Source organism: Schistocerca serialis, chromosome 6, assembly GCF_023864345.2.
Source record: "Schistocerca serialis cubense isolate TAMUIC-IGC-003099 chromosome 6, iqSchSeri2.2, whole genome shotgun sequence".
In the NCBI taxonomy this organism is placed as follows: domain Eukaryota; kingdom Metazoa; phylum Arthropoda; class Insecta; order Orthoptera; family Acrididae; genus Schistocerca; species Schistocerca serialis.
Window position 1 is genome coordinate 157659832 of NC_064643.1, and position 72089 is coordinate 157731920.

Below are 72089 nucleotides of genomic sequence, written 5' to 3' on the forward strand. Positions count from 1 at the left end.
AGTAGCCGAGAAAAAAAATGTGTTGCATTATTTATTGAACCAAACCCCTGCATCTTTGTAGAAGTGACTGGCATTGCCAGCTGAACACACTGTCTCCAACCGGCTGTAGCAGAAAAGCCAGTTAATAAGGCCGACAAAAAGCCCACCTAACCTAAGACACAGTGAGATCGATTTTATGAGCAATCGACTATTCATGTAACGACTTTGGCGTATTACCGGTATGCAGACGCTGCAGCTGGACCAGGAGACAACGTATGTGTCAAGCATCAGCAGTAACTCACGACGATACAGTCTGATTCTCTTTACGGCGAATCTAAGCTATGACACTGGCACCAAGCATTGCACGATACCCAACAAGTAACCATAGCCTTAAACCTTGCGTGTTCTGTCGCAGCAAGTATGAAAACCCGCTGCGGCACTTTCTACCCGTACAGACTGGTTCAGAGGTTTTCTCCGCTGGCGCTTGCCTTGGGACTCTTTCCCTTTGCTCTTAAATCTGTTACCCTTCAATCGTTTTTCGTCGACCTCCTGTCACTTCGGTGGGCCCACTTTCGTGGATAAACCTACACAGATGCACATATAACATTAGAGACAGAATTTTAGTGATTGTCACCGTGCCAGTGTGGGCGCGGAGGTACTTCACCCTTATTAAAAAAGTAAATAAAACCTCTTAACTTTCGTTGTTACGGCCCACACAAACATCGAGTACGTATCAATGGCCACTAAAATGCATTTGAAACCTCTAATTGCTTGTGAATACTGTTTAATGTATACAAAATTCACCTACCACAAATGATCCGAACCTTGGTTTACAATGCGCCTTCACGAGAATGTTTTGCTTGCAGGTTTATGGAGATCGTTGACGATTATCTCCATAATTATTCAATAATGCGACTTTCTCGAATCTTCAAGTGAGGTGTATTGCTGCTAGGACATAATGCCATGAGCATTCTATCATTTCGTTGAGCTCATCAAAAATATATATATATATATATATATATATATATATATGTATGTATGTATATACATATATGGTGTCCCAGCTATCCAGCTATCTTGTCCACCCAAAATATCTCTGGAACAATAACAGCTATTGGACAACGACTTTCACCGGTATCAATGTAGGGCTGGGGCGCATGAATACACATATTTGGAAACATTCTATATATATATATATATATATATATATATATATATATATATATATATATATATATATATATAGAGAGAGAGAGAGAGAGAGAGAGAGAGAGAGAGAGAGAGAGAGTAAGTCACCTAACATTACCACTGAACACCTCCCAAACCACAACAAACTCTGAATAACCAATTCCGCAGACTGAAATTGAGAAGAGGGACTGGTGTAACTGCTTAATACAAACCACTGAGAAATGAACAGAAGTCCAATTTTCAACACATGCTTACGTTTTTTTAAATGAAAACCTATTATTACTTTTAGCACAACTGAAAATAGAAACAAATAGTTAATCAATGCCGTTTGTTACATCGTAAAATGTTAAGTACATCCAGAGCAATTTGTAACGTAAAGTTTACCCTTGAACCTCAGACGTTGAATCACGTGTTGAAACAAACAAGATCTGTAGGGCATGTTTACGAAGACTATGATGTTTCTGAGATTGGCTGTCTCCGTGTCTGCGTGTAGCGCTTGCTGAATTAGTCCTTTTACTCAGAATAACTGTAGTACACTGTGTTACCAGACGTCTGTGATATTGTTCTGTACACAAGTAAGAATAGAAGTACGTACAGTAGGAACGCGAGAAGGTCGCAAGTTCAACAGCGTGTACAGTGCTGTAAGAACTGTGAAAGTTATTGATTCTAACACAGAAAAGGCAGAGATGATACTCATCTATGGTGAGTGTAGACGAAATGCAGCTGCAGCCTGCAGGTTGTATGCAGAAAGGTACGAATAGAGATCATCCAACGCACCGCACATTTGAAAACATCTACAAACAATTGCATGCAATACGTATGGTCGTAACACGCAAACAGGTCCGTAACAAATCCATTACAGGAGAAGCGGGTGCAGTTGGTGTGTTAGCTGCTGGTGCCGTGAACCCACACATCAGTTCACGTGACATCGCTAGAGGCAGTGCAGTGAATCAAAGCAGTGTAATGGGCTTACTTCATCGTCACAAATTTCACCTGTATCATGTGTCGCTGCATCAGCAATTACAGGGAGATGACTAATAATCGAGTGATTTTCTGTCAATGGACATTGACAGAGACTTCGTTGCACTTCTACCTGTTTACCGCTGAAGCAGGTTTCACAAACCACGGTACAGTGGATTTACGAAACATGAATTACTGGTACGTGAACAATCCTCGCTGGATCCGACAGGTAGAGCGACAGCGACCATGGTGCGGTGTAATTGGCAACTATCTCATTAGTCTTCAGTTTATTGAAGGCACCCAAACAGCGGCAAAATACATGGGGTTTCTACAAAATGATCTGCCTACATTGCTAGAAAATGTCTTGCTGGAAACACGTAGACGTGTGTGATATCAACATGACGGTGATCCTGCACATTTCACGATGGACACTGGGCTGACCCTTGACAGAATGTTCGACGGGCGTTTCATAGGACGTGGCGGACGCATCAATTGGCCAGCCCGTTCTCCTGATATTACACTTTTAGAGTACTTTCTGTGGTGTAAGTTAAAGGAGAACGTGTACCGTGATGTGCCTGCAACCCCAGAGGATTTGAAACATCGTACTGAGGCAGTCCGTGGCAACATTACACCAGATGTACTGCGTCGTGCCACACATTCATTAAGCGGTAGATTGTAAATGTGTGCAGCAAATGATGGACACTGTTATATCCTAGCCAGTAATGCCACCCGAGCCCGCTGCCAAAAGGTTGGCAGCATCAAAGTCCGGACGCCGTCCGCATAAGCAGCGCCAGCGATACAGGAAATCGCCGCAAGTCTGCGCGCGCCACCGCTGGCTTCTGGCTTCTTAAGCGCTGGAGTCGCGAGCGCTAGGACAGTTCTGTATTCGCCGCTCAGTTGTATACTCGCCACTGAATTGTGTACTTGCTAGTCAGTTGTGTGTTCATCGCAGCAGAGTTGTTGTTTGTCGTCAGCCGACGCTGACCTAGCTGCTCCGACTCGAACTAGACAGATTTCTGTAGACACGGAGTTCACTACTGTTTCTGTATCTTCGTTAATAAAGATAAGTACCGACTTTTATTTAATCAGAGTGTTTGGGTTTTCATCTTTCTGTTCACTGTTCCAGCGGACCGGTCAGCCCGCTATTAAAAGTGTGGCGGTGACTTCGTAAGCCGTCTCTACAGCGAATTGCTTGTCGCTACGAACGCTGCCACAAAAGACACCATTATAAACATTTATTGGCCTGAAATGTCAGGACACACTCTTTTACATTCTGTAATTAAAAACAAAAAACAAATTTGTAAGTATAACTAAATTCTCATGTTAATGTACATTTTGGTCTAACAAATCAGTGCCTTCAGTATTCTTCCAAGCAAAAGACTTATAAAAATGTTAGCACGTGGACGTAACACGCTGTTCACGTCTCTTCTGTACCTACGTTACATCACTGTTGTTTTTGTATCCCTAATTAATTCGGTTCTCTCCGATACACACGACTGGACTGCTGAGGAGTTACTCAAGCATCAACTTCACGTTACAAATTACTCTGGATGTAATTAACATTTTACAATGTAAGAAACGGCAATGATTAAGTATTTTTTTCTTTTTTCAATCGTGCGAAAAACGATAACAGGTTTCCATTTAAAAAAACATAAGTATGTCTTCAAAATCATAGTTGCGTGCATTTATCAATGGTTTGTATTAACCAATTAGACCAACACCTCTCCTAACTTTCGGTCTGTGGAATTGGTTATTTTATGTTTGTTGTGGAATGGGAGGTGTTTTCCAGTAGTAATGTTAGGTAACCCACCCTTTATATATGCTGCAGAGACCAATTTTCCAGTCAATGCCTTTGCTTGTGCTATGTATATGGCCTAACACTGGTTTCATAACATTTTTGTGTTTCCAACAGTACACAATTTTTACTCGCCCATGTGTGTAGGTCATACACAGTATTTCAGCACACCTTTATATGTCTTTCAGAAAATACTTCTCGAGTTTTGAAGGTTTTAAGAATATTAGATCTGCTAAGCCAGGCGTTCTTTCAATTTCTCTATTCCCAATATGTGTTAAATGCTCAGTTACACTTTCAGGGTGCGTAGCCAACATGTATGATTTATCCCTGCTGACACTGTATGTTCCATCTACATCACTCTCTGTGTGATGGTTAATGAAGTTGGTAATAGTTAAGCTTTTATTTTTCTTCTTCTTTCCTGCCTCTATCCGCGTTATCAGATGTGTGTGGGAGCTGTTTAAGACTTTTAGTTACAGGCTTAAACGTAGCTGAGAGAGAATGATCTCATTCCAGTTGTCCTAATTTTGGCAGTCGTAATTTCCGTCAAATAGTCTCCAACATTTCGATATCTTTGCGTTTTGTCGACATTCTGCTGAATACTAAACGGTCTTTGAGGTAGTCTACAACTTACATTCTTTCAGACCAGTAGTGGTGATGCGTTATTCTTTTTTATACATTTCTATTTCAGCTCCATGTTGAAGTATACTTTCATTCATGTTTTCCATCAATGATTAGTACAACTCAACTTTCATAGTTATTCCCTTGATAAACCTGTTCGTCTTGTTAACTTTGTGTTGAGAGTTTCGTTTATTGCTTCTATTTTTCCCCAAATACATGGTTCATGTCGGTGGAGTGTTTCCTGTCGCTTCCTGGGCTCATACACCTCAACTTTTAAAGCAGTTTCCAATAATTTTGTGTTAAGACTTTCACTGTTTTTCAGTTTTTGTGTAAACATGCAAATTGGTCCATGGTACAAAATATACTGAATCAGTTATCCATTAGTACATTATATTTTAAAATGAATTTACTGGAAGCTTCGTATATATATCGTCCATCACTCGATTTTCTTGTTTTATCAATAATCAGAAACCCATTCTGCGTGTGATTTCAGTGATCTCTACACATGGTAATAAAGTCATTGAATGTTATGTCAGTTTCTCTATGTGTTTGATAAATGTGTTTTAAATTTGTACCACCTTGATTCATAGCTATAATAAGGTTTGTATTATCCATTACCAACTGCTTCAGAAACCTAGAATACGTGTGTTTGGCTCAAATCAAAGTAGTCAACCCTTATATGATATTTCACCCTTGTTTTCCACAGCAGACTCATCAAATATAAACACAGTGACCAGGTTTACTACACGGTATCTCCTGTAATAGCTAAGTGGAAATAATGTTTTTGAAAATATCTACTCGCGCTCCAATTGAATCTCATTGGAATGTATTAGCAGCGATAAAATAACATTCATCTTGCCACAATTCTATGCGTCGACAATCATCGCTTGTATACTATCGCAAAGGACTGAGCCATTCTTCTTCTTCCGGTATTCAATATCACTGTTAGTTACTACAAAGACCATGTGATGAGTGTGTTTTGTTGGTTTGGGCATGGTGATGACTATAAGTTTACATTTATAGAGAAAAGAACGTAAATGTTACCCTACACATATTTTATTTATGACATCTAACATATATTTGGGTACATGAACATGTTTAATCCTCCTGGTACAACTAGGGTCAATATGACTCCAACGTGAGACGTTTGTTTCTGTGTTTCTTGAACGTAAAGTTCGCGAAACTAGAATGATAAATGGTATGTTGAGCTGCAGGTTTATGAAACACTTGCAACAGTCAAATATTATTTCCCACTTATTTCTGTTAGGGTTTCTTGAAAGAGCTGTTGCTGTAACCATTAGGCCAATATGGTCTTATACGCATAATGCGAAATCATATCGTTTTGTTTAGAAAGTTATTTTTTTTAATATATGATTTTTCTCTCTGAGTTTAATATACCCAGTGTCGTTTCATTCAGTTTTATATTTATAACACATTAAAATTTATTCATGGTTTTTTGTACTGAGTAAATTTCTTTTTCTTTCTTGTTCACAATATTTATGGAGAAACAATCATCACTGTTACATTGAACAACTGTAATTCACGTTTTTTCTTAGTTCATTAACATCTCTGGTGTAAATTATTCGGTTTCCGTATGACCCCAGTCATAGTAAAACAGAAAAATCCTGGTAATAACAGAGTCAAATAAGAACATCGTCTAGTGCCTATATCAGGCATACCTGCTTCATACATATTCCAACATACTGATTCACAATACGTCATATGTCATTGAGCTATGATTTCTTCAGATGGACGTTGAGGCTGGTGCGCTAACGCCTACAGATTCGCCCACATTTTCTCGTAGAGTCTGCATACATATCGCTAGCAACTTAGCCTCCTGTCTAGAACGTGCCTGGTTGTGAAATTGGCCTACATTAAATTTTTAAATGTTTGCCCCTGCAGATGTGTGCACTGTCCGTCGTCAAAATGTTTAACTGCTCGTGGTAAGTACCCTGAGAAAACTGAACAATCGCCTAGTATCAATAAGAGAGCTAAAGCACTTCTACAGGACACGACAGAAATTTGCAGTGAAGTATCACACAGGCAAATCAATCAATGCAGGAATAATTTGACTTTTGTATCACTACACTAAGTATTTTTGGAAGGCACCACTGGGTAGAACTCATAATCTAGTATCATTCCTCCTCTGAGGCATTATTTATCACATCAGTCAGCTGTGACATCTCTGCTTCACCTGCAGGAAAGAAAATACTGAATTACACATATATGTATGACTATATTCTGCTGACACCATTATCGCTCCTAATACTTACTTACCGGCTTCATGGATGTGGAGAAGAGCTTCGTTGCACGTTTCAACGTGTTAACCCATTCAGAGTCCTTATGCTACTGGGAGAATGTTTCTTTAGCTGCAGTTAATGTATAAAGTTTGCAGCAGTGTACGCAACTTTAAAACATGCAATAAATATGTATCGCCTGTACCAGATATAAAAGGAACACACAGTGGAACTCTACAGGCAGTTCATGACTATTGTTGGTGCCGCGACTACAGGTACGGTTCGAAAAATGAATAAGGTTATATACTCAATGCTGAATGTGACAAATACAGAATGAAAGTATTAGTTGTTAATTAAAGTGTACTACAAATTCTGAATATCTAAGAATCATTCAGTACCTTGAACTCAACAACCAAGTCGTTACTGGAAGACGGTGATGACTGTAGGATGTTAGTCGGTTGGTTGGCTGGTTTGGTGGAGGTGACCAAACAGCGAAGTCATCGGTCCCACCAGATTAGGGAAACATGGGGAAGGAAATTGGCCTTGCCCTTTCAGGAGAACCATCCCAGCATTTGCCTGAAGTGATTTAGGGAAATCTGGTAAAACCTAGATCAGGATGGCCGGATGCGGGTTTGAACATTCATTCTCCCGAATGCCAATCCAGTGTTCTAACAACTCCGCCACCTCGCTCGGTCAAGATGTTGGAGTTTCAAGGAATTTATTAGCTCCAACCACTCTAAATCAATTCTTCCTGAATATGTAGTGATGCTGCAACTGGAATACTATGGATTCGATGAGCAGGAAGAAGGGAATGTTAATATTTATTAAATGTTAGAATGGCTTAAACCCAAAAAAAGTATATGGTGCTGCTTGAAATACATAAAGAACTTGTGGAAGGAAGCCATAATTTGACCAAAATTTATTGGTATTTGTTTCCTAAGCAGTTGATTACCTTTCTATGTAATGTTTGACATATATTTCCTAAGTTACCTCAAAAGTTTCAGAATGATGCGATAATTTCCAAGAATGGCTATTATGCGTTTTGAGTTGGATGGAGAACGCCAAACTGATGGATGTCATCTTATTAAAGCACACTCTGATAGTTATAAAGGGAACAAATCAAGTTATTTTTCGCAATAAAATATAGAGGCTTTTATATTTGATATAAAAATGCAGATTTATTGTAACTTAACGAGTTTGGGTGTTATAGTAATGGGAATACCCTATTTATTTTAATATGAACACCTTACTGACTGAGCTACAGTACTGTGCATGTTTACCTATTATGGAATGTCTACATTTGTGCAGTACTGTAGCACTGTAGCTGCACTGAAAGAAAGTTTATTGAGATAAACATTCATTTGTCTTAATTATAATTAACGTTCTAGAGTGTGCAAATAAATACAGCTATGCTTGTATTTCTTTAGCAACGTCAAGTAGTGATGATCTGAAGGACAACATGCATGAAATTTGCACTTGTACTTCTTCTGGAGTGTTCTGATTGGTAATCTTTGTAAATGCATGCCATACATTTTCAAAAAGTCAGATCATGAACTCCCACATCCAAGTCGCTCATACGCACCGCTCTGTGTGGTAGAGCTAGCACGTATTAAGTTTCTGAATGAAAATTCCTAAATGTGAGGTAGCTGTGTGATTTTCTCGTTGTTGTGTATTTCCACGATCCCTGGGCAGTCCCCAGTACGAATTGTATGAGACTCTTATAAATCCACAGGAGTTTGAGTGTTGAACATTGCAATTATCTTAGCAGAATTCTGACACAATTTATACCATTCACAGCCTGAAAGTAGTAGTTTCACCCCACTGAATTGAGGATTTTCAAAAATTACCACTATGTTCAGCTCAAACTCTGAGCACATGCCAACAACCACCTCGAACCTACACGTTGTAGAGAATAAAGTCACTTCAACAGGTGAACTATAGCATAGCAAATGCTCAGTAAGCTGTGCCGATGACGGTGGTAGTGTAAACTCAAAGTCTGGGTAGAATTTCTGTATGCCCTGCTGATGATGCTGTTACGATACATTAGGTAGGCTGTCGGTGTGCTGCTGTTGCAGTGCAAATGCCAGAAACAAGAACGTCTGTATATCCTGATCCCATAAATCAGACAGGCCAATTGATGCCGCCACAGTAAGTACGGTTTGAAACGCGAATAAGGTACTATTTTAAAGCAGTTTTGGCTGTTCATCCAGTGTAAACTATCAGATGGGCAGAAACTTTCATTAGGTCAGAGAGCGACAAAAACGTAGATGGTTTACCTTTGTCTGTTGGTACAGTCTGTAGAAATTCAAAGTCCAGGCATAGTTGCCCTGTTTTTTGCATCACTTCATCATCAAAGACTCAGTGCACTGAACAAATCAGAACACACATACGCTCACAATGAGTAACAATCGGCGCAAACGCTTAGTAATAGTACTCGATTACAATGCAACAGTCTGTGTTTCCTTTTTATTCTGTCCGGAGGTGGTGGCTGATCTCTGTCACTCCTGCTGCTGTTGGTTCATGTTGACCGATTGATATAACAGAGCATGAAGCACAAGCATTTCTCATAATGGCTAGTGTACTGACGTGAGTGGTGAAAAAATATCTTCGGTGGGCATATTAAACCTTAATATAACTTTTGAGTCGTAAGTTGTAATAATCAAGATAATTAAGCAGATTGATATAACAGAGCATGAAGGACAAGCATATCTGATAATGGCTAGTGTACGCACGTGAGTGGTGAAAAAAAAATGTCTTAGGTGGGCATATTAAATCTTAATATAACTTTTGAGTCGTAAGTTGTAATAATTAACATAATTAAGCCTGCCACACCGTTTGAACATCGCATAATTACACTAGTGGTGGAGGAAGGTGGATGGGTAGATGGGAGGGGGAAGAAAGCCATTGTTTGAGTCATAAATTATAGTAATTTGGCCATAAATTAGACTTATGTATACGAAACGTAAGACCACAAGTGGCCAGTTTGCTTGCATAAGGAGGACAATAGGCTCATGGTAGCAGTGTGTATTTTCTAGCATTAATTCGTAAAATCGACAGCAATTTCAGCCAGATTTAGTATGTGTTTGATGTGGATGTGAAAGTGATGAAATATCAAAATTCTCAAAAACTAACTGTATATTTATTGCGTCAACAGTTTTCTGTGTTGCTGGGTTGATTGATGTCAGATCTCGAATGATTGTAAATGACTGAAGAAAGAGGAGACATGTGAAGCATAACTTGATGGAAATTCAACCAATCTCGATACATATATCGAAAAACACAATACACTAGCAGTGTGAAATCTTAGTTTAATACAAGATTTGGGGAAATGGGCAACGGAAACCAGGAGCGGTTTTGAACTTGTTATTACATGTGTTATGTCTAGGGAGCCGAAAAGTTTAATTAGTTGCTATGGCTACGCTAAAAAAATGCTGCGAGTAGGGCCCAGGCTAACTCCGGTCGGACTTGTAACGTCTCCTGGCAAAACACTTATTACATGTGGTAAAAAAGGAGAAAAGAATAATTGAACTGGATGATTCTAATTGCGTGGACAACGATTGTGTGAACGTTGCGTAATAAAGAGAATCCATTATGTGCCATGTTTATATTTGTATAGAATTATGTATCGATTTTTTTTAAAGATAACATCTGTGTCGGCGAGTACTGAAACCGCCACAGACGATACTTATTAAATCTACATCTACATCTATACTCCGCGAGCCACCTTACGGTGTGTGGCGGAGGGTACTTATTGTACCACTATCTGATCCCCCCTTCCCTGTTCCATTCACGAATTGTGCGTGGGAAGAACGACTGCTTGTAAGTCTCCGTATTTGCTCTAATTTCTCGGATCTTTTCGTTGTGATCATTACGCGAGATATATGTGGGCGGTAGTAACATGTTGCCCATCTCTTCCCGAAATGTGCTCTCTCGTAATTTCGATAATAAACCTCTCCGTATTGCGTAACGCCTTCCTTGAAGTGTCCGCCACTGGAGCTTGTTCAGCATCTCCGTAACGCTCTCGCGCTGACTAAATGTCCCCATGACGAATCGCGCTGCTTTTCGCTGGATCATGTCTATCTCTTCTATTAATCCAACCTGGTAAGGGTCCCATACTGATGAGCAATACTCAAGAATCGGACGAACAAGCGTTTTGTAAGCTACTTCTTTCGTCGATGAGTCACATTTTCTTAGAATTCTTCCTATGAATCTCAACCTGGCGCCTGCTTTTCCCACTATTTGTTTTATGTGATCATTCCACTTCAGATCGCTCCGGATAGTAACTCCTAAGTATTTTACGGTCGTTACCGCTTCCAATGATTTACCACCTATGGCATAATCGTACTGGAATGGATTTCTGCCCCTATGTATGCGCATTATATTACATTTATCTACGTTTAGGGAAAGCTGCCAGCTGTCGCACCATGCATTAATCCTCTGCAGGTCCTCCTGGAGTACGTACGAGTCTTCTGATGTTGCTACTTTCTTGTAGACAATCGTGTCATCTGCAAATAGCCTCACGGAGCTACCGATGTTGTCAGCTAAGTCATTTATGTATATTGTAAACAATAAAGGTCCTATCACGCTTCCCTGCGGTACTCCCGAAATTACCTCTACATCTGCAGATTTTGAACCGTTAAGAATGACATGTTGTGTTCTTTCTTCTAGGAAATCCTGAATCCAATCACAAACCTGGTCCGATATTCCGTAAGCTCGTATTTTTTTCACTAAACGTAAGTGCGGAACCGTATCAAATGCCTTCCTGAAGTCCAGGAATACGGCATCAATCTGCTCGCCAGTGTCTACGGCACTGTGAATTTCTTGGGCAAATAGGGCGAGCTGAGTTTCACATGATCTCTGTTTGCGGAATCCATGTTGGTTATGATGAAGGAGATTTGTATTATCTAAGAACGTCATAATACGAGAACACAAAACATGTTCCATTATTCTACAACAGATTGACGTAAGCGAAATAGGCCTATAATTATTCGCATCTGATTTATGACACTTCTTGAAAATGGGAACGACCTGCGCTTTCTTCCAGTCGCTAGGTACTTTACGTTCTTCCAGCGATCTACGATAAATTGCTGATAGAAAGGGGGCAAGTTCTTTAGCATAATCACTGTAGAATCTTAAGGGTATCTCGTCTGGTCCGGATGCTTTTCCGCTACTAAGTGATAGCAGTTGTTTTTCAATTCCGATATCGTTTATTTCAAACAAAGATAAGAATATGTCACAACGAGTATAAATAGTATAGACCGAGCATTAATTTCTCTGTCGTCTTCTTGGAGTTACGTGAGTACGAAGAGCCTGTGACGCTATATTGTATGCTTGTGTAGCATTCTTTTGTCAAGATTGAGAGAAGGACGCCATTAGGTACTGATTTGTAAGGTGTGTAATAATTTAATCTGTCTAAATGTTTTGAATAGAGTTACTTAGTGCAAACTTGCATTATGAATTGTAATAAGCTTGCCTGGTATTTTATCCTATCCTTTAAAGACATTTTCAGCTCTTCAAATATTATTCGTGGTGCAGAGGTGCGCTACGAACGAACTAGCCGCTGCCGCGGCGCATTCAAACTGCATTAAATGAAACCAATCATAGCGCAAAGAAGCGGACAGGTAATAGTGACCTAAAATTATTTCTTTCAGCTTTCAGAAATGCAGGGCAGAGCAGCAGATTTTATGATGTGTTTTACAGGGGGACGCAGGCTGTGGATGCTATATTATTAAGAGTGCAAAAAGATAATTTCATAACTTAAAGAAATCTTGCTGTGTGTAGTTCTGGTCTGACAAACATTATAGTAAAAACATGTTTTCCTATGATAATAGTCTCATGTTCTCGTGTTAGTCGTGGTACTTATTGGTGTTTCATTGTTAACAAAAATCCACTGCAAAATTTTGATGTTGAACAATCAATGCATACTGTAACATCAGTAGAGATAACGAAATAATTTTCAGTAACCTTTTCAATAACTGTAAAGTAAGGAAGATATGTTGAACTTTATAGCGAGTACAGTAACGAAACAATGTTCCTTTAATAGAAAGCCAGATCCAGATTAATAAGAACATAATATATTTTGTTTTGTTGAAAATTATTTGTCCAAAAAAGACAAAGCACAGCATCCCTAAAAAGTATTCCAGGGCTCTTTTCGTAGCAACATATTTTATCTCATATATTAGTTGTTACGCGAGCAATAACAAAGCAGAGAGCCAGCGAAAGACTGTTGTGCCTCAAAAACACCAGAGTCTGCCTAAAATTGAGCCAACGTACCACAGCCTTCCATTTAAATTGTGGATATCCCACTTATTAAAAAATGTGTCATATATTCGAAACAGATGAGCAAAGTAAGTTGGTCTACCATTTTGAAAAATTTAATTGTTTTCTGTTTCAAAGCCACAAACATCATAAATTGCAAATAACATTAAAAATAATGTGGAGGGAGGTAGCGACCCCTAAGAGGCTGGCACAAACACTGGATGTGCGAGCTCGTCAAGTGGGAGCCGATTTCCGAACGACACTTCTCTAGCACCTGCAGCCACCGCAGGCAAAACACCAGTGTATGAAGTCGTGTGGTCTGTGGACGCATGATAGCTTTCACTCCAATGTTTCACAACCTTTGTTAGATGTACCGAGTATCTTGCTGCGTTAGCGGTTGTTTCACCAGTTTAGGAACAATTAGTGGTTTAGATGTGCCAGGGTGAATAGCATTAGAGTAAGTTAGGAATACTGTTTCAACAGAGTTTACTGGAGGGGAGTACTGAGAAGGCATTGTTGACTACTTTAAAGAGCTTTAATAAAACACAGTCTTGCCTTAGCTTCGTGTACTCCGGGTTGGGAGACCGGTGGCAACTTGGACATTGTCCTAGTAGCTGCTGGCATTGTTTCACATGCAGTATATGATGTGGTGGGTGTGCCCGTTGTCAGACAGGACACAGGAGTGACATAAGACGAGAGGGTCAGTTGTGTCTGAGCAGCTGTTTGTTGAATCTACACACGCAAGCACAGTGTGAAGAATACTTAAAAACTTTATACCCCCACAATTGTAAACATAACACGAATTGTGTTATACTTTTCACTTATCGCCATACATAGATTTTCCTCTACATGCTGCGGACGCGACAACATATAAAATATTTTATTAGCAGTGGGTTCCAGAGTTTTATGGATGATGACAGTCTAACAGTCCGTCACATTGTCTGCCATTGGTAGGACTGAAACACCTCTTTACATTCTCCCCTGTTGCGCAGTCTCGACTGTGCAGCTACTGCCCAGCGCTTGTACAGTGTAAACTATCGGATGACCAGAAACTTTCACCAGGTCAGAGCGCGGAAAAAACGTAGGAGGTTTGCCAGATGTATCTTTTAAAAAGAAATTGTGGAAGAAGTTATCACCCTCGATTACAGCAATTACTGATATGTCGCAACCTTCTAAAGGGAGTCAGAATTTGCTTGACGTGTACAATTTTAGATTTTAAGGGCTCCGAAGAGGTAGACGTTTCGACTCAGAAATGCATGCAGAATAGTGAGTTTAGTCAGCCTTGGAATCTCGGATTCCGAAAGTGAGGACGCCAGCTGTGTTATCTATGGTTGAAAAAATCTACGCGATTCCTCAAAGTACTATTGCAACATATACTGAAACTGAACTGGTCCATGCCGCCGCCAGAAATGTCGGTATTGCCTTAGAGGAACCATCAGGTACACGCTTTCTTACACATAAGCTGATGATGACACCAACTCGCATCATTTCATTGGGGAAATCCTCTCGTTGTCCGATCTCGGTGTTTCGAGGTTGTGTCTGTAGCTGAAAAATGTCTTCTACTTCAGTGCAAAGATTTGCTTTAATTTTCTCAATGAATTTTTCTTAGTGTCGAACTATTGCCTGTGTGTTGGTGTTTTGTCTTAACGGGCGCTCAATGGCGAGGTTACCAGCGCCAGGGCACATTCAAAAGAGAGGAATGTGGATAAAGTCGCTGAAATTGTTGCACACAGTGAGGAGGAAACCCTCGAAAAGACACTGATGCATTCACTCCCACCTCGCTCGTATTCACTCACACGATCATTCGATATCACACGCCTTAAGACAATGGAGAAAGGGTGAAACGTGCTATAAAGGGAATTAAAACGGCACATGCAAATGTGGCCAGCTGATCACTTTGAAAAAACACGGGGAGCCAGTCGTCCGTGAAATGTTGGGAAAAATGTTGGACAGTTCACAAAACTTTGAAACTCCAACCACATTCTTTGGAAAGTCACCTAAAATAGATGGCAGGTCTGTCGGCTAATCTGCCACTACCCGGTGGCCTGAAAATAAAACATAGTCTAATAAAATGCGGCATACAGTGATCTGCACGCCACAAGCACCACACATTAGTGGCTCCTATAGCCGGAGCAAGAAGCCATGCATGATAGGGCTCTGCCGTATGCGAAGTCTAGTAAGGAGGAGCTTGTCCTTTCTACATGGCTTGAAGGATGTACGCCACGGCCGCGTTTTGGGCTTTACTAGACGAGCGCATTTTCTGTCACTTACAGTCATTCATCTTCTCATCGACGCAGGACTCTGTATCTCAACAGAGAGGAAGTATCATGCCGGGGCATGGCACACCGAAACAACTAAGGATCGCGACAGGCCTCCATGACTGCTAATCAGCCCTTTCATTCCCCGTAATTCCCATGTGCCCCGACACCCAGCAGAAAGACACCTCCTTCCCCAGACGTTGTAGCTGGCGGAGGAAGATTCTGGTTTTACGTAAAATGGCTATGCGGGGGTAAGGCTTCCATTACGTCCCTCGCTGACCAGTCTGCTGTGGCAGTGAAGATAGCAAAACGAAAACTGAAGTTTTAAATTTCACATTCAAGAAGTCTTTCACACAGTAGAATCGCGCAAACATAGCGTCATGTGACCTTCGGAAAGCATATCTGGTGTAGAGAAGCAACGGAAAGATTTGAAAGCAAATAAATCACCAAGTCCGGATGGAATTCCAGTTCACCGGCCGGTGTGGTCGAGCGGGTCTAGGCGCTATAGTCCGGTACCGCGCGACCGCTACGGTTGCAGGTTCGAATTCTGCCTCGGGCATGGATGTGTGTGATGTCCTTAGGTTAGTTAGGTTTAATTAGTTCTAAGTTCTAGGGGACTGATGACCTCAGATGTTAAGTCCCTTAGTGCTTCGAGCCATCTGAACCATTTGAACCAGTTCTATTTTAGAACGAGTACTCTACGTCATTGGCCCCTTACCTGGCTAGCATTTATCGTGAATCTCTCGACCAGCACAAAGTCCCATGCCCACGTGGATGAAGGGCAACAGTTAGATTCCATATTTCTGGATTTCCGGAAAGCATTTGACGCTGGCTGTTAACGAAGGTACGAGCATACTAAATAAGTTCACATATATGTGAATGGCTCCAAAACCTCTTAAATAATAGAACCAAGTATACAGTCCTCATCAGAGAAAAGGGTATCGTCACTAGTGCCCCAGGGAAGCGTGACAGGACTGATGTTGTTCTCTGTATAAATAAATGATATGGCTGACAGGGTGGACAGCAATCTGCGGTTGTTTGCTGATGATGCTCTGGTGTACGGTAAGGAGTCGAAGCTGAGTAACTGTAGGAAGTTACAAGATGACTTACACAAAATTTCCAGTTGGTGTGATGAATGGCAGCTAGACGTGGAAAATTGCAAGTTAATGTGGAGGAGTATGAAGATCAGCCTTCTAATGTCCGGATACAGTACTACTAGTGTCCTCCATGACACAATAAAGTCTTTTAAACATTTGTGCGTAATGTTGCAGAGCGATATGAGGTAGAATGCCCATGTGCGGACCATGGTACGGAAGGCGAATGGTCAGCTTCGGTTTATTGGGAGAATTTTAGAAAAAAGTGGTTCACCTGTAAGAGGAAACCGCATGTGGAAGCTGCTGCGCTATATTCTTGAGGATTGCTCGAGTCTTTGGGATCCGCACCAGGTTGGACTGAGGGAGACTTCGACGCAATTCAGAGGCGAGTTGCTAGATTTGTTACAGGGAAGTTCGAACAACATGTAAGTGTTACGGAGACACTTCGTGGATTCCAATGGGAATCCTTGAAGGAAAGGCGACGCTCTTTTCGAGAAATTTGAGAAAATTTGAGAAATTGAAAAAAATTAGAGAGCCGTCATTCGAAGCTGACTGCTGAACGATTCTACTGCCGCAAACATACACTGCGCGTCAGGACCACGAAGATAAGACACGAGAGATCAGGGCTCATACGTAGGTATATCCATCTCCATGAAGCATGACCTTTCCATTGGTGTGGAGGCTTGGGTACCTCAGCGATACAGATAGCCGTACCGTAGGTGCAACCACAATGGAAGGGTATCTGTTGAAAGGCCAGAGAAACGTGTGGTACCTGAAGAGAGGCAGCAGCCTTTCCAGTAGTTGCAGGGGCAACAGTCTGGATGATTCACAGATCTGGCCTTGTAACACTATCCAAAACGGCCTTGCTGCGCTGATACTGTGAACAGCTGAAAGCAGGGGAAACTACAGTCGTAGTTTTTCCCGGGGGCATCCAGCTTTGTTGTATGGTTAAATGATGATAGCATTTTCTTGGGTAAAATATTGTGGAGGTAAATAGTCCCTCATTCAGATCTCCGGGCGGGGAATACTCAGGAGGACGTTGTTATCAAGAGAAACAAAACCTGCCTTCTTCGGACCATGGAAAGTCAGATCCCTCAGTCGGGCAGGTAGGTTAGAGAATTTAAAAACGGAAATGGATATACTAAAGTTATATATAGTGGGAATTAGTGAAGTTCGGTGACAGGTTAATACAGGGTTATAAACAGAAAATGAAACAGGGGTAGTGCAGGAGTTGGAATTCGATAGTAGGAAAAGGAAGCGGAAGAAAAGTAGTAGGTGAATATAGACTGGAGGAAAGGAATTAAAGAGAAAGTCGCCTGGTAGAATTTTGCACAGACCATAATTTAGTCATAGTTAACACTTGGTTTAAGAATCAGGAGAGAAGGTTGTATACGTGGAAGAGATCTGGAGGCACTGGACGGTTTCAGATGCATTATATAATGGTTAAACAGAAATTTTGCAACCAGATTTTTAGCTGTAACACATTTCAAGGGGAAATGTGGACTCTGTCGAAATTTATTGGTTATGAACTGTTGCTTAAAACTGAAGAAATGGCAAAAAGGTAGGAATTTAAGAAGATGGTACCTGGATAAACTGAAATAACCAGCGATTGAAACAGTTTCACAGGGTAAATTATTGATTTATTGATTTATTTAATCTGGCAAGATTAGGGCCATCAGGCCCTCTCTTACATCTAACCAGGCATTCTACTTATTTTACATTCATACGTTTTAGCAGGCATGTTAAACTACATCTAGTACAAAAAGTGAAATAAACAATTAGAAAGGTACACCTGGAAAAATACATACATATAGAGTTTATATTCGTAGATCATAAGTACTGTTATAATTAGACATTATTGAAGAGACAAATTTTAGATAGGAGTGCTGGCAGCAGGGAGTATGAGGGAGACTCATGGTGAACGGAGGAGAAGAATACACATGATGAAACATAATTAAGGAAATATAAAGGAAAAGAAGATTGCCTGGCTAATAGAGATATATGAAGGGGAAGGCATCTCAGGAGCAAGATAGGAGACGCTAGCTTTGCTATTTGACAGATGAGAGGATTGGCCTGGTACATTAATTTTGTGGAGAACTTTATGAGGATGATAGTAGGAAATGCTTCAACTTCTTCTTAAAAGCAGCAGGAGATTGAATTTTGCGCAAGGTAAGGGGCGGTTTGTTCCAGAGGCGGACAGCGGCAACTGAGAAGGAGTTTGCAAAAGTTTTTGTTTTGTGAGTGGGCACAGTTAGGATACCAAATAAGAGTGACCTCGTGTTTCGATTATGATGGCATGACAGGTTTTTAATCTCTGAAGCAAGGTACTGGGGTGCTTGCGCGACGAGGAGTCTGTGAAGTAGACATAGAGTGTGGTAGTCACGCAATTTGTCCGGCCGCAGCCACTTTAGCTCGGAGTATGAAGCACTAACATGATCATATCGGCGAATGTTGCAGGTGTAACGCACACAGGCATTCATGGTTAGCTCTAGCCGTCTTTTGTTTTCACTACTCGTGCCTTGTTGAATCACATCACAATAGTGGAGGTTCGGTAGAACGAGTGCTCGCACGAGCTGGCGTTTCAAGTCCTGTGGAAATATGTTCCGAAACTTTTTGAGAGCATAGAGACAAGCAGACGTCTTTCGGCACACTGCGACAGTTGAGATGCTCATCCAAAGTTACACCCAAGTTCTTCACTGTTTTCTGATAAGGTATTGGAGTACCGTCGAGCAGAATAGGAGGTAGCCGTTCGCGGAAATCTGACCTTATTTATCTCTGATGGGCTACTAAGATTACTTGCGTCTTTTTTGCATTTAGTTTAAGCCCCAGGCTTTTCGCCCATGTCACTACCGAAGACAGATCATCATTCATCTGAGCGATTGCAGTGTTTACGTCTTCAGGTCTGACGCTTAGGTAGAGCTGGAGGTCGTCGGCATAGAAATGATATTTACAGGAGGACAGAACCGACGAAATATCGTTGACATATAAAGAAAACAAAAGTGGTCCTAAGACTGATCCTTGTGGCACTCCCGAGGAAACATGTTTCCAGGAAGATTTTTCATTTACGCAGACAACACATTGCTGTCTGTCTTTTAAGTAGCTCTCGAACCATCTCATTGCACTATCATAGAAATTAAGCTGTTGCATTTTTCTGAGCAATATGTCAAAGTTAACAGTGTCAAAAGCTTTGCTGAAGTCCAGTAGCGTCAATATTGTTGCCTTTCGATTGTCGATGGCACATTTCAGGTCATCTGTTACTTTAATTAGAGCAGTGTTTGTGCTGTGATGTTTACGGAAACCGGATTGAAATTTGTCATATAGGCTGAATTCATGCAAGTGTTCAGTGATTTGGTCATGAACAATATATTCCAGTGCTTTGGAAACAGCAGGCAGTATGTTAATTGGTCGGTAATCACTAGGCAGTTCCGGGTTTTCGATCTTAGGGATGGGTCGAATTATGCTTCTTTTCCATGCAGTGGGGTATATTCCGTTCACGAGGGAAAAATTAAATATGTCAGTTAAGACAGGTACTAAGATATCGGCAACATTCTTAATCATGGTTATCCCAATACTGTCGTTGCCTATTGCATCAGAAGAGATTCTCATAATTGCTTTTCTTGCCGTATTTGTTGTTACATATTTTAGATGGAAGCTATCGTTGTTAGTTATCCTGTTTGGGGATTCTTGTGGACCGTATTTATCAGCCGTGCTGGTATTCAGAGGTGCAGAGAAGAACTCATTTAATTCGTTAGCTGACACATGAAAAGTAGTTTCCGATTTTGCCTTTCCGACCCCCAAGCTACGAAGATTCTTCCATGGAGTCGTGGGCGTTAGATCGCTGCATACAAGGGAGGGAGCGTGCCTGATTTTAGCTTTGCGAATGCATTGTTTCACTCTGTTCCGTTGCTTTCTGTATTCTTCGAAACGCTCGGGTTTCGGATCTGCCTTGAAACGCCTGTGGGCAGCATCCCTATTAGTCATCATTTGACGTAATTCAGCTGTCAGCCATGGAGCAGGAGATTTTCTTACACGGATTGTGCGCACAGGTGCATGTTTGTCATAGAGGGCAGTGAGTTTATCACCAAGTTCATTAGTTTTGCCGTCGATTGTAGGTTCTCTGATTATTTGATGCCATGAGATTTCTGAGCAATCGGTTGTTAGAGTGTCAAGGTCAATACGTATCATGTTCCTAGAAGTTATGTAACGCGATTTGATCCTTGGGGGCTGCACAGAGTAGGCCAGGAATATTACATCATGTGCTGAGAGGCCAGGGGCCGATGTTTGACCAACATCTCTTACTTTGTCAGTCTGTTTCGTTGCGATTACGTCTATAAGAGTATGACTGTGCGCCGTATGGTGTGTAGATTGTAATGGAAGAATGTTCATGCTATTGCAACTAAACAATCTTCTTAGGTTTATTGCGGAGGGAGTGTCTCTTAGCAGGTCTACGTTCAAGTCACCCATTACGATGACATGTTCGTATTGACACTGGAGTGAATGTAATTCCGACTGGAAGGAACTCATTGAGTTTATTTTTGGCGGCTTGTACACGACGCCAGTCAAGAATTTCCGACTTTGTATATTTATTTCAATGAACATGAATTCAGCCTCTTTTTCTTCAGCAGGATTTGACGTACATAAGACTTTCGCTTTGAGATCTGTTCGTATATACGCGCCGACCCCGCCACCTCGCTTTTTTGATCTGTCTGCCCTAAGAAATGTGTACCCTGGGAGATGAATAGATGCAGAGGATATGTGCGGTTTCAACCACGTTTCGGATAAGAGGATTACGTGGTAGTTTAGTTGGTTTAAGAGGAGGCTAAGTTCTTCGTAATGTGCAGGTAAAGACTGGATGTTGCAGTGAGCTGCTAAAAGCTCTGACGCGTTCCGCTGAGCAGCCTGGAGTAGGGTGGCAGACTGGTTTGTCCCTTTGTTAGGCACTACCTGCCGCGAGGGGCACTGGCCAGTGCTTCCACCAAGTGACATAACACAGGGGTGTCCGAGTTTTTGCGCGCCCTGTTTGTGACTCCACGAGTGCCGAAAGAAAGGCGACTGCAAGAGATTTCCTGAGGTTGCGGGAGTATAGAAAATGGATTAGTGGTATTCGGTGCAAGGAGAATATGACCTATAATAGTGACGGCCGTGTGTCACTGTGTATCCTATGTCGTAAGAGGAGAAATGTAATTAGCGTATTTGAAACTGGTTAGGGTGGAAATAAGGGAAAGGGGAGTGATTTAAGAGGGCGATGCTGCCAGCAGAGAGGAGTAAGCTTAATAATTAATAGATTATCGTAGGAAGCTAGAATTAAATTGAAATTTACTAAAGTGATACTGGTAGTGATTATCGCAGGAAGCTACAATTAGATTGAAATTTGCTAAAGTGATACTGATGGTGATTTTTGTTATGAACAATTTAAACCGAAGAGATGGGTGATTAATGAACTAAAGGAGAGACTAATAATTGCAATAGAACTATTACAGAGTGGAAGAGAATAAACTGAGAAAATGAAAAAAGTATTAGCAGTAACTAAAATTAAGTAATGGTTAGAGCTACAGACACAAAAAAATTGTGAAAAGTTAATACAGTTACAAAAACAATTAGTTGAAGGTACAAATATGGGTATAATTGAAAAGTTAATACAGTTACAAGACTATATCTGAGTATAGGGCTGTTACAATTTGCAAATGGTGTTAAGTTTGCACTTTTGGCTCGAGTAGCTTCACTTAATACTATTCAGTTCTGTCATGTTTGTGACTGTCTTCTTTCCAGCTGCTGTCTTAATGATTACTCTGCCATCCTGAGTCCACACATTCTGAAGACCGAAATGGGAAAATCTTTAGCCGTTCGTGTGTCAGATCTTCCCTTATTGTAAGCCCTGTCCTTGCTAACTTCTTCTTCTGGGTAAAGATCTCCGCCCTTTTCCGGAACGAGAGAAATTTAATTATTATTGGACGAGGTTTGGTAGCACCTGGTAGTTTTCGTCTCACCCGATGGCTCCTGTCAATGTCTGCCTTGGTCACTTCAACACCTAATGTTTCACGCGCAACCCCTATGAGCAGGTTGTCTGTGTCTTCTTCCTTATTTTCTGCTACTCCAAACAGTCGTAGACTATTTCGCCTTTGGTACTGTTCTGGCTCGTCTGTTGCGGCAGATAGTTTCACTTCTAACTCTCGTGTCTTTTTCTCGTATTCAGACACCGACTTTTTTAGTGCTGTAATTTCGGCAGTATTGGCCTCAACAGTTTCACGCATTTTGGCCAATACTGCTGCCGTTACAGTATCTGATATAGTGCCTGCTATCAGATCGAGATTGTTTTTATCGCGAAGCGCAGCGTTTACCTCAGAGCGGACCAGCTCCGCTATACCGGGAGCCGCGGCCGCACCTTCCGCCAAGAGCAGACCCGCCGCACCTGCGGCTTCCCCGCTGCTGGACGCGCTGCTGTTCACTCTTCTGTTTACCATTTTCTCGAAGATATTGGCGGAGCAAAGAAAAAAAATAGCACTACTGCACAGAACACCGTTGTTTACACGATTTCCACTTGTACTAGACAGCACCACCTGCGAGAACACCTTCGAAATCAACTAAATTTCGCGAGCCGAACTTAACACGTCTTACACTGCAGCCGCCATTTTAATACCTCTTAGGGAACGCTTAGCAAGAACAGGGGAAGGGAATACATCAGAAGAAGAACTGGAAGCTTTGAGAGATGAAAATGTGTAGGCAGAAAATCAAAAACGTAAAAAGACGAGGGCTAGTAGAAATCCTTGGGTAACACAAGAGATATTGAATTTAGTAGATGAAAGGAGAAAATATAACAATGCAGTAAATGAAGCTGGCGAAAAGGAACAAAAACGTCTCAAAAATGAGACTGAAAGGAAGAGCAAAATGGCTAAGCAAGAATGGCTAGAGGACAAATGTAAGAATGTAATAGCATATATCACTAGGGATAAGATAGATGCCGCCTACAGGAAAATTAAAGCGACCTTTGGAGAAAAGAGAACCACCTGTATGAATATCAAGAGCTTGGATGGTAAACTAGTCCTAAGCAAAGAAGGGAAAGCAGAAAGGTGGAAGGAGTATATAGAGGGTCTCTACAAGGGTGATGTACTTGAGGGCTATGTTATGGAAATGTAAGAAGACGTAGATGAGGATGACATGGAGAGATATCATACTTCGTGATGAATTTTACAGAGCACTGAACGACCTAAGTCGAAACAAGGCCCAGGGAGTAGACAACATTCCATTAGAACTACTGATAGCATTGCGAGAGACAGCCATGACAAAACTATTCCATCTGGTGGGCAAGATGTACCAGACAGGCGAAATACGCTCCGACTTCGTGAAGAAACCAATAATTCCAATTCCAAAGAAAGCAGGTGTTGACAGGTGTGAAAATTACCGAACTATCAGTTTAACAATTCACGGTTGCAAAATACTAACACGCTTTATTTACAGACGTATGGAAAAACTGGTAGAAACCGACCACGTGAAAGATCAGTTTGGATTCCGAAGAACTGCAGGAACACGTGAGGCATTACTGACCCTACGACTTATCTTAGAAGATTGGTCAAGGAATGGTAAACTTAGGTTTAAAGCATTTGGAGACGTAGAGATAGCTTTCAACAATGTTGACTAGAATACTCTCTTTCAAATTCTGGAAGTGGCAGGGGTAAAATACACGGTGCGAAAGACTATTAACAATTTGTACAGAAACCAGATAGCAGTTATAGGAGATAAGTAACACAAAGGAAAGGCAGTAGTTGAGAAGGTAGTGAGACAGGATTGTAGCCTATACACGATGTTACTCAATCTGTATACTGAACAAGTAATCATGGGAACAAGAGAAAAATTTGAAGTAAGAATTAAAATCCAGGGGGAAGAGATTAAAGGCTTGATGTTTGCCAATGACATTTTAATTCTGTCAGAGACAGCAAAGGATTTTGAAGAACAGTTGAACGGAATGGGCAGTATCTTGAAAGGAGGATATAAGATGAAAATCGACAAAAGACAAAAGAGGATAATGAAATAAAGTCACATTAAATCAGGTGTTGCTGAGGGTATTAGATTAGGAAATGAGACCCTCAAAGTGAAAGGCGAGTGCTACCATTTGGGCACCAAAATAAGTGATGGTTGAAGGAGAGAGGAAATAAAACGTAGAATCGCGATGGCATGGAAAGCGTTTCTGTACAAGAGAAATTTGCTAACGCCGAGCATAGATTTAAGTGACAGGACAAGCTTCTGAAATGTGGGCACCAAAATAAGTGATGGTTGAAGGAGAGAGGAAATAAAACGTAGAATCGCGATGGCATGGAAAGCGTTTCTGTACAAGAGAAATTTGCTAACGCCGAGCATAGATTTAAGTGACAGGACAAGCTTCTGAAATGTGGTACTACAGATAAACGCTGGAGATTAAATGGGTGGATCACGTAAGTAATGAGAAGATACTGAATAGGATTGGGGAGAAGAGGAATTTGTAGCACAACTTGACTAGAAGAAGGGATCGTTTGGCAGGACACGTCCTGAGGCATCAAGGGATTACCAGTTTAGTACTGGAGAGAAGCGTGGGCGGTAAAAATCGTAGAGCAGAGGAAGAGATTCAGAAGGATGTAGGCTGCAGTAGTTATTCGGAGATGAAGAGGCTTGCAAAGGATAGAATAGAATAGAAAGCTGCAACAAACGAGTCTTTGGACTGAAAACCACAACAACAACAACGGGGATATACAGGCAGTCGGTTTTCCCTCGCTCTATTTGTAAGTGTAATTGGATAGGGAATGACAAGTAGTGGTACAGGGTACCCCCCGCCGCGGGTCGTACGGCGACTTGCGGAGTACCTAAGTAGATGTATATGGTTGTTGTGTTTAACGTCTCGTCGACATTACAGTTGGAGCGTAATCTCTGATTACGGAGGGATGGGGAAGAAAATCGGCCTTGCGCTTTCAAAGGAGCCATACTGGGATTTACCTGATGTTATTTAGGAAAATCAAGTACACTCAGTCAGGATGGCCTGACGCGGGTTTGAACCGTCGCGTTCTCGAACGCGAGTCCAGTGTGCTAAGTAATGCGCCACCTCGCTCGGTTTATATTGTGGACTACTTTATCTGCTGGCTACAGCGTTATAGAGCGTGAAGGGCGCTCACTGAATCGGAACAGACAAGGAATTTAGCACTCGAATAATATCTCATCTGGTCCAGTGCCCATGAGATCGCACGTAATTCCGCGTTAAAGACAGTCGGACATTGAACAAAACAACAGAGCAACCAAAGGAGTCTCAGCGTTTGAACCCATCCGTAAAGACAGATGTAAAGTTGTGGTGGTCATTTAAAATGTCCTTAAACAGTGTATTGAAAACATACACAGAAGTGATGGTATACCTCCTAATTTCGTGTCGGAACTCCTTTTGACATGCGTAGTACAAGGAATAGTCATTGGTAGTCCCCTGAAATAATAAGCCATGCTGCCTCTACAGCCGTGCATATTTGAGAAAGTGTTGCCGGTGCACGATTTTGTACAACAATTGACATCTCGATTATGTCCCATAAATGTTCGATAGGATTCATGTTGGGCTACCTGGGTGGCCAAGTCATTCGACGAATTGTCCATAATGTTCATCAAAGCAGTCGCGAACAATCGTGGGCCAGTGATGTGCCGCTTGTCATCCATAAAAATTCCATCGTCGTTAGGTAATATCTGCAAATAATCTCCAAGTAGCCTAACATAAACCATTTCCACTCAATGATCGGTTCAGCTGGAACACAAGACCTAGTCCATTCCATGTAAACATAGCCCACACCATTATGGGGCCACAAGCAGCTTGCACAGTCGTTTCTAACAACTTGAAATGGGATGTGCTCCATACTCCGGTATTACCATCATCTCTTACCAACTGAAATCGGGACTCGTCTTACCAGATCACGGTTTTCCAACCGTCTAGATACCAACCGATATATTCATGAGCCCTGGAGGGGCGCTGTAGTCCATGTACGCTTAGCAGAGGCACTGACATTGTATACCATAGCCCATTAACGCCAAATTTTGCCGCACTTCTTAACAAATAATGTACGTTCGTCGTACGTCCTGCATTGATTTCTGCGGTTATTTCACGTAGTGTTGCTTCCTGTTAGCACTGACAACTCTACGCAAATGCCGCTGCTCTCACTCGTTCCATGAAGACCGTTCAAATCAAATGGCTCTAAGCACTAAGGGACTTAACAGCTGTCATCATTCCCCTAGAGCTTAGAACTACGTAAACCTAACTAACCTAAGGACATCACACACAGCCATGCCCGAAGCAGGATTCGAACCTGCGATCGTAGCGGTCGCGCGGTTCCAGACCAAAGCGCCTAGAACCGCTCGGCCACATCGGCCGGCCATGAAGGCCGTCCCCCACTGCTTTGTCCATGGTGACAGGTAATGTGTGAAATTTGATTATCGGCACAATCTTGACACTGTTGCTCACGGAATTCTGTATTCCTAACAATTTCAGAAATTTAATCGCCCATGCGTCTAGCTCCTATTACCAATCCGCTTTCAAAGTCGGTTAATTCCCTTCGCGCAGCCGTAACACGTCGGATATCTTTTCACATGAATCACCTGGGCACAAATAACACTTTCGCCAATACCCTGCCCTTGTATACCTTGTGCTCGAAATACTTGTAAATACGCACTTGTAAACATGGATATTGCTATCTCCTGATTTTTGTCACCTCATTGTATGATGAGTGCAAACTCTCCTGTACTCCATTAAATCTAAAATTACTCTGGGACTCTGCAGTAACCAGGGTGGCAGACTGTTAAAATCCTGGATTTGGGGTTGTAATTGCTCCACACCAAGTGTCTCCAGCACGCACCACATACGGAACCCAAACGGCCTTGTTACTAATGGACGATTAGGGAAAAGGCAATCCAGAGGTGAAAGAGCATGGTATGCAGGTGAATTGGAAACTGTGACGAATGTGGATGCGTGCCGCACTACGAGAAGTTCAGATCGAATTCTAAGTGGCGGTTCACTGGCCTCAGCACAGGGACTGGATATGGAGCTGATGCTACAAGCAACCGTGGCCAAACTAAAACCCTTACGTTGGAAAGCGTCAATGATCTTTAGATAAGGAGACCTCGCTGACCCGTAGACTGAGCCCCTATAGTTTTAAAGGCACATCTACGGGAAGAGCGTAATTTAGATACGAAACATTTGAAACGTAATAAATAAATGAGGCATAAATTAATAAACAAGTACTATGAAGCGTTGTGTCGACTATAGAATACAACCGCAGAAACAGATGTAGAATTTCGCCCCCCCCCCCCCCCCCCCAGTTATTTTTGTGAAGGGGACGGCGCCTTTTTCTTTTAGAAGCGAGCCAAGACGGACGCTTTTCTCCAATTACGGCAGATTTATACGGCACACCGCCATTATCATTTATATTCTGTAGAGGCGCAATCATACTAGGCGCATTCCTATACTGTTGCATACAGCAACTGTTTTAATGTAAGTCTCATTGCAAATTTATTGTTTACGTATGATAATTGAATATAGTGATAGTGCTTAATATTTTATGTTAAAAGTCGTCCTCAGCCATACTGCGCCTTGACATGGCGAAAGGTTCCGTGTTCATTAAACACACATGGTCCACTACGAACCATTTGTTCGCTGAGTAAATATTTTCAAATGGCTCAAATGGCTCTGAGCACTATGGGACTCAACTGCTGAGGTCATTAGTCCCCTAGAACTTAGAACTAGTTAAACCTAACTAACCTAAGGACATCACAAACATCCATGCCCGAGGCAGGATTCGAACCTGCGACCGTAGCGGTCTGACGGTTCCAGACTGCAGCGCCTTTAACCGCACGGCCACTTCGGCCGGCGTAAATATTTTCCAAGTCCGATAAAATAAGTTTTCATTTGAAGAGCTATCCACAGTCGAGTAAAAGAATCAGACCGGACCTTACACAGAAAGGCACTGTCAAGCACGCCTAACAAAAGTAGTGTATTTACAAACATTATTTATTTAAGAAATTACTTAACTATTTGTCTCACTCCCTACCATTTACGCTGTACGATCCCGTCAGATTAATAACAAAAGAAAATTTAAACTGACGACTTCGTGTCTGGACCAATTATTGTTGAAGCGCATTCCATAACTGTAGTTTGCTTTGTAACTTCCATATAAAAATTTCCGAAATTATGGCAATCACTTTTGCGTACCGAATAGTCCACTGCAACAATAGACTTACACTATTTCACAAAATGGCCGAATTATCTCTTGTGCAACGCAAAATGGGGAGCTGTCATTACAGCTAAATATTTTCCGATCAACTGCTATTCTTGCCTGTAAAACCATTATTTTCGCTATACTGAATCAGACGAAATAATTTTCACGAACTTAATTTCTCACCAGCTTAAAGATTTTATTCCTTCTACAATACAGTACGTATAGCACGGTAACAACACGCAAACAGTTTGCAAAGATGGAGTACGACAGACGGTAAACCCAAACAGAATCTGAATGGACACTGAACAGAATTTTGACAAGAACTCTAATAACGTTGACACTGACGTTAAAGAGCAATCAATATTCGAAATGCCTAGTGTCGGTAATTTTGTGAACTTGAGACCGCTAGTCAATTATTAAAAGCCAGCTCTGAATCAATTCTTGTCCATGATGTCATGTCAAAAGGCGTGGCGGGAGCAAAGCAGTTTCAAAAGGCAAACATTGCTGCTATGCTTAATATTATAATCCAAGAAATAAAAATGATAAGGACACATGTATCACATTAGTGCAAAATCATATGACCATACATATACAAAATCGTATGACCGCACTGCGAGCAGACATGCAAAAAGATATGACAGTATTAAAAACGGGACGTGACGAGATTAAGATCGATATGATAGCACTAAAAACCAGTAATGACAGTTTATTCGAAAGGATAGACGAAATAAACCCAAGACTGAGCGGACACGTGACTGAACTTGATAAAAAAATTCCGAACTAAATTTACAACAGGAAAAAAACCACCAAGGACATAATAAACAGAGTAATATCAAACAGTTAAACGCCACTTGCGAAACTGTTCAAGTCTGGTGAAGTCTTGCCCGACAGTACATAAATCAGTAACTACATGGGTTATACAAACAGAAGACAAGGTTAAAACTTTGACCTAACAATTAACAGACAACTTCAGTTAGACACAGACAACTATGTCGCAACGATAAACTATGTACTTCGCAATTAGAATGACGAGAGGAAGAAATATTTCGATCAATGCCTAGATGCAAAATTACCGACAGTTGCGCATGAAACTATAACAGAAATAGTTAAAAATAATAGACAAATCGTAGATGATGCAGCACAAAGTAGCGCAGCACTGCAAGAACAATTGAATGTCTATGTGCAGCCTGACTGTACGGACGGTCACAGTTAGAATGTTCAATAAGGAAATGAAAATCGATACAGGTATGACATGTATCCCCTGTATAGAAACAATACAGCACATTGTCAACAAAACTCACCAGCATACACATAACCCAATCGCAATGGACAGCAGGTGAACATTACAATAATTACAGTGAATGAAACAAGTATTACAGTGCTGAAGAGGAAGAAAGCCTAATCAAACACGGCCAGTTTCAACAGTTTATTCCAGAAAATCGTAGTGTACGTCCTTTGATGTATTCAGAAACGCTTTCCCCTGATCACTGAGTGATCGGAAAAAAATTTCATATGTAGTAAGTTACATCCTGGGAGACGCAGCTGTCTGGGTGTACAACGAACCAGACAGATGTGTAACTTACGAACAGTTCGATAAAGCTTTCTTCGCAAAATTTTGGCCACAAACTTTTTAATAGCGTCTCAGAAAACAGATCATGGAACCAGAGCGTTTCAATGCTAAATATGGTAATTTGCGAAGATATTTTGAGAAATACCTAAATATGACGCATTTCTAGACGAACCCGTCGCTACGCCTGATATACTCCACCCATTCTATATCAAAGAGCAACTACTGCACATATCCGACAAAGATGCGGAATATTTATTGACAGTGCTGGATTCAGTTGATTTGCTCTATGAATATGAACGGGGCGGGCGGCAATACAGCAACCACAATGTTTACATGAGTGGTATGCAGAGTACACAGGTTAGCCAAATTAAACCTGGCGCGCCATCTGCGTTTGGTTACGTAGAGCAGCAGAATCTACAGCCTACTTCCGCAAAACTAGTTTACTTATTAAAACCATGAGACACATTCTAACATGAATGGTAATCATAACATTACATACACGGCAGGCGGTAACCCAAATTGCAACTTGAACACGAACAACAAGCATCAGCCAACACACAACCAACAGCAAAACTCTAACACTAACTTCGGAAATGCATACCAAAACATTAGTCCACTACAGCAATACAACAAAAACAAATGTCTGTGGCAAGTGCCGCCACCACCAATGTAAAACCTCACTTTGCCTAGTAATCAGTAAGAAGCTCACAATGTTCAACCACAAAAACCACAACCTATTGGAGAATGGAATCGGCAGTACCACAACATGAACACAACTGAAGTATCAGGTGAAACACCACCTCCACCTGCACCCAATACGCCGTCGACAAACTGATGACAGTCACCACTGAGCTCCAGGTCGTGGCTGATGAAAGTTAAGGAGGGCGGGGAAGGCTTCGGTATTAAGTCATTGTTTAATATACCCGCAAAAGAACAAGATAATTACGATATTGTAACTAATTTTAAGCAACAGCCACTACTGTTCATACGTTATAATCACGATGAGAATTTATCCAATGAACTATTGGCGGGAAACACAATGTCGTCCATTGGCCAATGGAATTGTTGTAGCTAGCACTACTGGCGTAGTAGGAGGTATTTCAACAACCGTTGTCTTGCATACCGGAGCTGCTGTGGGTGTTCTATCGCAAAACTTTTATAAGAAAGTGATAGAATTTGAACCAGTGCCTCAGTATCCTGTACAAAAATGTAAGATTTTGACTGCCGAAACAAGATATTGTGGCCATTAAGATAGGTAATGGAACAGCACGTCTTATCTCTTTATATTCTACTAATTATCCCTGCACAATTCTATGAGTGAATTACGTTTCCTACTTGACCATCTATACACTCGCAGAATCAATGCGCAAAGTAGTACAGTACTGTTACTATTCCATGAACGCATAATTACTCTTTGTAATATTCTCTCTGGTGTGTTGAGAGGACTTCTAGGATCTTCTCCGTGCCGAATAGCCGCACTGAATAATTGTAATTTTGCTATCGAGATTACTGGAAGAAAGAGATTGAAAGTATATTGTATGCTACTCAAGAAAATATATACTGAGCACTTACATCAAAGGTGTGTAAGGAATTTCATTATCTATGTATTCTCTAATTGGAAATTTGCACGAAGGTGTCGGTTCGTTGGTAATCAGAAGGGAACTTCCGATGAATTGGAATCTTCCACCATAGATACTAGTAGACTGGCCTTGCTATGTAGAAGCTATGGGGGTAGTGTGGCTCCAACATAAACCACGTGACTGTTGGCAAAACGTGGCGGGATTTCAAATCAGCGGCCTGCCATCCTATGTTTGTATCGTATTTTACCCACATTTCTCAATTGACTGCCAAACGCTTACAACAAAAAGTAGTTTTTTATTTGTGAAAATTATGCCAGAACTACATTTGACCTGGATTTGTTCATAGTGCCATTTATAAAATCTAACAAATACATCGGACGCCACTCTGTTGGCCAGCGGGACGAAATTACTATAAACTATCAATTAAAGTAAAATGTCTTTAAAATTCTTTTAAACAGTAAGAGTGGGCTCGTGTCAAGACTTTAAACATTGGATTCGCCACGTTTTGAGCTCTAGTCACTTAGAAAAGAAAATGGGATATGGGAATTATGTCAACTATAGGTGTCAAAATTGTTGACGTTAGGAGCAGGTCCATTTTAGAGTATCAATTTTAGGTGCACTTCAAAGGTTCAGTTCCCACTATTTTTACAAAAGTTTAAACTATCAGTTTAAAAAAAAATGATATTTTAGATGAAAGGTGAGACTTTGAAGTTCCAGAAAATAATTTTGGAGCCTAGGTTTAAAAATGACAGACACTGTAAATACAAATTATAGATATACTTTGTAAATAATAACTAACGTATCAAAACACTTCTCCGCGAAGTGCTTCGAGCAAAGGCGCGTATGTGCAAATGGGTTAAAGTTTTTCCGTTTCAGGGCCTGTATCTAAAGCTGCCTTCGGTTTTCATCCTTAGGGAGCCTATAAGTAGGAACGACAAACGATTATACTTACTTCTGTAACCGAATTATCACAGATACTTTCCAAAATGTAATATAAGTCTGACTGTACAGGCATCACGTTCAATACTTTAATTTACGTGATACTCTATTTCAATTGTAAAAAACATATAAAAGTCACTTCAGCAGATTTCAATAAACGCATGTGCACTATCATAGAAACATACGTGAAATGTAATGCCATTTCCCCCGACAAAACGCTGAGTTCAGCCATAAGCGCAACTCGAAACAACCATGTTTTGCCAACATTCACGTGTCTTCAGCCCAGAGATGTTGGAGCCACGAAAACGACGTCAGGGCCAGTCTATTATATTTATGGTCGAAGACTGGAAACGAACCTGCAATTATTAGATCCAAGGGCTCCATCAGTTCATCGGATAATTAAACTCTATCAAAGCAAACTTTCCGCTTGATCTGAGGTTTCCCGACTGACTACGCAACGCAAGAAAACCAAGACATTTTATTTACACAGGATTGCAGATCGCTTCGAATCATCGAGACTGCGGACAAGGAGAGTCATCGTCCGATTCTTATTAAACAAGTAAAGCTTAATTATAACTTTGTTGAGTGACTGTGATGGCTGTGATATGGCTGCTTATGAATGAGATCATTAATAAAAAACTAATAACTAACTTTCCTCCTCACCAGCAACCCATATAAACACAGTATTAATTAAAAGTATAAGTACAATTGCCATTCCTCGTGTTCCAAAATCTAGTGACTAATTGTATTATAGGTCTAGATATGTTATGTGATAAGGACAGTATGATTGACCTCTCGAGACGTAAATGTCTCTTTAGACACGAGGGCAGTGAAATCACTATTGATTTAAATACCAGGACGCTAAATACGACAAGTGTTGTACCGCATACAAAATCCAATTAATACAGTAAGGCGACGAAACAAATTCACAGACACTTATATCAGATGAAGAGCGTAATGATTTAAGGACATTGATAAGTCATTAAGTTGGAAGTAACAACTGCTCTTACCGATGATGAACTTTTAACTACTATGTAAGTATGTACAGATTTTTACAAAACGACAAGGTGTCATTAAGACAACTATTTACAAAACTGAAGTCAGGCCTCATCAGATTTTCTTTCATAAGTCTTACAATGTACCTTTAGCTTAGCGACCTATGGTGTGTCGTGACATCAAACAGATGTTCCAATGGAAGATTATAGTCCATCTACATCTTCGTACGTTAGTCTGTTGCGTGTTGTAACGAAGCCGGACGAAAACAGACTAGTGTTAGATGCCCGAGCTATAAATGAGATTACATTACCAGAGCGCACAAAGCCTGAGAACTTAAGAGCAACAATCGCAAAAATAATTAGATGATATGTACTTTCCCACCACTAACATGACAAACTAGTTTTGGCAAGTCGCAATCACTCAACAAATGGTTCTGAGCACTTTTATTTTTTATTTTGATTTTTTTTTCACTTGCCGCCCTGATTTTACGACCCCACCACCTAATTGCTTAAGGTGGGTCTTCTGAGCACTATGGGACTTAACATCTGAGGTCATCAGTCCCGTAGACGTAGAACTACTTAAACCTAACTAACCTAAGGACATCACACACATCCACGCCCGAGGCAGGATTCGAACCTGCGACCGTAGCGCTCGCGCGGTTCCAGACTGAAGCGCCTAGAACCACTCGGCCACACCGGCCGGCTCGCAATCACTCCTGATCCCAGGAAATATACTGCTTTTATATTCGGGGGTCGAACATATCAATTTTGCGTTCTGTCTTTCAGAGTGAACGTCAGTCCTGGTGTCTTCATAACTGCCTTGGATACACTGCTTGGAGACGAATTACTAGAAAGCAGATGACATTCTCATCGCCTCACAGACGTGGAAGGAAAATCACAAAATCCTCGAAAAAATTCTGTAGAAAATTGTGCAAACTGCTGCAACAGCAAACCTTAAGAAATCTTAATTTACATGCAGTGAGATATGTAGGGCACATAATTAACGCACAAGGTAAACTCCCTGATCGGCATAAATTAAATGCTGTAAAACATTTTCCTACTCCACGTAATAAAAAACAACTGTAGTCGTATCTAGAACTCTGTTCTTTCTTCCAGCGTTTCCTTCCACAGTAACTATTAAACAGCAATCACCTTCTAGCTTTGCTTAAGAAAAAAATATGTATCTATCTGGACAGAGCAGCGCCACCAAGATTTGCAAAACATAAAATGTGCATTAGTTAATTCTAACACTTTAAACCATCTATATTTTAGTCTGGATTTTTGTATGACCTGTGACGCCTCACTCAGTGGCTTAGGATCTTGCCTGTTTCAGATGGTTAAACACGGAGAACAGGAACAGGCAAGGATAATTGAATTTACAAGCCAAACCCTAAGCGAATATGAACGAACATATTCAATAACTGAATTGGAAACTCTTACTATTGTCTGGGATTTTAAAAAGTTTCATTATTATGCATACGGCAAACATATGAAAATTTATACTGATCAGCGAGCCCAAACGTTTTTATTAACCTGTAAGTTAGTTCATCCCAGATTATCACGCTAGCCTTTGTCGTTGCAGAATTACTCATTTGAGATTTTTTCTGTTAAAGGAAAGGACAGCATCATTGCTGACGCTTCTCCTCGCCTTCCACAAGATTAAAATGACAGCAACACTGATCTAGAAAATGAGAACGACCATAGAACACTTTTAATGCAGGATTAACAATATTAAGAATACTACGTTGATTTGTGGAAAAACATGTCAGATTTACAAATGTCAGATCCGCACTGGAACAAGGTAAGGACCTTGCTGGCTTGTCAACCTAATCATCCACTGTCTAGCCGTTATAGGATATATCAAGATGTGTTATTCTATCGTCGACATCCAAATGGCACTAATTGGTGTGTATGTATACGCAAGGACCCAGAACACAACTTATTTAGACTCACAAACTCTTATTTAAGGTACATTATGGGACGAAGAAGTGTCTAGCTCAATCAACACGTACTGTTACATTTTCGACATGAGGAGAAAAGTTCACTACACACTCCGAACTTGTGTATCTTGTCAGAAAGCTAAACCACAGAATTTATCCTCTAAGACAGATTTACATTTCATACTACCCAGTAAACCAACGGAAATCGTTAGTACAGACACTAGTGGACACCATCCGACAAGTAGCGATGGTGTTAAATAAGAATTAGTATTTTATGACATATTTTCGGAGTATGTTAACCTTTACGCGATAAAATCTGAGACTGTAAACACTGTCATAAGGTGTTTTTCAAGTGATTGCATTCCTTACGTGGGAAAACCAAAGGTAATTTTATCTGACAACGCAACGTATTATACAGGGTGCAAATGGCGCAAAATTTTAAAGACAATATATTTAGGGGCGTAGGAAGTCAAACGGGACGACTTGGAGCAGGAGAAGCATCGCAGGACATTTTAATTTCCACTGTCTATACTTTTACAAACAAATCTATAAAACTTTGTCAGCATGCCAAAGAAGGACTCAGGATTCACACCCATAGCAGTGGAAGTTCAAAACCATAACCAAATAGATTTTTTTACGTGTGAAATTTCATCATTTTTTTCACTTACTATTTGCTGCATTGTTTCTATAGGTAAAATTTTCTTCATAAGTAAGAGAGATTCTTCGTTGAAATTTGCGCAGCATACAAACCATACTTACAGGTGTATGAAACTCTAGAATTTATTTAATTTATGAAGACAGGAATGCGCTGTTACATTTTAAATTTCATGTTTACAGAAAACTCAAATTTTGTAGTTAGTTATCTCAGTTTTTAACACAGTTTTTAATAGATTTGGAAGGTTCTAGAGTTTTGCATTAAGGAGTTCGTGTTTAATAGGCAGTGCACGATTCCCTCAGGATTAATAATCAAAGAAAATTTAAATAGTGTAGCCGTGGACGCACAAAATTCCTATAAGACTGGTGCAGACGCACCCAGTCCGCACCCCAAGATCTGTGCAAAAGGCACTTTATTATATTCAGTGCCTTCATGGTTCAGTGCTTTCAGTTCTCTCAAGTGGGACAGAGACGACAACTTGGAACAATAAATGAGGCCCAGAAATCACAATGAGTCTTTAAAAAGTAGAACAGGGTCCCTCATACGCAAATCAGGCAAATTAAAAACGTTATGAGGATGATTAAAATGAACACCGATACACTTACCTGCGGAAAGATGAAAACCCATCTTTGCAGACCACTCATCTAATCTCAGCAGCCGGCTGGTGTGGCCGTGCGGTTCTAGGCGCTACAGTCTGGAACCGAGCGACCGCTACGGTCGCAGGTTCGAATCCTGCCTCGGGCATGGATGTGTGTGATGTCCTTAGGTTAGATTGAGTTAATAATTAAATCACTAAAGACAAAGAACTCTCATGGATAGGACGGGGTATCTAGCAGAATACTGAAGTATTGTTCCACGTATATTAGCTCAGTACTTAGCCATATCTGTAACTTTTCCTTTAGCAGTGGTCGGTTTCCTGACCGATTAAAGTACTCGGTAGTGAAGCCACTTTATAAAAAGGGAGACAGGGATAATGTTGACAATTATAGACCTATTTCTATGCCATCGGTGTTTGCTAAAGTTATCGAGAGGCTTGTATATACAAGGTTACTGCAGCATTTAAATTCACATAATTTGCTGTCAAATGTACAGTTTGGTTTTAGAAATGGCTTAACAACTGAAAATGCTATATTCTCTTTTCTCTGTGAGGGTGTGGACGGATTAAATAAAAGGTTGAGAACGTTAGGTGTTTTCTTTGATTTAACGAAGGCTTTTGACTGTGTTGACCACAAAATATTACTGCAGAAGTTGGAACATTATGGAGTAAGGGGAGTAGCTTACAATTGGTTCGCCTCCTACTTTAAGAACAGAAAGCAGAAGGTAATCCTCCGCAATATTGAGAGTGGTGATGATGTTCAGTCCCAATGGGGCACTGTTAAATGGGGCGTTCCCCAAGGGTCGGTGCTGGGGCCACTGCTGTTCCTTATTTATGTAAATGATATGCCTTCTAGTATTACAGGTGATTCAAAAATATTTCTGTTTGCTGATGACACCACCTTGGTAGTGAAGGATCTTGTGTGTAATATTGAAACATTATCAAATAATGTAGTTCATGAAGTAAGTTCGTGGCTTGTGGAAAATAATTTGATGCTAAATCACAGTAAGACTCAGTTTTTACAGTTTCTAACCCACAATTCAACAAGAACTGACATTTTAATCAGACAGAATGGGCATGTTATAAGCGAGACGGAACAGTTCAAGTTCCTAGGCGTACGGATAGATAGTAAGCTGTTGTGGAAAGCCCATGTTCAGGATCTTGTTCAGAAACTAAATGCCGCTTTATTTACCATTAGAACAGTATCTGAAATAAGTGACATTTCAACACGAAAAGTAGTATACTTCGCATATTTTCATACGCTTATGTCATACGGTATTATTTTTTGGGGTAATTCTTCTGATTCAAAAAGGGTATTTTTGGCTCAAAAACGGGCTGTTCGAGCTATGTATGGTGTAAGTTCGAAAACCTCTTGTCGACCCCTATTCAATAGTCTGGGAATTTTGACATTGCCCTCACAGTATGTATTTTCTTTAATGTCGTTTGTTGTTAGCAATATTAGCTTATTCCCAAGAGTTAGCAGCTTTCACTCAGTTAATACTAGGCAGAAATCAAATCTGCATGTGGAATGCACTTCCTTGACTCTTGTGCAGAAAGGAGTGCAGTATTCTGCTGCATCCATTTTCAATAAGCTACCACAAGAACTCAAAAATCTTAGCAGTAGCCCAAACACTTTTAAGTCTAAACTGAAGAGTTTCCTCATGGCTCACTCCTTCTATTCTGTCGAGGAGCTCCTGGAAGAGATAAAAAATTAAGCAAATTCCAGTGTTACATTCTTGATTTTCTTTATTTAAACTAACGACTTGTTTCATTTTATGTGTTTCTACAATCGTGTTATAATTTCATGTATTGACTCGTTCCATGACCATGGAGACTTCTCCTAAATGTGGTCCCACGGAACAATAAATAAATAAATAAATAAATAGTTAGGTTTAAGTAGTTCTAAGTTCTAGGCGACTGATGACCTCAGAATTTAAGTCGCATAGTGCTCAGAGCCATTTGAACCGTTTTTAATCTCAGCACTTTTAAGTTGCAACTGGCATGTCGCTGTTCTAACACTGAAGAAAGAACAGAAAACAGCAAAGTCCTCCAAAAACAACGTGCGATATACAGGGCGCCTCACTGTAGACGTGATACTGTTTATGACTATGTCAAGGAGGGTAACACTTAAAATTATCCTGAAAGACGCCATTCTCCTGCTCAAAACGATCCGACAGCGTGTTCCCAACGCGGGACCTAAAAGAGTGATTAGACAAGAAAGACTGTATGAAGATGGAGAGGTGGCCACAAAAGCCCCAATGATGAAGTTGCTCTAGTGTCATAAACCTTACTGATGTCAAAGAAAATACAGAGCCAGTGATGTTTATGTAGGAAAACCTGCTGAATACCCGCCTCTAGCAGAGTCAGATTGTCGACAGTGGTCTGAAATCTACAGAATCCACACAGAGAGCGGCTAAGAAGTTGCCTGGTCTCTAACAACCAGATCAGACGATGGTTAACCATCAAAACTGCCGCTGTCCTAGAGTTGGGAAAGTGACCTGTATGCGCTATCAAAAAACAAAACAAAAAATTCGAGGAGGATTTGATTTGACGGTGTAGGTAAATGTCGAAGCATGCAGTACTGGATTTCGTAGTGACTGGGTGGAGTATCACGAGTCTCAGGCAGTGCTGTTCCAGCTGCCACATGGAGAAAGAGTACTTGTAGGATTCAGAATTGTTGGATCTGAGGCCCAACTTGCCCCTCCCTACTGCCACACGTTAGTGGTGAAACAACGGTTCCTGGCTGGCATTGGCAGTAGTGTTTGCAAAATGGTCTGTCATCATCTGAGTGATATCTTCAGATGTTGTCTGGAGATACCCCTGTTTCAGCACTGCTTCTGTTGGGATATGAGCCGGCCGGTGTGGACGATGCGGTTCTAGGCGCTTCAGTCTGGAACTGCATGACCGCTACGGTAGCAGGTTCGAATCCTGCCTCGGGCATGGATGTGTGTGATGTCTGTATGTTAGGTTTAAGTGGTTCTAAGTTCTAGGGGACTGATGACCTCAGATATTAAGTCCCATAGTCCTCAGAGCTATTTGAACCATTTGTTGGGAAATGTCTGTTTTTACGCGCTATCTTTGCGATGGCTTCCCATAATTTTGTAGCACAGGTAGAATGATTAATAGAGTCCAGGAACACTTGCCACAACCTTTTATTCCTCTCCTTAATTACGCGTCAAGTATTGGCTTTTGCAGACCGTGAGGCAGCCTGCTATTGGGCAGTACTTAAACTGTCGAAGAGCCACATGCGTGTGCTGGACCACTAAGGGGCACTCATTGGTCCACCAAGATATATGTTGCCTCTTAAGATGACCTGAGGACTCTCGGACGGATAAGTCAGCGGCATGATGGATTACACGCTGTGTAATGTGGACCACCCATTCCTGGACGGTGTCATAGTGTTCAGACTCAGCCAGCTGGCTGAACAGCGTCAAGTTAGCCTTACTAACCATCAGTTTGGTGGCTTCTGTGCAGGTAATGCTCCATCCAGCAGGTAGTAGATGAATAATGGAAAGTGGTCACTGGAATGAAGGCCATCAGTTGCTTCCCACTGAGTCTGCAAGGGCGGGAGAGCACAGAAATAGATCAATGGCTTAGGACGATCCAGTAAAGGTCGCGAAATGAGGGAGACTATCTATATTGAGGATGCACAGCTCCTGAGACATCATGAGGGTCTTCAAGACTCGACCACTAGGACAAGTAGAGCTGATGCCAAATAATACGTTATGGGCACTAAATCACCATTATGCACTCTGGCGTCTGTTCTCTTTCTTAATTAAATTTCAATTATAATTGTTTCTTTAAGGAGTAGGAATAATTTTTTAGAGATACAGCACAGATGTGTATCAATGTAAATACACATGTCAAAAGAAGTTTGCATCACCACGGTCCCGAGAGATCCGGAACCTGTGCAGAAAATTGAGATAGGATCAACATAAACATCATTTCCTCCCTTTATATTGATTCTGAAAACGACACATTGCATGTTGTACCACCACACAGCGAGACCTTCACATGTGGTGGTCCAGATTGCTGTACCCATCGATACCTCTAATACCCAGTGGCACGTCCTCTTGCATTGATGCATGCCTATATTCGTCATGGCATACTATCCACAAGTTTATCAAGGCACTGTTGGTCCAGATTGTCCCACTCCTCAACGGCGATTCGGCGTAGATCCCTCATAGTGGTTGGTGGGTCACGTCGTCCATAAAGAGCCCTTTTCAACCTATCCCAGGCATGTTCGATATGGTTCATGTCTGGAAAACATGCTGACCACTCTAATCGAGCGATGTCATTATCCAGAAGGAAGTAATTCACAATCTGTGCACGATGGGGGCGCGAATTGTCGTCCATGAACACGAATGCCTCGCCATTATGCTGCCGATATGGTTGCACTATCGGTCGGAGTATGGCATTCCCATATCGTACAGCCATTATGGCGCCTTCCATGACTACCAATGGCACACGTCGGCTCCACATAATGCCTCCCAAAACAGCAGGGAACTTCCACCTTGCAGCACTCGCTGGACAGTGTGTCTAAGGCGTGCAGCCAGACTAGGTTGCCTCCAAACACGTCTCCGACGATTGTTTTGGTGAAGGCATATGCGACACTGGTGGGTGGAGAGAACGTGATGTCAATCCAGAGCAGTCCATTCGTCATGTTGTTGTGACTATCTATGCCGCACTGTAACATGTCATGGTTGCAAAGATGGACCTCGCCATGGACGTCGGGAGTGAAGTTGAGCATCATGCAGCCTATTGCGCACAGTTTGAGTCGTAACACGACGTTCTGTGGCTGCACGAAAAGCATTTTTCAACATGGTGGCGTTGCTGTCAGGGTTCCTCCGAGCCATAATTCGTAGGTAGCGGTCATCCACTGCAGTAGTAGCCCTTGGGCGGCCTGAGCGAGGCATGTCATCGACAGTTCCTGTCTTCCTGTATCTCCTCCATGTTCAAGCAACCTGGCTTTGGTTCACTCCGACACGCCTGGACAGTTTCTTTGTTGAGAGCCTTCCTGGCACAAAGTAACAATGTGGACGCGATCGAACCGCGGTATTGACAGTCTAGGCAAGGTTGAACTACCGACGACACGAGCCGTGTACCTCTTTCCTGGTGGAGTGACTGGAACTGATCGGCTGTCGGACTCACTCCGTCTAATAGGTGCTGCTCATGCATGGTTGTTTACGTCTTTGGGCGGGTTTAGTGGTATCGCTAAACAGTCAAAGGCACTGTGTCTGTGATACAATATCCACATTCAACGTCTGTCTTCAGGAGTACTGGGAATCGGAGTGATGCGAAACTTCTTTTGATGTGTAAATGAAATGATGAGCAAAATAAAATTTCTTTCCAAACAAAAATAAAGAGCATTATAACAATAATTTAATGTAAAACAAAGCTAAATTCATGGCTGCGTATCTGCTGGTGTGATTAGGACGACCTGCCTTCAGTCTGATTCTCTGTCTATGGTGAGCTACATTATGACGCAGGTGCTGGTTGTGGTACAGTGAATGATGTTTCAAAAAGATTCATCCGATTTTACCGGATTATATCGTCCACTTGACTGAAGGTGCAAACTTGGGGTGAACATTGACTTACATGTGGGACCGCAAGGGTTTCGTTTCAAAAGAGCCACCCGACTTGACAAAGCTCCTCACAACAATGGGTTACTTATTTTCAACTAGCTTAGCCCCAGCTGCCTGACTCGCATAGACTGTACGGTCTGCACAGATGTTTTTGTTTTTCCTTAATCGAATCTTTATGTTGTTCACAAATTGTAACACTTTCTTAACTTTTGGCGCTAATTAAGGACAGAGAAACATAGTCTTTCCCGAATGTACTTCTGACTGAAAAGAGGCTCTGATGACCGGTGGCCAAGGTTTTATTGAATCATGATTTTTGCGTTCTTGTGGTGTTATTTCCACAGAAACTTTCATCCCATAACACATATTTCTTTATATTTAACCGAGAAGTGAAATATCAGTTTCCATTGCTTTAGCTTTAATTTTTTTAATACAACGAAATATTTTATCCGTATTTCACGCAGTTAAGGGTTGAATTTCCAAAAACAGTGACACATGTAATATTTTTATTTCTAGCAGAGAAACCAAATACCAATTTTCATAGATATAGATTTAAAAATAATTTAGTTGTTCTTTAAAAATTATTTATTAAAAAAAGGTTTCACCCGCTGTTTTACCCCCTTCGTGGTTGAATTTTCTAAATTTTTTTATATCTACAGTGAAACAAAATACCAACTTTTGTAGTTGTAGCTTCAAAATTGCTTTAATAACGCTATACTTTCAAAAAGCCTTTCATCCCTGATTTCGACGCCTTAGGAGTGGAATTTCGAACAATCCCTTCTTGAACGATGCTCACCCTGCAAGATCCTTACTCTTTCCAAATTCAAGTTTCTTAGCTTAGAGGTTTGGACTGGGCGCTGATGAGTCAGTGAGTCAGTCTGGCTCTACGTCACAACCTAAGGGGTTTAATTTCCAAAGGGAGTGAGAAGCATGTTTTTTCTTTTCCAACCAAATACCAATTCTCATAGTATTAGCTTTATAAATGCTTTCACAGTGAAATATTTTCATAAAACACTCTCTCTATACTTCATCCCCTTACAGTTGAATTTCCAAAACCAGTGAAATAATTTTTTTTATTTGTAATTGAGAAGCAAAATTCAAATTTTATAGATCTTACATTGAAAATCCTTTCATTATGAAATAGCTCATAAAAGGTTTCATCCCTTAGCTGTCGAATTTCCGAAAACACTGAAACATGTATTTTTTTTTTATTTCTAGCTGACGAGTCGAATATCAATTTTCATACTTGTATCTTTAAAAATGCTTTAGTAGTTCTAATAATAATTTATTTTTAAAAAAAGCTCTCTCCACAATTTCATCTCCAGAGAGGTTAAAGTTCCAAAAATTTTGAAACACGTGTTTCTTTATTTCTGACCGAGAAACTAAATATCAATATTCGTAGGTGTAGCTTCAAAGTTTCCTTAATACCAGCATATTTTCAACAAACCTGTCCCCTCTGTTTCATCCTCTTAGGGGTCAGATTTCGAGAAATCAGTTCTTAAACGAAGCCTATAGTGTGAGACCAACTTGCTCTGCAAATTTCAAGTGTCTACCTTAGTGGTTTGGGCTGGGTAATGACGAGTCAGTGAGTTGGGACATTATGTTACATATACTGAGATTATGTAGGTTGTAAGTTTTAATTTACGTTTCTCAAATGTTCAGAGTGTCCCACGCTCGACACACGACCAACATCCATACCTCTGCAGGGGTATGTGGAGTGGCTGCAGTCGTTGGTGTTGCTGTGTTGTAGTTCACATACTGCTGGGTCAAGCGAACTCAGAGGCCTGTGGTGCAACAAGATATCCCTACGAGCTACTACGGCACTTGCCTGCTGTGTAGTCCTCGTTCTTATATTTACTTAAAAGAGAAATTGTAGTATTTTCCACATCCACATTATAAGAGCACAGATAAACATTATAGATTAATTATTTATAATAACAATAATTATAATAATTGTAATAATATTAATTTGAAATGGAAAAGGCGAGTCTTTAACGATTGCTGAATGAAGTAACGGAAAAACGGTAACGAGTGGGATAAAATTCTATTATTATTAATGTTTTGAAACTCTGCTGCATGTATTCTGTAATGAACGACCAAGCCACCAAGCACAATCGCCTGAGTTTTCTGCAGAAAGCTCACTATTAGTGTATGCGTTTCTTTCAACAATAAATACAGTCCCTTTACAACTTTAAAATTTTATTACAACGGTAGTTATTGAAATATTTTAACAAAATTTGTTTTATTGTATCCACTGTTTACTTAAGTTTTTTATACACAAAATTTTTTTGTTTCAGATACTCTGTTGATGGAAGGAACTGAATCTCTATAAAATGGCAACTCCCCAAGAGAAGGCACAATGAATGTCCTGGATTACTGAGAAAAAATCGGATGTTCACACTCAACGAAGCTTCAGAACGAAGTATGGAAGAGATCCATCATCGCGTCCTTCAGTTCGTCCATAGCACAAAAAAATTTATGAAGACAGGGACAGTGTTGAATAAAGGGAGGAACGAGCGACCTAGAACGTCAGAGGAAAACAACACTCGCGTTTTAAACGTCTTCACTCGTTCACCTACAAAGTCCATCCGCACTGCTGCGAGCACTCGTTCACCTACAAAGTCCATCCGCACTGCTGCGAGACAGTTGCAACTATCACGTTTAAGTATGCATAAGGTCCTCCATAAGAACTTACGGTTGTACGCTTACAAAGTGCAACTGTTACAGACACTTGCGCCAAATGACAAGCCAAAATGGACAGGATTTGCACTCAACATGCTGGAACGCCTTTCGGAGGATGAAACATTCCTCAAGTTAGTTAGTTTCAGTAGAGAGGCAACTTTTCGTGTTTCTGAGACATTAAACAGACACAGTGTGAGAATCTGGGGATCTGAACACGTGCAACCGAATAATTGGTCCATTTTTCTTCAGCGAGTCAACAATTAATGCAGATGTTTATCTCGGCCTTCTGACCGGATATGTAGCACCACAATTGACTGACAACCAACTATCATTTTCCAGAAAGACGGTGCACCACCACATTGCGGACTGCATGTTCGTCGGTTCCTCAATGAAACATTTCCAGGGAGATGGATTGGGAGGAATGGACCACCGCGTTCAGCAGATATCACTCCCCTGGACTTTTTTTATGGGGGCATGTAAAAGATATCGTGTATCACACACAGATACGGGACATGGCTGACTTGAAGTAAAGGATTCGTAATGCCATTGCCACCATTGATGACGCTAGACTACAGCGAACATGGGAAGATATCGAGTAACGTCTTGATGTCCTTCATGCAACTAAATGCTCCCATACAGAGACTGTTTACAATAAAAGAAATGTTGTTAAAATATTTCAACAACTGCCGTTGTAATAAAATTTTGAAGTTGTAAAGGGACTTCATGGACATCCTTTATATTTTGGAGAACATGATTTGCACATCACACACTTTCTTGTTGTTCCTACCCTTTACAGTATCACGGGTGTTACACTACCATCAACCGGCTTCTTCTTATTTTACCGTAAAACGCAGGTAGTGGTGGGCCAAAATATATGTAAGTGGTTCTTGCGGTCATTATACTCACAAAACTGGTTCAAAAGAAACGTTGTTTAACAGTACATTTTATTCATGTTGATGCTGTCTTCCAGAGCGGAAGTATGGTGGACACTGGAGTTAAAAATAAACATTATTAACAAAATCTCTTTTTCTTCGTCTGGAAGAAGTTTAGCTGGGATGTACCGTTTCTTTAAATGTTATCTCCGAATTCATGAAGTTTCTACTGAATGGTCAACGATATTGTTAATTCTTCCTTGTCTTCCGATGAATCACTTTGTTATTTTGTAATACAACTGTCCCATTCTTGAGAAAATTGGCTCTCATTGCCCCATCGTTCACCGACTTTTTTCTACTTATTACCTTTGTTCCCTCAAAGTGAAAGAAATACCAGTATATCTGCCAGGTATTACACTCCTATTGTGATACGTGTTTATAAAATAAAAGTAAATCCACATACAAACCCTCGTTGCCATCGAAAGTCTCAGCCGGGAAAAAATGGCGATAATTACCTCGTTAAGAAAGCTCAACAACCAAAGAACAACTATGATTCAAGTTCTTCCAGCCTACAACGTAGGTGCAACATGGAGAAACCTCTACGACTGACAGTAGAATAAAGATACTCGCAGAAATGATTTGTTGTTTTCCTCCAACTTCAGCGGAAATTTTACTCCTAATCCTTGGGAGAATGAAGATAACCACGTGGTTCCGAGCACTCACACCCGCACCCAACAACTAGAGTGATCTCTCTGTATCATGCCCATATTGTAATATATTTATTCTTGATATTTCTCTATATTAATGGTTTTGTAACCTTCTTAGGTAATTGTTTTGGATTTTGTGATAAAGATACCCATATTGGGTGTCGAAAACAGTTCCAGTCAAATCTTGTTATAACGGATTGCCTGTATTATACAGATCATATCATTGCACGGTTGATGCCTCACAGCCTTGTTTAAAGTTGTAATACATAAATCTGTAAAATATGGGCGAGCAGTGTATTTATATCAGATTTGCCGTTTTATCAAAGGTTCATTAACACTTTAAATTGGTCGTATATATTATCCAAATATTGCTGAGGTCGCCGGCCGGGGTGGCCAAGCGGTTAAAGGTGCTACTGTCTGGAACCGCGAGACCGCTAAGATCGCAGGTTTGAATCCTGCCTCGGGCATGGATGTGTGTGATGTCCTTAGGTTAGTTAGGTTTAAGTAGTTCTAAGTTCTAGGGGACTGATGATCTTAGAAGTTAAGTCCCATAGTGCTCAGAGCCATTTGAACCATTTTTTTATTGCTGAGGTCATTTCTTCTGTACCCTTGCATCCATAGTTAGTGTCATGTCAAGACTCTATAAGTGAAGGGTCGGACGCCATATGGTTCCCGTAAAGTAATATTAAATTATTGTTTGCATGGAAATGCTGTGAGACAACGCGGCCATTTGAATTCACTTTTGATAACTTTTCTTATATCTTGACCACACTTTTTATTTTTCCATCAACCATAAGCATTTCGATTTTACGTCGTTTTCAAAGACATTGTTATGTCAGTCATATAGAACTGTTCATTAGGTATATTGTATCCCAAAATGGCTCTGAGCACTATTGGACTTAACTTCAGTCCCCTAGAACTTAGAACTACTTGAACCTAACTAACATAAGGACATCACACACATCCATGCCCCGAGGCAGGATTCGAACCTGCGACCGTTGCGGTCCCGCGGTTCCAGACTGTAGAGCATAGAACCGCTCGGCTACTCCGGCCGGCTAATGTATCCCACTTGTCTCGTGACCGAGAATGTTGACGTGATACAACCTATCTAATGAACGATTTTGTATGACTGACACAACACTGCCTTTGAAAATGACGGAAAGACGAAACGTGTAAGGCTGTTGGAAAAATAAAAGGTGTGCTAGAGACAAAAGAAAAGTTGTTATTCTCTAGATTTTATTAAGTTAAAGATCAAGGACCTCGTCGGGCTTCATAGTAACTGACGTTGATTATTTACACAACATATGATCAATTTCGAAATACGCATTCTATCATGAAGTGTATTTAGGAAAATCAGTACTGATTTAATGGAAAACGAAACCGATATTAAGTCATATCCCACTGTACACTTTACCATGTGCAAAAAAATCATGGAAGTCTGTGCGAAAGTGCGTATTTGGTTCTATTTTCAGTTTTCGTTTTGAATGTAATCTGAAAAATATAAGCTTCTGCATACCTTTACTTGAAACACCATGTTTGGAGATAATTGTTTTCGTTCAGTCAATAGAAATGTGACTGATTTCACAGATGCATCTGACGACTCGACGTCGTGTGACTAATCAGTGCCAATAAAGAAATACCTGTAGATAAGATATCCGATAGTAGAAGACTTTGCTGCTGAGTGTCCCTAACGTGCGACAGCTAACAACAATGGAGAGATTAAAATATACTATACGGATTCCTTCTATTTGCACATTTGTATGTGGAAGCTCTTATATTTTTACTAAGTTTCTGGTGGTAAGAATCACAAAACACTAACAGAAAAACTGCTTTACTTGAACGAACTTAGGTTTTTCAACCGTTATTATGACAAAAAGGTGCACAGCTCTGTGACAGAGTCGCTGAATCAAGTTGCCTGAACATCGACGCCGACAGAAGGCCGCTCTTCGCTGTCGACTGCCGGCTGCAGGGAGAGCTTGGCTGCCGCGGCCAGCGCAGCCCTCAGGTGCCTCCTAGCGCCGTTGAGCGCCACCTGCACATCCAGCTCCGTGAAGTACCCTCCGCCACTGACCTCGCCACCGCCGCCCCCGCCCCCGCCGCCGCCGCCGGCCCGCAGGGCGTCCCGCAACCTCAGCAGCCTGCGCGCCAACAGCTCCACCTCTGCTTGCAGGAACGTCCGCCGGGACCTCTGCTCCCCCATCCCCTGAGACATCACGCCAACCATCTTCCTCTCCACTTCCAGCAGCAGCCGTTTCTGTTCCTCCGTCACTTCTCTGGAAGTTTCTGCGGCGTCAGAGCGGTACGACCGCACAGACCGTTCCACATTTTCGAGACGCGAACTGATGGCTTCCAGTGTCTTTGAGAGGTGCTTGGAGGTCCACACGTCGGCCCCTGTGTGGACTTCCTCCGGCGGTTGCGACTCTGGGAGGCTGGAAACCCTGGAAGCCGGACCACACCGCCTGGATGTCAAGAAGGTGCCCGAGCCGCGTCCTGAACCGCGTGCTCCACTTGCGGGGCCGGGAGAAGTCGACCCGGCGTCACCGATAAAGGCGTCGACTGCGTCGAACAGTGCCACCAAAGCAACGCGTGGGAGCCGCTTGGTGGATGGCTTGTTCCCTTGCAGTAGTCGACGTTTCACGTGTCGAATCTCCTTCCAGACGCTTTCTTCTATTTCCGATGGCATTGTGGAAAAATCGGTAGCACACAGCTCGTAAGGCTCTCCAGTTTCTGTAGGGCCTTCGCCTGTTGTGTGCGACATGGACACAGCCTCGAAATGTTCAGGCTCGTCTTCATCCGACAATGTTGGAATGGTACTGTCACCTCCAGCAGCAGCGTCTGTGTCATATTCCTTGCTTCTGGACAACGATTCACAGGTTTCACTGAAGACAGCCAGCGAGAGGGCATGTTCCATCTCCAGTCTAGAACATTTTTTCTCAATAACGTCGACTGCAAGTTCGTGATCCGCGACAGTGTTCATGTCTGCCTCTATGCCTGAACAATACGGGAGGGTATTGTCACCTGCCATAGCTCCAGTGTGACATTCCGACGTTTCTCTGGAGAAAGCTGGGGAATAAGTTCCATCCAGATCCAGTCTAACGCATTTTTTCCCAATAGGAGGTTCGTGGTCAGAAAATGTATCAGCCTCTGCTTCCAAGTCTGAGCAGGAAGGGGCAGTACTGTCGCCTGCAGTAGCTCCAGTGTGACATTCAGAACCTCTGGGAGTCTCACACGTTTCGCTCGAAAAAACTGGAGCGTAAGCTTCTTCTACTTCCAGTCTACATTTCTCCTCCGTAATGCCAGGTGGAGGTTCACGATCTACGACATCGTTCCCAGATTCCCTAGCTTGGGAAAATCTTGAATGCCCAGATATGGTTTCAAAGATATTACATTCTGCGGCATGTGTTGGCTCTTCTTTCCCCGCGGTTGCTGAGGGCCCCACTAAGGTCGCAGCGTCTGTTGTTGAGTTCCTCCGCGTTCCCTTCACAGCAGTCTCTGTCTCTGCACAAAGAAAAAACAGTACGTGTCATCCATGGCAACATTTAAAACAGCAAAATTCAAATGTGTTAATTAGTCAACTTAAAATTACAGAAGTACGCCAACATCTGTGTGACGTGAAATGTGAGAACGATTGGCAACGATCGGAGGTACGAGCTCTAACGTTCCTGATCTTCCCACCGCTATCATTATGTGGAATGGAGCTATATGTTACCTGACTCTCGAACAGTCTTGGAGCATTAACAATGAACCTCACCATGTTACAAATGACCTCTCTTTTACCGCCTGCGACCTGTGTTTTCTGAGCATTTCCTTGGCGTTCTCGCATATATTAATCGAATCCGCTGTGGAACACGCTGCTCTTCTTTCGAGTTTGTTTAGCGCCTCTACTAATTCTGCCTGATAGAGAAATATTTAAGAATTTGCTTTACAGAAAATGCGAATGAGAGTTGCACTCATAGAACCACGAAACAAGGACCTAAAAACGCTTAGGAAAAATAAGTACCTTGGAGTGTGGAGACATGGATTATGTACCATGCTTCAGTGATTCGCCAACAACCACAATTAATGTTACGGAACAGCTAGGGATAGAAACTGACGCGAACAGGATCATTGTACTCGTCATTGCTGACAAGGATTGTCTTGACAAAATACACACTAACACTTCAACTCATGTAATTAGCAAGGGAGCTGATAGAAGCTGCTGAAGAGCGGTTTTATCACAAAGAAAACTGTAATTATGGATTTTTTAGATCCTTGTTGTTTTAATTATATCATTTAAGTTTTTGCAGTTTTTCGTGCCTTCGGTTTTCATTATTTCAGCTGCAGTTTACTTCACTTGTCATAGGGAATTAAGAGACTTGTGCGCTATTTTACACAGCAACATAGTTAAGTATCCAGTTAAGTATCCACGTGTTTTCATGTGTCATACAATTTTGTTGCTTTTTAAATTCTGAGCAGAAACAACAAGTAAATCCTCTACATCATAATCACCCATTTCAGCTGATCTGTTGCTCCCTTGTTCATTCATTACGACACAAATTTATCTTATTTGTTCAGTGATAGTCCACTTTCCGCCGGCCGGTGTGGCCGTACGGTTGTAGGCGCTTCAGTCTGGAACCGCGTGACCGCTACGGTCGCAGGTTCGAATCCTGCCTCGGGCATGGATGTGTGTGATGTCCTTAGGTTAGTTAGGTTTAAGTAGTTCTAAGTTCTAGGGGACTGATGACCACAGACGTTAAGTCCCATAGTGCTCAGAGCCATTTGAACCATTTTCCACTTTCCGTTAGGACGTACTATAGGGCTTCTTTTATCACAAAGGATGGTACACAGGATCTCCTTCGTCCATCTCACATCATTGTGCTGTTTTATGTGCTGCCGATTAGCATTTCACTTTCGAATAGTCACTATTATCTATCCATGTACTACTTCCCCATTATTCACTTTTTGTTTTTCAGTCGTTTTTGCTATGTATAACACGTACATTTCCATTGTTCGCTTGGTAGTCCTTAATTTTTAGATTATTTTAGCATTTGAAGCGCATAACGTAACGTTTTGCAAGTTGCTACTGGCAATATACACTAGTGTTAGACTTTATGATTAAGACACGATGGAAAGTAACTCATGAATAAAGCATTCAGTTCTTCAAATGAGTCGATAACCTATTATACTCTCATTTTTATTTATTCATTGAGGCGTTAAGCTGCATGGTGTGTTGAATTGTAATAAGTAAGCAAATTAATCAACTGCTTCTGTAGCTTCATCAATAATGGTTACCATGTTCCTACAGGCATATTTATTGTACAATACTTTGATCTGTAAATAATCATCAGGCTTCCTGTAGATTTATTCTGTTCATAACTACTATCGCATTTTAGAATTAATTCTTCTAGGGCCTAAAACAAACAAAACTATGCCGTCCGGTAACAGAAGATGGTTCACACAAGTCTGTTTAAGCATATTTCTTGTTCATTACATTTTAGTACTCTGAAGGCATCTTTCAAGGCTGCAACAAACTGTCGTGATGAAATTGAGCCCTCATGTCTCTAAGTCCTTACCCAATTGTGAACTGTTCCCAAAATTTTACGTAATGGAATAGAAACAACATATCTTTCAATAAACAGAGCGTGATTTGCGTTCATTTTATTGACCATTATGTTATAGTACTTCTCTGTCTTAACACTGTAAATTTCTCTGTAAAGTGTACCAAAATTAGCTTTCCCAGCAGTAAATTTAACAACTCCGATCAAAGGTACAGGTGTATCGCGTAAGGATGATTTGAGGTGCAGCACGCACCGTTTTCCCTGTACGTCCCCCATACTGACAAGGAGACGGCACGACCGTGGGGTCGGGGATTTGTCCACAATTTTGTGTGGTGAAAGAGGACCCCTAACACCTCACGTGGTTAAAATATTAGGACGCACTACCTGGGAAATCCCGCGAAAAATCGATCCAAAGTTTCTTATGTGCGTTATGAGTATAAAATGTTAGTACACTGTCGATCTGCCGTCTGGCCTCGGTGTTTGGGGCTCGGATTGTTACGTCAGAGGTCTCGTGTTCGATTCCTCCTGTGGCACTTTTTTTTCCTTCTTTTTCATTTTCTTTGGTTATTCCACCAATTATTCAGAAAGTTTCCCAAACCTACATTATCTTTAACAAATTAGTTACATTACTGAATAAAAATTATTTTCTTTTTGTCCAACGATTCAAGGCAGTGGGTTTTCCATTTTTCATTGTAAAGTATATGAGGAGAAACATTGCCTTTGTAATCAGAAGAAAAAAGTCGACTGGGAAACATTCAATTTTTATACATATAGTAATTATAAACAAGAACCGCAGTGGAAATCATCGTAAAAACAAACAAAGCAATAATTTTTGCGACGTCTTGCGCAACATATAAGAGCGGATTTTTTACAATCACAGGGCGTTTGCAATAAATCTATACAAAAACATACCCCATTAACATTTACGAAAATGTTTCGAGTTTGTGACAATTTTGAGGCAAACCAGGCATATTAAATCACGTCTCGGAACATTGGTGACGATAATTGATGGTGAATTATAGAATGAATTTTTATACACTCTTCCCGGGAATTAATTTCACGATTCTCCTGTAACAATGCGCTACAATTTTGCAAGCAACAGAAGAAAAAAGAAGTGCCGGACGAGGAATCGAACCCGAGACATCTGGCGTAAGTGTCCGAGCGCTAACCACGTAGGTCGCACGGAGGCACGGCAATGGACTAACATTTTATGCTCATAAGGAACCTAAGAAACTTTGGATCGATTTTTCTCGGGATTTTCCGAGTAGTACGCCCTAATATTTTAACCACGTGAGGTGTTAGGGGTCCTCTTTCACCACACAAAATTGCGGACAAATCCCCGACCCCACGGTCGTGACGTCTCCTTGTGAGAGTGACGATTTGTGCAAAGCAATTTCTCCCTGTCTGAAGAACTGTTTTACGCAGAGCTCCCGACACCAGCCAGCTACATTGCCTGGCGCCACTCTGGCGCGCGCCACGCTCTCCGGCCACTTCCGTGGACGCTACGGCCATGCAGACAAGGTGACGTTCACTGCCTGATGAAGTTGCCGCTCGTTGTTACGTTAGCTCACTGTCAACAGTCATCCGCTTAGAAAAAGCGCACTATTCGCTTTGCAGTGCTCTACGTGGTGCAGAACTGCTACTAGCTTGTCACGTGACTCTTAATTGTTGACGTTAAGTCGCTACAGCGAATTGTACGCGCCAGGCAGTTCCAGGGAACAAGTCCAACAAGAGCGGTCGACGTGGAGACTTGACAGAATGGTAGAAAGCAACTGTCGTGTTTGGTGGTGCCCGTACCACACTTACATCTACGTACAAACTTCGCACGCCACGGCAAGGTGCGTGGCGGAGGGTACCCTGTACCACTAAAAGTCATTTCCTTTCCTGTTCCAGTCGCAAATAAGGCGAAGGCAAAATGACTATATCCCTCCGTAAGAGCGCTACTTTGTGTCATTTAAATTCGTTGTCCTTTTGGGAATAGGACGCTGCGGCAGTTGATTCGATCTGCAGTCAGCTTCAAATGCCGATTCTCTAAATTTTCTCATTAGTGTTCCTCGAAAAGAGCGTCGTCTTCCCTCCAGAGATTCCCATATGTGTTCACGAACTATCTCTATAACACTTTCGTGTTGTTTAGACCTACGGTGACAAATATAGCAGCCCGCCTTTGAATTGCTTCGATGTCGTATTTCAATCCGACAACGTACGGATCCAAAATACTCTAGCAGTACTCAAGAATAGATGGCACTAGAGTCCTATAAGCCGTCTCCCTTTAAAATGTTCTAATGCCGAAATGGCATAAAATTTCAGGCCCTACTTTGCCGATTTTGCAGGCATGAATGGGATGAAACTACAGCGACCTCGAAAGGGAAGCAGCATTCCATCAATGGTCACAAGTTATCGCAGGGAGTAGTTGTTTTTATACTTTCAAAATCCCTGTAAAACTCCCTAATGGCTGCCAATATATTACACTTTTCTCGTATTCCCCTGGTTGCCCGTTCATCAATCCTGATACATCTCAGTAGGAACATAAATCTGCTATATGAAAACGCAGCTCGGCAAGCCATCATCTTGGTACTATTACGTTTCCAGGCACTTCGGGAACTGGCGCGCCTACTTTCGTTGAGCGCGATCAGTAACAGAACTCCACAAAGAGCCATCATTTCCGAAGAAGAAGTAAACCTATAATCTCAGTCCCTCGTACATAAATTGTATATCTCTGTTCTGAAATATACGGGATTGTGTACCCAACAATTTTGTCAGTCATATTTTTGTGAATGAATCTCATGAACAGATGCGAAGAAATATTTCTTTCCGAGCCTGGCAATACTGTTATTTAATGTTTTCTGACGTAAAAACGGTAACCGTTGCCTTTAATTTCATGTAAGGGATTGGAATGTTCGTCCCCGGATTGTTCTGAGTCGCTGCTGTGCTAATACATGTTCACACTTCCTTCCTTCCGTTCATTTTCATGGTGAAGTCGCATGGAGGCTCTAAGTCTTCATCTTCGTCCTCAGGCCCCACGAAGTATTTGAGATATAACTTCATCATATATATTGTACCTATTCCTAGAAATGCAACAGGGAGTAAAGAAGTAATTACGTGCATTGCACTTATCGCAATGCGTAGCGACGGTTGGCACAAACAACGGTAAAAGCAAAGAGAGGTACGACAAAATACATACGTACATGTTCCTTCGCGCGCGGTATGGAGTGCCGCTTGTGAGAAGTTCTCAGCGCAACGGATAGTTTCTTACTCATTATACAGGGAAACAGGAGACAGTCACGTGCAATACTCTGGGGGGGGGGGGGGGGGGGGGGTAGTGGACCCGGACTTGGAACTTCTATAAACGCAAAGCGAGGGAACTACGGACTAACACGTACTTCCGCGGACACTGGGGCTGCGTCACTCTCTGCCGCCACGCGGTATTTAGAGGGTCAAATTACTTGTCTCAGAGTCATCTACGTCGCCTCAGTGGGTTTTAAATGTTAATAAGAATGACGCTGTGTTATAACTTGTATCAGAGGCTACCTGAGGGATCGTATCTGAAGACCACAAAGAAACTAAAATGAAAACAGAAAAAAACACGTTTGATATTAATATGTACCCCGTGACGGCAACCTCCCCGTTTATAGCTTTGTACGTACTTATTCACTGTTGGGACTCAGTGCCGTAATTACTTTCCGATGACCTTTTATGAGGGATTTTGCCGCCCTATCACGCAAAGAATCCTGTTCGCACCTGTGTTTGATTTAAGAAAAGTAGAAAGCTGAAAGTTCAGTCATCTGCTGTGCTACTGAAGAACTTCCTTTATGTAAATGAAGTAAAGCTGCAGTCCATGTTGAACTAACTTTTCAGCAAATTTTTTGCACGAAAACTGAAAACCACAGAGTTAGGTTCGCGTGTTTTTTCGCAGTGCAGTCATTCTGAAAAGATTACAATCAAATGACCTCACTTACGCAACTTGGATGTTGGGGACCTGTAGCGTATCATGAAATCCGAACTGTTTCGTTTCTGGCGAATCCCCATATCACTGAGAGGCGAATTCCAGGTTAAAAGGCAATGTGAAAGAAAAACAGGATTTGGCCATTGTTTGAACCCACAAACTTTCACTTTTCGGGCACATACCACGCCGCAATACCACCAGGCCCGGTACGGAACTTCATCCAGCTTGTCTGCTCTGGCGGTTCCCTCTTGCTCTCTAGAGTTGTGGTGGCTGTAACGTTAGGTGACAGTAGCATCGTTTTCACACCGACACGGGACTTCCATTGATTATGATGCAGACAGTTTTTACGAAATATTAGTAAATTGTATACATAACTCTGCCATGAGAGTCATTGTATTAGTCAAAAGCTGATCAAAATCCGTACAGTAGTTCCCTAGATTAGCCCAAATGTACAGAGAAAAGCGAACATGCGATCTCAAATATATAGGGAAGAGAAGAGCAGAAAAGATATGACTATAATGTTCATCAGAATCGAGCTACTATCTCCTCTCCGAAAATCATAAACTTACTGCAGATATCAGAAAATAACCAGAGCTGCAACTATCCAATAATTTCCGTTTTCGGTAACATCTAGGAATATTTCAAGTTATACCCAGAAAACTATGAAAACTCAGCTAATGACGGTAACCGCTGCGCATCCCTTCTACCAATTGGTGGTAAAAGTGAATCGAATTTGCTTCCCACTGACACTTCTTGATATTCTGGCAATGATACAGCTATGACTGCAGCATTACATTCACAGTCACACAGCAAAAAATATTTTCTTTGCAGGGGACTGCAGAAATTTGCTCGAAGACACACAGATCCCAGCCGTTATTAACATATCGAATCTATTGTTAGTTGGCATTATAAAACTCATCATGGGCAAAAAAGATCTTGGGAAGAAAGTAAATTTTTTTATTGATCAAGGATTATGGTAACATAAAATGCTGGGTGCCCCAGAAATGTTACAACGAAGTTCGAGGGGTTGTACAGGGGGCCTTGTGGAACAAATCGAGAACAGGAACCCGCGTCCGTACGCTGACGGACCGTAGACGGAACAACTCACTAAGTTGTTTGTTTCTGAGGGATGGCGACTAATTGACACGATTGTCAGTGGAGAACATGGAGCTACATGTTTGTAAAAAGACCTTGTCTTCTGTGAAAGCGATGTTCTCTTGCCTTAGTGAATGACAGTTCAAAACACGGATTCCCATCCACAGTTCATTTATCCCCGCACCCTCTAAAATGTCTAACGTTTTTCGGTGTACAGGAGAAAAATAAACTGCAGATGGAAGCTCATGTCCAAAACTGTCATCCATCAAAGCATCAGTGTATCACACTCATAAGAGACAAGGGCTGCTTACACAGCAGTGAGCCCCAGTGGCGATTGTAGGAACCAGCCGCCTTCAGCTTTGACACTCTGTAGCATCGTTGGATGACGTTTTCTAACCTTGGTTGGTTCTTCAGGACACCCTCTACAGCCCCATGAACGTTGTCGTAACGTTTCTAGGACACTCTGCATAATGGCATAGTCCAATACATACTGAAGACCACCACTTCAAGAGGCACACTTATATATATTAAAATACTGCCATAAGAGGCAAAGAGAGCATTATCCTACGAGTAATATGCTAGTAGGAAGACGAATATCAAGTGCAAAACGAAATACGTAAATTACTTATGAACATATACAGGCGGGCATTCCCTCTAAACCTGTTACCCATCAGATAAAAAGAATCTACTAACATTTGACCACAGGACATTCCCCATCCATCTACACCGAATACAGCAATAATGCTGACTGCGAATATGGCGCAGTAACAATAGGAGATATAAATCACACTTTCTTAGCATGTAGCAAGTATAAAAATCACAAAACAGATTGCTAACAGCAGTTAATTATATGTTGTCAATGTTAACCCACTAATTCGGCAATTCTCCTTCATCTTATCTTGAAAATCCTACAAAATTTCGGAAACAGTAAAAGATGCTCCTATGACCTGCATGTCAGAAGTTAATAATATTAAATTTTAAAAAGGAATACTGTGACCTGCTGGAAACAGTGGTGCTTTCTTCCACACTCCCTTTGTGTGTGATGATTATTCGCCGACAGAGCTTCAAGAGGGGAAGGGCATGGATGGGTGCGCACCATCTCTCTCTCTCTCTCTCTCTCTCTCTCTTTCTCTCTCTCTCTCTCAGTAATTCATCTCACTGGTACAAACGTTTCCTGAGTTTGGATTCATTCAGGCCAACCGTTCAGACTGTTGCAATTGTAACAAACTTTACTAGATATTAAAGATTTTTAGTTATGTCTGTACTTGTCAAAGTAGGTAAAAAGACTTGGTCTAGTAGCAGTCCTTGTGTAACAGAAGAGATACTGAATTTAATTGATGAAAGGAGAAAATATAAAAATGCAGTAAATGAAGCAGGGGAGAAAGAAAAGAATCATCTCAAAAATTTGATGACACGAAGTGCAAAATGGCTAAGCAGGGATGGCTAGAGGACAGATAAGGGTGTAGAACCATGTTATCACTAGGAGTAAGATAGATGCCGCCTACAGGAACATTAAAGAAACCTTTGGAGAAAAGGGAACCACCTGTATGAATGTCAAGGACTCAGATGAAAAACCAATCCCAAGCAAAGAAGGGAAAGCAGAAAGATGGAAGGGGTATATAGAGGATCTATACAAGTCCGATGTACTTGAGGGCAATATTATGGAAAATGAAGAGGACGTAGATGAAGATGAAATGGAAGATATGACACTGCGTGAAGAATTTGACAGAACACTGAAAGATCTAAGTTGGAACAAGGTCCTAGGAGTAGATGAAATTCCATTAGATCTACCGATAGTCTTGGGAGAGCCAGCCATGACAGAACTCTATCATCTGGTGAGCAGGATGTAAGAGACAGGCAAAATACCTTCACACTTCAAGAAGAATATTAATTCCAATCCCAAGGAAAGCAGATGTTGACAGGTCTGAAAATTAGCGAACTATCAGTTTAATAAGTCATGGTTGCAAAATACTAACATGCTTTCTTTACAAACGAGCGGAGCAACTGGTAGAAATGTTGGAACACGCGAGGGAGTACTGACCCTATTAATTATTTTAGAAGATATGTTAAGGAAGGGTAAATCTACGTTTGTCGCATTTCTAGACTTAGAGGAAGCTTTTGACAATGTTGACTGGAATACTCTCTTTCAAATTCAGAAGGTGACAGATGTAAAATACAGGGAGCGAAAGTCTATTTACAATTTGTACAGAAATCAGATGCCAGTTATAAGAGTCGCGGGGCATGAAACGCAAGCAGTGATTGAGAAGGGAGTGTGACAGTGTCGTAGCCTATCCCCGATGTTATTAAATCTGTATATTGAGCAAGCAGTAAATGAAACAAAAGAAAAATTTGGAGTAACAATTAAAATTCGTGGAGAAGAAATAAAACTTTGAGATTTGCCGACGACAATGTAATTCTCTCAGAGACAGCAAAAGACCTGGAAGAGCAGCTGAGTGGAATGGACAGCGTCGTGAAAGGAGGATATAAGATGAACATGAAGAAAAGCAAAAAGAGGATAGTGGATTGTAGTCGAATTAAATCAAGTGATGCTGAGGGATTAGATTAGGGAATGAGACACTTAATGTAGTAGATGAGTTTTGCCATTTTGGGTAGTCGAAGTAGAGAGGATAGAAAATGTAGACTTGCTATGGCAAGGAAAACGTTTCTGAAGAGAAGAAATTTTTTAACATCGAGTATAGATTTAAGTGTTAGGAAGTCGTTTCTGAAAGTATTTGTATGGAGTGTAGCCATGTATGGAAGTGAAACATGGAAGATAAACAGTGTAGACAAGAATAGAACAGAAGCTTTGAAATGTGATGCTACAGAAGAATGCTGAAGATTAGATGGGTGGATCACGTTATTAATGGGGAGGTACTGAATGGAATTGGGGAGAAGAGGAATCTGTGGCACAATTGACTAGAAGAAGGGATCAGTTGGTAGGGCGCGTTCTGAGGCATCAAGGGACCACCGGTGTGTATTAGAGGGAAGCGTGGAGGATAAAAATCGTAGAGGGAGACGACGAGATGAATACACTAAGCAGATTCAGAAGGATGTAGGTTGCAGTAGTTATTCGGAGATGAAGAGGCTTGCACAAGGTAGACTAGCATGGAGAACTGCATCAAACCCATCTCTGGACTGAAGACCACAACAACAACATCAACACGTGAAACTAAATGAATAACTGTATACATCTGAGTGGTGTCCGTTGTGTAGGACTTGTCTTACGGAACAGACATCACTCGTGATGACGAAGTGGTTACATTCATGTAAGCATGAAATGTAGGAAGGGGAAAAGATAATGGTGATTGGGAAATCGTGATGGCCAACCACACAGAGCATTGTGGTAATACAAGGGCGAAAGTTGAAAACTTGTGTCAGAATGGCCCTCAAACCGTGATGTACCGCTTGAGCAATTGCTTTAACTGCTCTTTTGTATCCTAACAACGAAGGGGTCCACCGATTATCTGTGGTAGGGGACCAAATTGGGCAGAGATCGTAGCTGACACCCGTGGTGTTTAATAGGAGTAGACTTCCCTAACTACTAATAACTCCTGAACACTGGGGATATGACAAGAAACGGGCAAAAGAGAGGAGGAATAAAGAACAAAACAAAGTAATATAATGAGGGAGACATAGGATGCAATTCTTCAAGTACGTCTACGGTGGAACTAACATGATGAGCTGTACTATTTCGAAAATTGTGCTCTCCGTATGCCCCAATTTGGGGGGGGGGGGGAGGGGAGGGGGAGGGAGGATCATAAATTACACTGTGTAAGTAACCTGCAAACTGACGGCGGTAGTATAGCGTCCGATCAAGTGCGGTATGAGCATCCAAAACACAGTACCAAAAGTCGAGTTTCGATTGCGCCCAGTCACTGAAGATGTGGGCAATCGTCAGGCCCTTGAACCATGTCATAGAGTGGTGCTTGGTGAGTGGAAAATGTGTGTCCTCTGCAAGGAGAAGGAATTGCAGGCTGACCGTCACTGGTGGGGCGTGGAGGTAACATGTCAGTATACATTGCACCGATGACACCAAGTGTCGACGGACAAGTGGGACAATGCTCATCATTGTCTTCGCTGTGGCATTCAGTACATATCGGTGTTTCAGCCAGTCCAATACGATGACGTCGCTGGTTTGTCAGGTATTTATTATTGACGATATGATACCACAGGTCTTGTGCATCGATTGTAAGGAAGGGCACATGGATGTTCATCTGCACCATTCACCAACGGATATCTCGGCAGGGGTCCTCCAAAGTATTGTGGGGGAAGGGGAGCATTGCAGAAACAAACAACTTGTAGCTGTCTTTCACTTGTAAGATAGACATCACATACATAGCTAAGTTCGACAAAGCAGTTCGATATGTGGGAAAGTGTTGGGGCAATGTGGGTCACATTCAGCAGCGAGACGGAGGAGGCCAGCGTAGAAACCTCAAAGAGGCGGTACATAAGGGATTTAAAAGGCCTACGCCAAAGCCTTGTCATAATTGTTAAATATAGAGCAAATGATTTGGCTGTAGCACGGACGAGACCGAATCCTCCTTCTGAATGGTGGAGAGGGAGTCTCAGCGGATCTTAAAGATGAATCCCACCAATACGAAGGACTCAATGGCCACCTGGAATTGTCGTCCTATAACTGTAGGTAGACGGAAAATTTGGACAATGTCTACCAACTTGGGTACGATGTAGGTGTGGATGTGGGCCCCTCGCTGGAGTGGATTCATGCTGTGGTGGATGTGGGCTCGTATCATTTGAAGCAAATGACAGTAGGTGTATGCCTCTGTGTGGTGGGTACGTCTAATAAATGCGACACCCAGGTAACAGAGTTTGCACACTGTGGCCAGTGGCTAAGTCCCTAAATTTTGGGAGCCACCACCAGTGTTCATTGTCACTGATTTGGCCATACCCACGATGCTTCTTAAATTTCTTCCATACTGTGGGATCCACGTATGGTGTACATGCCAGGAGAAGGACGTCGTCCACATGTGCCAGGCAACGAAATGTTTGTGCGTATAGGGTGAGTCGTGTAAGGCAGGGTAAGAGGCCTCCACTAAGGAGTCCGAGGGTAGCTGCGAGCAGCACAGTCGAGAGAGGACAACCCTGTCTGGCAGAACGCCATATTGGAATTGGTCTACAAGTGATCGGTTGCCTTCAAAACTTGATGCGGCACTGGTTAGCAGGCGTCGCAGGGTGTCAACGAATGGCGAAGGGAAACCCGTATGCGTAGCTACCGATAGAAGAAACTGGTGTTGGGCCCTATTAAAGCCACTGACGAAGTCGATTGATACCAGTGTCACATACCCTGACTCCTATAGAAGTTTGGACGATATTTTGCATTTGCACTGAAGTAAACGTCAAGAAATTTTCTCCTACTTCTTCAGAAATGTGTATACCCGAGTGGTGTCTGTTCTGTCAGGCTTGTCTGATAGAACAGACACCAATCACATATACATATATCTGAAAAAAATAGGGGTCAGGTCTTCGACTTTTTTTTCGGAGCAAATGCACAAATATCGTCGGAGCTCCTACGGGAATCAGGATTTGCTGGTAGTGAGTTTAATGGACGACGCATGCTGCATTGCAGTGAGCTCTAAGTTAGAAATTTGATTTGCGTCCGGATGGCCAAAGTCATTATACCAACCACTCACGAAAAACGGTAAATCCGGGTTTGAGTCCTGGTCTGGCATATACTTTCAACTTTCGCCACTCGATTATCACAATGTCCCATTCCTACATTTCATGTTTGCATAAATGATCAAAATTTCCTTTTTGTCAGATGTTTTTCAGCTAAGCATACAGAGGAATCTTCAGTGACCTGAAAAACACACACACACGCACATAAATTCAACTGCAATAGCCCCTGGGCTTCTCAGTTACAAACAGTGCTCTGCTGATTCTTGCGTTCTTTGACCTTTACATGTATTTCATTATTTATAATAGATGCTGATGTCATTATAAAAAACACAACACAAAAGAAAAGGAAATGGTACACAGTGACACACACACATAAATTAACACGTAAAGCAATAGATATTCTAAATACACATTTGATGTGTCTCTACAGCATATACAATAAAAAAAATTTCCAAGGAAATATGAGGCGCTTAACACTCAAAACAGATAAATTTCAGGGATCAGACGTCTATCAACTTAATTTCCAATATGAGTATCAGACGTATTAGAACAAGTTGAACGGAGTTGATCAGATTGTTCAAGTAAGATACTAGTGTACAGACTTTAAAACAACATAGCCATCATCCTACAAATATAGAGCCAAGACATGCAAATTATCATAATAAATAATCATAAAAATCTCTTTCCAATGCAAGAGAGGTGTCGTAACACAAAAGACGTAGCAGACCAAATATACAGTATTATTAACTCAATATTAAACCTAGCTGAAGCAGGTATAACATACGTACACTCACACACACACACACACACACACACACACACACACACAACGTCCCCCCTCGTAAATGTTAGACACACACAGTAAATGTTAATGACTACCCGTTGCCGATGCATACGATAATTACAGATGTACCTTCAAGATGAGAGTGTACTGCTGTATTACATTGGAGAACTGATAAATAAAATTTTCTGAAAGCTTGATGTAAAATAAATTATTACAAAATACAGCTTAACGATATAGCCTGAGTTGTGTTCCCTTTCCCACTGGAATTGACGGAACAGGGAAACACTAACGGAAAACAAGTTTATAGTAGAACACTTGATAAATTATATAAATGTTCATTCAGTAATGAATGGACTTTCTAGCAATGATGCTCAACTATCCGTCATTGTTACCTGTCTGATCACAATTAAGTGGTATAATAAAAATCAGTAGGAGCAGTTATTTAACAGATATCAGAAAGTTTCATGGCAGCCTAACAAGAGGTTCAAAAATGTTCAAATGTGTGTGAAATCGTATGGGACTCAATTGCTACGGTCATCAGTCCCTAAGCTTACACACTATTTAACCTAAATTATCCTAAGGACAAACTCACACACCCATGCCCGAGGGAGGACTCGAACCTCCGCCGGGACCAGAACAAGAGGTTGACCGGAGCTATACGTACATGGTGATCAATGTCATTTCTAATAGGGCGCGCTGAAAAATAGTGCTTCCGAATTTTTCATTCTGTTTTCAGTTACGATAGAGATATTACAAGCCACGCATATTAGTAGGTCGACTATTCCCGCTTCTCTGACACAAGTTGCAACCTTCCACAGCCAGAAGGTTCTGACTTGTAGCATCTGACATGGGTGTGCGCAACGTAACTATGTCTTGTGCATAAGACACAGCGTGTTGTAATCCCGTTTCTAACCGAAGAATTTGTCCACACATGGAGCACCGTCTACTTCAGCATGACATTGCCAGAACACACGCAAGCGCTGCGACATCTGCAACAATCCGGTAGATTGCGTTCATTGTCATCGATCCTCCTCCATACAGTCCCGATTTGGCCCCATACGATTTTTATCAGTTTCTAAAGCTAAAAGAACACCTTCGAGAACTTCACTTTTATAGAGTTGAAGCGGTGCAAGAAGAGGGGAGGTTGTGGCTCCGTCAATAAAGTGAAACATTCTACAGTGACTGTATAAACGGAATGGTCTCTCTTTGGGAGAAATGTGTTCGTCGCCAGGATGTCTATGTTGAGAAATAAATATGTAAAAATGAAGAATAAAGATGTAGAATGTTAATAAATTTTGCTTCCTTTAAGAAGTTTTAAGAGTTACCATATCAAAAATTCGGAGGCATCACTTCTCAGCGCGCCCTCTTATGTTTAATGAATTTTCAGATAGTTTTATATTAGTCTTTGAAACGAGGTTTGATAAATCAACAATAAGATATAACATCAATAAGGTATCAAAAAACTCATGAATTACGAAAGGACAGGGGAAAAGATATAACCGATTTCACATTACAAGATATACTGTGCTAAGCCCAAACAATTACAGAGCTGGTCATGTTGGGAACGTGGGTCTCACGGGGAGCGTGCAAGAGACAAGTCCCTGCAGGCGCACTATCCTCTGTGCCCTCGGTGGCTCAGATGGATAGAGCGTCTGCCATGTAGGCAGGAGATCCCGGGTTCGAGTTCCGGTCGGGGCACACATTTTCAACATGTCCCTAATGATGAACATCAACACCTGTTTGCAGCTAGGGTGTCGATTTAATTATCATTTCATTCTAGAGAAGCTGCACGGTTATCAATGGTATCTGTTCTTTCGGGAACACATACTACCTTCATGTTGTTGTTGTTGTGGTCTTCAGTCCTGAGACTGGTTTGATGCAGCTCTCCATGCTACTCTATCCTGTGCAAGCCTCTTCATCTCCCAGTACCTACTGCAACCTACATCCTTCTGAATCTGCTTAGTGTATTCATCTCTTTGTCTCCCTCTACGATTTTTACCCTCCACACTGCCCTCAAATGCTAAATTTGTGATCCCTTAATGCAACAAAACATGTCCTACCAACCGGTCCCTTCTTCTAGTCAAGTTGTGCCACAAACTTCTCTTCTCCCCAATCCTATTCAATACCTCCTCATTAGTTACGTGATCTACCCACCTTATCTTCAGCATTCTTCTGTAGCACCACATTTCGAAAGTTTCTATTCTCTTCTTGTCCAACCTAGTTATCGTCCATGTTTCACTTTCATACATGGCTACACTCCACACAAATACTTTCAGAAACGACTTCCTGACACTTAAATCTATACTCGATGTTAAGAAATTTCTCTTCTTCACAAACGATTTCCTTGCCATTGCCAGTCTACATTTTATATCCTCTCTACTTCGACCATCATCAGTTATTTTACTCCCTAAATAGCAAAACTCCTTTACTACTTTAAGTGTCTCATTTCCTAATCTAATTCCCTCAGCATCACCCGATTTAATTTGACTACATTCCATTATCCTCGTTTTGCTTTTGTTGGTGTTCATCTTATACCCTCCTTTCAAGACACTGTCCATTCCGTTCAACTGCTCTTCCAAGTCCTTTGCTGCCTTTGACAGAATTACAATGTCATTGGCGAACCTCAAAGTACCTTTATACACAGTTAAAATATGGCTACCCGGCCATAGACCTAGTGCGAACGCACACGCTATGCCACAACTCGTACGGGACTTGGTAGATTAATCTACCCAAAAGTAATGAGTGTGATGGTCCAACATCTATTAGGCACACTACGAATGTAGTGTGGAATTGTGGGTCTCACGGGGATCATGCATGGGATAAGATTCTGCAGGCGCACTAATTTCTGTGTCCTCTGTGCCTCAGACGGATAGCCGGCACGGTAGCTCAGCGTGTTCGGTCAGAGGGCCGGTTGGCCTCTGTAATAAAAAACTGAGTGGAAGGATCAACCACCGAACTTTAACAGGATGTCTTGCGACGTCCGCAACGACCAAACACAACGATCAATAACGAACAAAATGACAAAAGAAAGATGGATAGAGCGTCTGCCATATAAGCAGGAGATCTCAGGTTCGAGTCCTGGTCAGGGCAACATTTTCAACATGTCCCCAATTATGTATATCAGCGCTGTTTGCAGCTATGACGTCGATTTAATTATCATTTCAATTACAGAGGTATTCTTTTTCTATCAGTTTCCTCTCACGTACATTCCATACCAGATTAGAGAAACAGACAGAATGTAAGATTGTTGAATAAAAGGTGCGTTTCCGATAGCGCCGACCATGTGCAGAAAAGTTCGGAAAGCTGAAAATAACACAAACTTGCTACACGATTCGCACAGCGGTCACATTGGGCTATATACCTTCATTTACCTTGATTTACTCACAATCCCGTTTAAAATTTTCTTACATATGATGTGGGCAGCACAAATTAACTTACTCCAAGTCACTTTGAGAAACAAAATCGATAACGTATACTTCAGGGTAAAAATGCAGAGTATTTTGAATTAAAAACAACTCTATCTCTTCAAGCTGATGCAGAAATACCTGCAATAAATATGTTAATAAAAATTAAACTAATCAGAATCTATGACAATCTATTAATAATTATCTTCTGTCCTACTAAAGCCAGACACCCTCTAAGAAAGCCAATGCTACCAAATCCAACCCGCAAATCTATTAAGATAAAACACAAGGGAGGATGCAGACCTAAGATTCATTACGATCATATGTTGTATCATCACACAGGTTAACCACTTCTAGCACTTAGTGAAATTATTGGGAGTACTAGAAATGGCAAATATACCAATAAAATAGGCACAGAAGTACTAAGTATAGGCTATATGTTAACATCGAAGGCCTTAGCAAGGAGTAAATACAGTAAAACGTCGCAGCTACCAGACAGCCTTTCACACAGGGGTGCTCCGCGTAGTTCAGATATAAGATTTAACTAAGGTTGTCTGTAGAATCGCGAAAATAGAATGACAGACATTGAAAAAAATATTTGAACCCAGGGTAAAGCATCTATCTACATGTGTAATATCTCATACCTGGGCTCATTACCATAACGATACAGTTCAATCGCACGAAAACCACAGCTGAAGATATACAGCCGAATGTGTATTTCACGATCAAATTAAAAAAAAAAAAAAATTCGTATCACGAACGAGACGCGATAAAGCAAGATATGATGGCTAACCGACAGCCAAAAGAATCGTAGGGCAACCACAAGGACTACATAAAGACGGAAGATGGACGCTCATTTGTTCATGGGTTCATGTCTACACGACTGACAGGCAGAAATCTGAAACACATGGGCACTAGTAAGAGAACACACAGTAACTGGATGCTGAGGTTTCGGGAAGATAGAAAAAACCCGGAGCCTGAAGCTAACTGACGAACATATGCGTTCATGAAAAATAATAAAAACGTCTTTTTAAGTAATTAAGGCCGGAAGGATTACAGGCGAAATTACCTGGTCTAAATGGTTGATGAGACTTAACTTTAATTGTAAAGTTTCACGATGTATTTGTTTGCAATTCAATAACTGGAATGACTTCGACCTGGCTTTTACATGTCGGACATCTTGGCAAACACTGGTGCTCTGGACTCTTGATGGACTCTTGATGGAGCAGACTGCAACTGTTCGTTGCGTTGCAGGATCTGTCTGCATGAAGCAACATCATTCATAGTGTAATCAGGCTAACGTCTAGACCACGGCCTTTGGTAGTCACGACGGTGCTTTGCTACTGTTCATAGATTAGTAACGCGTCACTTTCGCGTAGTCATTGGGATGACACTTCCAGGGAACTAAGGAGAGGCGAGAAAAGAGGCGCTGCATTTCTTGAGCCGGAATTGAAACCATTGTCTCGTCTGCTGGTTTTCGATGCAGTTGTGAGTTTCGAGAGAAATATTTTGTGATTACGGTAGCGAAATATATATAGTGGAATGATTTACGTAATTAGCTCTGCACATCAACATTGCCCATTTGTGCATGTCTCATGGATTAACTGCAGAGACACAAAAATGTGTCAAATGTGGTGGTGAAATGGCTCTTAAAGAGTCAAAGGTTTGTGTGGATGGAATGATCCGTAAGTGCAGCAAAAGCCGTCATTTTTCCAAGCGTTTTGTCAGAAATAAGTAACAGTTTTCTGGAACAATATAGTAATTGGTACCATTTTGAAGCTTACCTATTTATGGGTTTATGAGTGTAAGTCAAAATGTGTGTCCTGAGAACTGGATCTGGCCAAACAAATCGTGGTGCGGTGGCGGCAATTTTGTAGAGAAGTCCGCGCGGAAATCTGCCTCAGAAGGAGAAACTTGGTGACGAAGGGCAGATTGTTCCGATTGGTCAATCTCAGGTCGAGAAGAAGCAGTGTGGGAAAATGTCCGGTTATATCACACTGTTTCTCCACATACAAATGTCTAAAAAGCGAGCGTTTCCAACATCTTGCAGTCAATCACAAATTGACTTTCAAGGATCCGGAGACAGATTCCCACACAAATATAATAGGAACATGGGCTGCCAGAAAAAGGCAGTGAAATACATTTTTATAGCTACCCCTTCTAATATATGTGGAAAGAACAAATTCGACATGAACTAGACTTTGCAGACTTCTATTTAATTTTGGAAGACTCCATATTTGTGCGAATAGCTGTACAATTTTACTTATTCTCTACCGGTTTCGGCACTGGCAGTCATATTCACAGGAGATAACAATGTACATCAGCTGGCCAAAAGCACATCTCTGCCAAATACGACAAGGGCAATTCTGAATTATCACTGTAGTAGATTTACACAAACGAAATTGGTAACAAGCACACTCCTGATCTTACCATCAAATAACCACCACAAGCTTAGTCAGAGCTTGATCTATAAAAGGAGATGTTATTTCGTCAATATATAGAACCCAGACCGTAATACAGTCGAAAGACAAAATTCCAATGCTAAAAAAAAAAAGTTACATGTTCGTGAAAGGCCCTGATGACCTGTGCATTACTGATCCACGAAACAGTATCTTCTCGTATAAATCTAGCTCACTGAGCTTGTGGTGCTTATTTGATGTTAAGATCAAGTGCTTTCATGTTACCACATTGGGTAAACCTACTATGGATTCAGTGAAACAGTTACTGTTATAATTAGTCATACGTCATACTTGAAGTTGCTGCCATTGGAAAGCGATGTATTTTTTACCAATTGATGCACCTTACTGTCTCCTGTAAAGGTAGTTGCCAGTACCGAAACCGGTAGAGAATGAATAAAACTTTACAGTCTTTGGCACAACAAATGATTTTTTCATATGTCTGTCGGCTGTAGATAACCACTTGAACAAAGGCTCCTTTTGTGTTTTCTGTGAGCTGCTGCAATGCTATATAATCCGAACGAACAAAATTTCTCGCTGTTTCATTTTTGCATTGTTTTCACTGTAATTGTTATTCCTAATGTGAAAAGCAGTTACTGGTTGTCAGAAATATTTGACTATTTTTCATCATAAATGTTAGTTACAAGGAGGTTCTTGTTAAATAAATTTCCATGTGAATGATGATGATGATGATTAGTGTTTTAGGGCGCACAACAACGAGGTTATCAGCGCCCGTTCCCAAAATAAATGTTGACGAGTGCAGCCAAGGTCTGTTAAACAAGGATCAATTCAGGGCCGATCTTTGAAACTGAGTTTGTGAGTTGGCAAAGCCAACGAACCTAAAACAATTTTTTAAAGTGCTTGTGATGGCAGAGTGACCTGTAGCCCCGCCCAGGATATAGGTTAGATTGGAAGATATGAATCTATTTATGAGTCGACGAAGCTAATGAATGAGAAAGCAAAAATATTCTGGTTTTTATGACAGACTGATCTGTTGCTTTAGCCGAGGTCTAGTTTTGGTGGAGTGTCAACGTTTGCTTGTGAGCTGGTGAAGCCAAAAAATCCGTTTGTGGTGACTGACTGAGCTGCAGCTTAACCCGAGTTCTAGGTATGTTGGAATCTAACAGTTACACTGTCAGAAAATATATTTATAATATTACATTTCAATGCTGTTCTTTTCCTTGGTCATGTGTCGAATTGCGACATTGTGCTGAAGTTGGGACCTAGTCATGCAACTTATATCTAGTACTGCAAGTAAAAGAGGAGAGTTACATTAATAATACCCGTCGTTAAAACTACCACGAATTCAATTCATAATCTTCGTTGTCACAAGTATTTAATTGTCTTTTTCCGAATATGTTACGAGTTACGAAATTTGGGTTGGCTTTGGTGTTACAAAGGCGTTTTAACCCTTGGATACATGATGGGGACCTATCAGGCCCGAGAGTGAATTTGTCGTCCCGTTAATCGTATGAAAATCATATGTAATTGGACCCTATTGTATGTAATCCTTAAAGATACGTCTAGGATTAAGAAACATGATAAAAGTGGATTTAATATGGCATATGTTGTTTGGGAACAGTGTTTCTTTAAAGCTATGCACATAATGCATCAAGGGGCTTTTCAAGCTTGTTTATGTCTAATGCTTTAGCAAGCGATTTTCTGTCTGCCTGTGAATGTCTTCACCTGTGAAATTTTTATACTGGTAATTGTTGCATGTGCTACACTCTAGCAACAACAATAATAGACTTCCTGGTCGTTGCTGAGTTGACCTCAGAAGTGAAAGTTGTTGCTCTCATAACTGATGTCATTATGTTTGCTATTCTGTTTTTCGTTTTTCTCTCTTCATCTGACAAAGTACCTATTTTATTGTAAAATGTAACTTTTCACGGCAGGAAATGTCAGAATATTAACAAGAATGTTCCCAGCTATTATGCCATGGCCTAATGGATTTTACAGCAAACCCCAACGTTTCGTCCCCATATATGGAGGACATTTTCAAGGAGGATTGTAGAATCTAAGAATGTCCGATTCACACCCTGACTCGCTACTGACTGCAGGAAAAGTCCTCTCCCGCCTGCTACTGCTCAGCGGAGTGATGTCGCATGTTATGAAAACCCGAGCGCAATTGGCCGTTGTCGACAGCCGTCGTCCGCTGTTGCTGTCACCTCATTATGGAAGACCTGTACACATCTTCTTCAGCACCGGAATCCAGATGTCATTCATTTTCACATCCTCCTCCTTTCTATTGAATTTCCTGGGGTCCTTTTTACTATCTTTATGGCCTCTCTATATAGCCTTTCATGATATCCACTTGAAGCTGCCATTACTTGAGTAGTATCAAAATGAATTTATTGGCCTCCCTGCTGCAAAGCACGTTCCGCAAGAGATGACCTGTCAGTCTCCCCTCTTCTGCAGTTGCCATTGTGCTCTTCTAGTCGTTTGTTGACAGTTCTATTTGTAGTACTCACATACACCTCTACACAACTACATGGAATCCTATAAATTTCTGCTTTTCCACCGGTT